Source organism: Xenopus laevis, chromosome 1S, assembly GCF_017654675.1.
Source record: "Xenopus laevis strain J_2021 chromosome 1S, Xenopus_laevis_v10.1, whole genome shotgun sequence".
Lineage (NCBI taxonomy): Eukaryota > Metazoa > Chordata > Amphibia > Anura > Pipidae > Xenopus > Xenopus laevis.
Genome location: NC_054372.1, coordinates 43,251,183 through 43,323,271, shown reverse-complemented (window position 1 = coordinate 43,323,271; position 72,089 = coordinate 43,251,183). Strand labels below are relative to the sequence as shown.

The following is a 72,089-nucleotide window of genomic DNA, read 5'->3' as shown; positions in this document are numbered from 1 at the left end:
GCAATATACTTTGTGATGAAGCCATTTGAGTCTAGATATGATTTCTATTGCAATGGTTATTTTAAGGCCCAGTGGGAGATTTAGTTTCTTGTGCAGCCATATCCAAAATCACTACCTGGTAAGTACCTTATCCTGTATTAAAGTGACTCCAGTCAGCACACAATTGCTGTGATTGTTCCAGCAGCCAGTTAATCTATTAATTCTGCTGAGCTGCTAAAATGAGACAATAAGTGAACGTTTTTAAATATATATATATATATATATATATATATATATATATATATATATATATATATATATATATATATATATATATATAAAGCCGTTCTTCTATGTATGTGCAATGTTGTGTTCGCATGAGTCGGTGTCACAACTAATTCATATAAATTTAAATTGATTACAGTTTTGATTTTTTCAGTCACTTGGTACATTAAAGAAATTCTTTTCTGAATACCATAAGGAAAATACATGTAATAAAGCAAAATTGCAGGGCACCTATTTGACTCTGACAATAGAAATAACCGAGTATATCAATCATATAAAAAGGCCCTGAGCTGATTCCATATATAAGTTAACCTATGCATTGTAGGGTATTTTTTAGGGATGTACCGAATCCAGGATTCCGTTTGGGATTCAGCCAGGATTCAGCCTTTTTAAACAGGATTCGGATTTGACCGAATCCTTCTGCCAGGCCTAACCGAATCCAAATCCTAGTTTGCATATGCAAATTAGGGGCGGAGAGGGAAATCATGTGACTTTTTGTCACAAAACAAGAAAGTAAAAAATGTTTTCCCACCCCTGATTTGCATATGCAAATTAGGGCTCGGCTTCGGTTTGGTATTCGGCCGAATCTTTCAAGAAGGATTCGGGGGCTCATCTAAATCAAAAATAGTGGATTTGGTGCATCCCTAGTATTTTTACACATGAGACTCTTGGCTTTAGCATTTAGCAGTAATGCTTGCTTTCTTGTAATGTCTTTATGAGAAATTATTGCAATGTGTTTGCCTGCTAGAAATATTAGAGGCCAATTTAGGGATGAGTGAAATATTTTGCCTTGCTTTGCATAGAAATAATGCCCACAGACTATAATGGATAGTAAAAAAAATGTTGGGCGGTTTAGAAAATAGTAGCACAGTTTGATGTCCATTAACTTCAATGTATTTGGCAAATTTTTCTGCTATTATGCAAATTTTTGGCAAAGCGAAATGCATCAGATTCGTCCATCACTAGAGGCACAATATTGAGTGGCACATTTACTAAAGTGGGAAGTGGCCATTGCTAGCAAAAATTTTAAAGAAATCCAATCCTCAGGGAGATCACTAACGAACGAAGTTAGGTGAACTAACGTTACTCCGCAAATTCACTAAAGTGGGAATTTTCCATTTCGTTACCACTTTCGCCAGAGTTTCGTTTCGACCTGGAGAACTGATAAGATGAAGCTACATCCTCCTCAATCTATATCAGTGACATACCCTTTATGCCGAAAAGTTATAAAAATCATAAAAGACACTGGCGTTTTTTCATATTTTTAAAGTGGGATTGTATTTAAAAGTTGTGACTGTTAAACATTTTTGTTTTAACATTTGAGGGTCATGCCACATTTGTTTTAGGATTGGTTCATGTTTAGGGCAGTAGAGGATCTCTTTTGTCTTTATTTTGTGTCCTTGGACATTTTTAATAATAATTGACCAAGCATTTGCACCAACATCACTAATAAAGACCTATATGTACCCGCCCTATTCAAATTGACCTAAATGTAAGTTTATTAACAAAGTTTTACTAGGCAGAAATGAACGTTAGGGAAAGTTCGTTATGAAATGCTCGCACTAAGGAATTTATGCTAGCGAAACTTCGCCAGCATTTGCCTGCTAAGACATAACTACGCATTTTAGTAATTCGCGCCTGACGAAGTGGTGTGAAGTTTAGCAATTTTAGCAAAGCCTTCATAGGTGAATTTACCCCTGAGTGTTTTGTCCCTGCAGCAATTAGTAGCTCAGTGGGTGGGGGAAAGACTTCCATGTTTCCAAGTAACAACTGATAAGGGAGTAAACCAACTCTTGGGAGGTGATATAAATAAATGAAGGGTAACTTCAAGCATTTGGTGCCATATAGCTACTAATTGCTGCATGGACAATACACTCAAAATCGGTCCATGTACCACTGTCTCTCTCTCTCACTCAAGAGGTTTACCACAAGATTTTTATTATCTCTGCACTGTTTTCTATTGTTTTAATATCAGATTACATCATCATCATTTATTTATATAGCGCTGTCATGATACGCAGTGCTTTACATAGCCTGATGATCAAGAGAGCATGGATCTTTGTACTCCCTTGCTTTTCCTATAGTCTGTATATTGAGTTTATAATGCTGCAGATAATGCCTTTTGTAAAGCACAATTCTGCTGGAAAATGTAAAGGCAGTGGCGGAACTACCGGGGGAGCAGGGGGTGCGAGCGGGCCAGGACCAGCACCCCCTCACGGCCAAATGTGGCCGTACGGAGGGGGCGGGGCCCGGCTGCGCATCACGCACCAGGGCCCGCCCCCCTCTAGTGACGCTACTGTGTAAAGGTATAATAGTCCTTTACAGAATGGAGAATGTTTTTGAGAAATCATAGCTGTATAGCAATGTTTTGGTGAAACATTTGGTGGAGTTCCTACATAAGAGATGGCTTAACAATAGACTCACATTGTAAACCATAACACTTGAACAGTAACCCATAGAAACCAATTAACTTAAACAGTTAACTCTGAGAAATCTACAGCAAGTTGAACATTGTAAACTAATTGGTTCCTATGGGTCCATGACCAAAGTCATGAACCCTTGACTTTGGTCATGAATAATGGAGCCCTATTATTCCAGTTCCCCTACAGTATCTTGCAATATGTCTGGTTTCTTTCCAAAATTAGCTGAGCTGCTTTATTACAAAATAAACCTTAGGATTTTAGATTGTTCTGCTTTTTTCTTTATGAATGATAATCTTATAATTACTATCATATATTTTCCCAGTAAGTGGTTACAAAGAGGATTTCAAATGTCTGATATTTGCAAATGTCTGTTAATAGTTTGCTTCAGCAAATTCCAATCAAACAAATCTCCTGGGATTTAAAGCACACCATCTGAAAATGCTGGAGGAAATATATAAGAACAGTCAGCGATATATAAATGAAATAGCTTATTTGATCTACTGGTTACAGTTCTATAGAGGTTTGAAAACATTTGGTGGAGCAAGACAGGTAGTGATAATTGGTATGACTGCATAGGCAATCTGTCAGATCCTATTACTATTATACCAAGCTATCTGCTAGTGATAGTGCCACTGTCTTGAGAAATCAGATGGTTTAAATCATTTGTATTTACATGTTGTAACATGCTTTGGCACGTCTCTCCTCCAGGACATAATGCTATCGCGGTGTGTATATTAAAATGTTGACCTTGCAGTTGTGCCAGGAAATTGAGTGTGACGATTACTGAGATTGTTTGCTTCTAGTCAGCAACTTCCAAATTGCATGTAGATATGTATATACACATATGTAAATTATAGCTGCTCACACACATTATGCAGAGGTCCAGCAAATTTAATCCATGTATAGGAAGGGTTATGTGTTGCTTCTGAAGAGAACAGTTTTATATCAAACAATAATATACAGCACAGATAAAGGCTTAAAGCACCGCTATGCCTCTTTTTACCCACTGTATGTTTTACCATTAGTTAGTGAATGCAAAATTGTTGACCTCTTGCTTTGTTTTGTTTATTTTCTCTCAAAGTTTTGATTAGTGCTGGTAGTTGTGTAGAGCTGTCCATACATTACGACATTCCCGCGTCTGGAGAGCTGGGTCAAAAAGGGCAAAAAAAAAATCAGATAGAATTGCAAGGATGACATAAACCACTGGGAGTTTTCAAACCTCCCTAATATACATCCTACCAATTTTTTAGCTAATATGTCAGACAAGACCTGCCGAGAGCTCCATACATGGTCCAACTGAGGCTGGAGGAACAGAGCCTGCGTATGTTCACCTCAAGCCTCTGTTTATCACTAAGTGCCTGGTCTAGTCTTTCTTATCACTTTCTGCAGTCTCCATTTAGTGTCTGCCAGCATTAAACAAGGCCTAGTGACCCAGGGGCGTAATCTGATTTCACTGATGACACAGAAATAAACAAAAATTTAATTATACAGGCATATCTGCAGCAGGAACAGACCTTAAAGGGGATGTAAAGGCAAAAAAAAAATAAAATCCCATTTTTACTTTCTTTAATAAAAAAGAAATCTATCTCCAATATACTTTATTAAAAATGTGTACCGTTTTCATAATAAACCTGACTGTATGCAGTGAGATTCCCCCTTCGTTTTACTTGCTCTGACAGCTGCAGATAGGGAACTTCAGACAGTCTCTAACTGCTCTGCAGGGAAACAACCATACTTTCGAATGGCCGGGGCAACCTCCCACTTTACTTCCCTGACCTCAAGCAGCTTTTTTTTGTTTGCTTACAAAGCAGCCTGTGGCTGTGTATCCACAGACCCAGTGCAGTCTGCATATTCTTGATTATGTATCAGCTTCTATGGCAGATATTATTTGACTTTTGCTGTTTTGATAATTTATGATGATCCCTAAGCTTGACCTCCCAACTGAGGCCCAGACGACACTGAGCATATGCGTAGTCTTGCATAGATTTTTAACATAGTTACAAGATGTCAGCCCCCTGCGGCCAACTTTGAAAACATAAATCATGCTGCAGTAAGTTTATGTTTTGTATGCAAAATACAACATTTCTAGCATTATTATATTTTAGACTTTAGTTCCCCTTTAAGAGTGCTTATTGAATCTACAGAGTGATACCATGATTCTGCACATATATTATACTGTACTAAGATCAAGTTTATTGTGATGTCATTTTGTATATTATAGCCCTCAAATATACTATAAAAACACCAGATATTAATACTAAATCATTGATATTCCTTACTGACTTTGTTTTTCCAACTAATTCGCAAATTTTGCAGAAAATTATTGTTGCAGAAAATATTTGTTGTCCAATCTGCTTTTTTATAAGAGAAACTTGACTTCCGGCTTCTTGTTATATACCCGCACTTACCTGCCCCGACAATGATGTCACAAAAGGGGTGTGGAGTGGGCAGGCGCTCGCTTATAAAGCTGGAAGCCAGCAGTGTGAGGTCACGGGCAGGGAGAGCAGGCAGAAGAGCGCATGGGGGCAGCAATGTCGACTAATGTGGAGGCCTATTTATTAAAGGTGTTTTTTGAAACCAAACTAAACTCACTTTATCTAAAATCCCAAATGTCATGAAATGTATTAAAAAATCCCAATTTAAAAAGTATGAATGGAAAAAAAAGTGATGCGCTAAAAATATAAAAAGCTTTTGAATCTTCAAAAATTCGAGTCTTTTGGACAATTATTAGGGGGAAACCTCTGAAAGTCAGAATTGATTAAAAACAGTGCAATAAGAACAGCGCAAATTACTTGGCAAATTTGTGAATTAGAGGTTTTTGAGGTTTATACACTTAATAAATCTCAAAAAATTGTAGGCAATGACCAATTGCCTACAACCATACTTGGAATGTTACCCATACATGATACATAACATTACTTCATAATAAAGCCAATTATTATTTAAGACTGCATAATAGCAGCCAAAAATAATTGAACCATGCTTAATAGCCAGAAAATGTTGCCTATGTATTTTGGGAGACTATATATATATATATATATATATATATATATATATATATATATATATATATATATATATATATATATATATATATTGTAGACAAAATAATGGTCATGCAAGTTATTTAACAATTTTGTACATCTCTGTCACTGGCTATAACTCTGGTTCTTAATATGCACCTATGAACTATGATCTGCCCTCCTATATGCATTCTGGACACCCTGCCCAATGATGTTCTGTACTTGATAAAAGAATACCAACCAGATGTTGGCAGAGAAAAGGGCAGACGAATCCAGTCATGAGAACAGTGTTCTTAGGTGTCTTTTCCTAAACTGCATAGAGCCAATGTAGAGGCAGGGTTCCTTTTGGAGAATTGTTAAACCGAAATGTATGGGCATTGGACTATATAAACTTTAAGAAAGAGTAAATGGCAGAAGCACAAATTATGGTTTGTGTGTATGTGTATAACATTTCCCCAGTTAAATGATTTTTATGTAAACACGTCTAAGCCCTACCATGGGTAATTGGTTCAAAGGTCTGCATTCCTTCGGATCAATCCATAGATTTAAAAGTGTAAATGAATGCAGCAGCCACTTTCAATATAAGTATGCAGGCACATGCAAATTTAAAGAATATCATCCAGATTTCCACAGTAATTCCTCAGATGAAATGCCTCTGGAAAGCAATGTTAACCTCAAGCTTGGAGGACAAGGCATAGCATTTTCATAGAGATGTAATTTCTTTGTATAGTGTAGCACTGATTTATTCAAATATTCAAGTATGGACTTCTCAACCTCATAGCTGCTAAGATTTCAAACACATGCATCCACTTGAGTCCTGATGACTGCAATTCAAACACTTCCCAGCCTATCTTTCTTAGATTATAGAGAATGGGTGGAAATCGTTCTACATTTCAGTAGGAAAATTTAATATTAAGTATTGTCCCACATTTACATTAAAGGAGAAGGAAAGCTACAGAGGCATTTTATTGCCAATAGATTAGCTGCATAAGTGCAAGCTAGAATGCTATATTTATTCTGTAGAATGTTTTACCATACTTGAGTGAAAAGCTCTAGAAGCTCTCTGTTTGTTTAGGATAGCAGCTGCAGTATTAGCTTGGTGTGACCACTTCCTGCCTGAGTCTCTCCCTGTTCACTTATAGCTCTGGCCTCAGATTACAGCAGAGAAGGGAGGGGGGGAGGAGCAAACGAAGCATGCTCTTGCCTGGGGCAAGGAGGTTTAAGATGAAGGCTCGAAGTCTGATACAAAAGCCCATGTGTACACAATAGAAGGAAAGAAATGCAGTGTTTTCTTTTGACAGGGGACTCAGAGCTGCACTACTTTGAGGGTTTACTTGTATATTTATGTGGACCTTTCTGATAAGGCTTACTTAGTTTTAACCTTTCCTTCTCCTTTACTACACAAGCTGTAATCTACCAGCATCTGTGGATGTAGCAATATGGCATGTCCACAAAGTGAATGTCTCCAACATTAAAGTATCTTTAGTAACTATAGTGCTATAACATACAGTGCTACGCAATATGGTGGCGCTATATAAATACATGTTAATAATAATAATAATAATAACATCTAAAATTTCCATGGCATTTTTTTTGGTGGAAGTGGAACTGGGTAGCCCCACCAGGTGCAAATACTGATCCTGTAGGAGATATAATATGAGGACTTGTACAGATGTGTTCAGTTTTAAAGTGTTCCACCACAGGAGAGCACAGGGTGACATGCTAGCAATTATTTGAAGGGGTCTTTACTTAAAGGGCTGTGTGTAAGTGACAAATGCAGGTGCAAGCCTTAACGGTGAATGCTATTATTCTACTTAGACCTACAAATTTGATCAGGCCATATCAGAATCATGGTAGTGCTTTAAACACAAATTTAGAATACATGACACATAGAAGTTAGACGTCTTGTTTCGATTACATGGAAGTCTATTCTTATCAATACTACAGATCAGTCCTTGTTGGAGCCAAGCTGCTCTTGTTACTTAACCTGCCTATTTTACTCTCCTAGAGAGTACTATTACAGGTAGCAACATATCTCTAGCTGGCCTCATTCACGGGGTCCCTGCCTCCCCGACTTATCTCTCTAGAGGTACTGGTCCCTCTAGGACACATGGCTTTACTGGGCCTTGTTGCACCCAGGTTCCCTGGAAACATCCGGATGGATCAGCAACCAGAAGCCAAAGAGGAAGATAAAACCCCTTCATACCAAAGTGCGACAGGGTGTGGTCACAGCGCCTCCTGGCCAATAACTTGGATATGCAAATTACATCTAGCTACATGGGCCTCTGCCCAGCAACTAGGGAGATCAGGAAGTGTAGGGAATTAAAGCCATAGGGCATAATAACCCTATGGGTCCCTACAATTACTTTGAAGTATGCAAGGAAACCTAGTGATATAACTTGCCCTTTCCATTTCTGAAATATTGCTGTAGACCTTTGTATGCAGTTATTTCTGTATTTTTGCCCTTGCATCATCAGCACTTTATCTGCCTGGTTTTTGCTTAAGCAACAGCTTCTAATTTTTTTTTTGCAGATAAGGTCTGCAAATTCTCTTTGGGACCTATGATTCTGGTTAGGATTAATTTTGAACAACTATTGTCTGTTCTATGTGGAATTCCCAATAGCCTTGAATTATGTGGCACAACCTTTAATCTTTACAACCACAACTGCCCCAAAATGCATGCATTTGTTGCATGTATTGAAGCCATTCATGAAATATACTTGTACCTACTGTAAATATAGGCCATGTACTTGAGTGCCCATGAACGGAATAACATGCAAACGTAAATTTGACAATAAACACTGGAAATGATGAATTCAGGACCCAGGGCCATTGCATCCAATTGACGTCAGACCCGACCCTCGCCTCCAAAATTGCACTTTGCACAGTTGTTTGCTGTTGTAAACTCTACATGTGTGTGCCTCTACCCTATGTGTATTGGGTCCTTTTGTCCAGTTGCTTCCAACAGAGACAAATGTTTTATCTAAATAGAGCAGTACTGTCCAACTTCTGTGGTATTGAGTGACGGGATTTTCCTGGTCTACGGGGTGGAGGGCCGATAATGGAAGCCAATGTTGACTACTCCCCTTTTAAACCACACCCATTTAAACCACACTCATGTTATCTCAAGAACTTTTAACACCATGTCCACATTAATGGTGGTAACACACCAAAAAAACAAATGGTTGGTGCTCACTGCAGGGATAATACTCATATGTGAAAAATTTATGTCATACCCTTATATAAACCATAAACATACCCTTAAATCCATATGCTGCTTCCTTCCCTGTGGATAACACTGCACCCCCCATCAGCACATGATTAAACACCCGAGGGGCCCCTAACAATTTCCAAATGCTAACAAACCCCCAGAACAAACCTTATCAGGTACACATTCCCCAGGGTAGAGTAGGGCAGGCAGAGTATGGCACACACACACACACACACATGGAGTATATGGCACACACAGGGATCATAGGGCAGGCAGCATATGGGACACCCATGGAGCATAGGGCAAGCAGAGTATGGCAAACACAGGGATCATAGGGCAGGCAGAGTATGGCACACACAGGGAGCATAGGGCAGGCAGCGTATGGCACACACAGGGAGCATAGGGCAGGCAGAGTATGGTACACACAGGGAGCATAGAGTAGGCACAATATGGGACACCCAGGGAGCATAGAGCAAGCAGAATGTCACACACAGGGAACATAGGGCAAACAGAGAATAGCACACACAAGGAGCATGGGGAAGGCAGAATACAGCAGGAAAAAGGGAAACCTATCAGGGGTCTAAGATAAACAGTTTATACTGTGCTACATACAGTGACAAAATGCTGGTGCCCCTCCAGCAGTTTGTCTTAGGTGTGAACAGATGAACAGATGTGGGCCCTTTCAGTCTGGATCATAGGTGTGAACAGTATAGGACTTTAGGGGTGTGAACAATAGAGGTGTTACATGTGTTTACAATGCAGGTGTGAACAATGCAGGAGTTCACTGTATGAATTTGCAGTTTAAATGCAGGGGCCAGTTAATCTCACTATTGATGCCTTTTGAAATTTACACAAGGAGCAGTCACAGTAGGCAGACTTTCATGTGGGGGCCACAGAAGGGGGGGGGTTGCAGGCCCGCAGGCTGCCAGTTGGACAGCCCTGAGATACAGTATCAAAATAGAGAAGTGGTTCACATACTTATATAGCCCTATTCTGCTACTGCAGGAAATCTGATACTTATTTCCTTCCTTTTGGCGCTATAGGAGTACAATGACTCTTTTTGGCATTCTGTACCCTGAGAAGAGCACACTTTTTTCTTCAGATCCCTGACAAGGCCTCCCTTTCCTTCTGCACCCTAAATTAGGGTTGCCACTTTTTAGCCTGGTAGAGACCGGGCAGGGGGTGGAGCTGTTATGTGGAGGGGCAGGCTGTGACGCATAGAAGACGGGAACAGACGCGTCAGGGGGCGGACTGTTGCATCAGGGGTGGGGCTATGATGATGCTGATCACTGTGTCAGTCAGAAGCAGTTTTGAACCAGACAGTCCTTCAAATTACTGGGCTGTCCGGGACAAAACCGGACAGGTGGCAACCCTACCCTAAATAGAGCACACTTTTCTGCCACTGGGGTTCCCTACTAATTTTCCACAAGCAATCACATCTGGAATCTCTACTGCTTCTCTTCCAGCACTTCCAAGACTTCTTGCACAGAAACAACACAGAGATGGGACGAGTATTCACAGCTAACTACACTTATTAGATCCAAAAAAAACAAAAATAAATTAATTACATTATTTAAATAGATTTCATAGCCTTCCACTAACTAAACGCATTCTACTGTAGTTCCACTAAGGTGTTCTTCATATCGTAGGATCCCTTTCCTCCTCAGGCAGATACAATGAGACTGACCTCTGGGATGCAAACCTTTGTTGCAAACCATTGGTACTAAGTGATAAGGAAATTAAATACTTTACAAAAAAAATTCTGTATAAATTGTATGCTGTTTTTTTTAATAACAGGATCAATGTGCCATATAGCTTGAATGATCTGTTTTTAGTAATATTTTATTTTAGCTTTTTAATCTTGCTTTAAATATTTTGCTCATTGTTTCAGTTGACCTATTTTTGAATCCACTTTTAAATTACGATTACATTTCACTATCTTCCCAGTCAGGTAAATAAGAGACACCTAGTGGGAATATTGTTATTGCATATGAGCACTATGAGAACATGGATATCCTGGTTCTGTACTTCTGTTAATTGCAATGTGTGATGATCGTTGCTCTGTTACATAACTATTTAGTATATATTTTGAACCACAACAATTGTGTAGTGTGAAAATATATATATCTGTATGAGGTTTTAGACATTGCATTTGATGCAAGGATTACAAGGATATGCATTAATTGTCTGAGGGCCGAATTTATCAAAATCCACATTTTTCTGACTATTTTAATTAAAAAAGTCCAGCCAAACTAGAATCCACAACTGGACCTTATTTATTGTTTAAAAAAGCACAAGTTAATCATATCAGGGGCAAACACAAAAAAATATGGCGAAAATCAGAATCATACAATCTTTTTTGAGTTTTTTTCCTGAATCGCTTGATTTTTTTCAGCCTTTTCACGAAAAGCCAGAAGTTTATGGATTTTTGCCTAAAAACTCAGAAATAGTCATATTTTCGGGCTAATTCCAGCGCAGACCACAGAAACTTCCAAATAGTAGTTATATAGTAGGATCTTTCCCACTGACTTATATACATCCTTGGTTGGTTCTTTAAAGGAGAAACAAACCCGTAATATAAAAAAAAAACCTACCCTTTGTAGACCCTCTTCCATCCCCCCCCAGCCTAGGTGGTACGCGGGGTAAATGCCCCTAACTTTTTACTTACCCCTAGGTGCAGATTCTGTCCCCCTGCAGTTCACGGCAGACATCTTCTTTTCTTCGTTAAACTTCGGAAGCCGACCTTCGTTTTCGGTGCATGTGCAGTTGGAGTAATTTTCTGGTCCCGAACAACTGCGCATGCAACGAAAGTCACAGAAATTTCTGAATCTGAAATTTCGGCGCATGCGCATTTATTCGGGACTGGAAAATTACTGCCATTGGATGATACACTATATATTGAGCTGCTTGAGAATGTCCTGGTTGCCAAAGAAGAATACTGAAGCACCTTTGTTTATGAGGAAAGCAAACTGACATTAGATGGTAATGTGCTGCATCGGGGGTACACGTGAAAAGTCTCTGTGGAGGTAGCTGTGCTGTGCTTTCCTGTCTTGCCTGTATGTTATAGCGAGCAGCTGGGCCATGAGCTAACATCAATTTCCAATTAGATGAGTTTGATTTTAAATATTTCTTTCTCTGTCATTAATATATTATGGTTGCACATTACAGACTTTCTTTAGTATAATCTCTAATTTAATTAACACAGTTAAAAAGATCTACCTACTTAAATATGCTAGCATCTCTTTGCTTGAGCAATTGTTTGTGATGCATAAACTCGATGTGCATAATTGCATATTTTTCAGTACAGTATACAGTATTATGGTATACATTCAAACGGAAATCCTGTGCAACATGCTCCACCAAACCCAGATGTCCTTTCACTTTACATGGTGCCGGCATATTAAATAAATCATAAAGTGAGTGTGAGATTTTAGAATATAGCAGGCAATGATGATTATTTCATAGTACAATATCTATATTAATGTCAGCCTCTAGCTGCGAGCAAATAGAAAAACTGTTACACCAATAAGATGAAATTTCATCTCAGCTACAGCATATATATATATATATATATATATATACTATATATATATATACACTGCAAAATATATGAAGTGCATGAAGCTTAACAAAACATCCATGTTGAGTCAAATAGGAAAGCAGATAAATGGAACTGAAGGGAGTGACAACAATTAGGAGAGCCATAGAAGGAGAACGTGTCCGACATTCAGGTATTGATGCGTGAGATTGCGATTTCTTATACAAAATGTCCAGCTGTCACTCAGGCAGCATGAGAATAAACAGAGCTTTACAGATGACTGTGCCTGCATGTCTCTCACAACTTACATTGCAGAACAGTACAAGTAAATAAACTCTACACTTGTGAAAACACGAAACCATCCCTTTGTTATATTCCTTTCTTTAAAGAAATGTAATATTGTGTATTTTTTGCATCAGCATATGTCCCATTAAAGCTTGCAATATAACAATCCTATTCACATGGACTAGGATCAGTGTCATGAGGAGCCAAATAACCCATATGTATATTTTGAGAGTTGGCAAAATCAAGCCCAGGGCCCCTCATGCTAGAGTCCTGAGCGGGTCGGGTACCGGCGAGTTACCCCAAAAACCTGTGGTACCTTGCGGGTTTCAGGTAGAAGTTCTGGGTGCGGGTATAGACGCGGGTCTGCGGGTCGCGGGTCTTCTCAATAGTGATTTTCACTGCTTTTTTCTGATCGCGTCTACTTCTGATGATGTCACTTCTGGTTTACAATGACAGCACTTCCTGTTTTACTCCTTTTTTTCTGATCACACCTACTTCCGATGATGTCACTTCTGGTTCACAATGACAGCACTTCCTGATTCTTGATGGTCAGCGGGTCCGGGTTGCGGATAAGCTACATGCGGGTCGGGTAGCGGGTCCAAGCTGGTAAGAATGGGGGTTGCAGGTTGCGGATATGGGTCGGGTACAGGTTCCAAAAAATGGACCTGCGTAGGACCCATGCTGTATTTTGGCTCCAGGCATAAGACCTCAGCTTGAGCCATCCGCAAAACTGCAGTAAGTTATTTATGTATTGTGCATTCACGGGAGTTCCATAATGCATGTCTGGATATTTTGTCTGCCATGGGCCCTCCAGGTACCTACCAAGCCCCCTGCCACTAAATTTGTCCAGAAAAGTATTCAGGAGTGGAGGAGATTTTTTTTAGGAAAAATTTGATTGAGTCCTATACAGTTTATACTAGGAAAGTTAACAATTATAAAGTTATAATAGACTTAAAAAGCAACCAATTAAAAAAAGATAACTTTCAGTTAAGTAAATTGAATTCTTGTAGCATATAAATGTTTTTTTTTTTGTTTTTTTTTAAATTAACACTGATTTAATTATCACTCATAGAGAGTGTTTCTCTGTAGGCTGCAGAATAAGAATGAGAGTCTAGCAAACACCTCATGATGGTGTAGTGAATAGTGAAACATCTTCAATGATTACTCAGCAAGTCCAATTGTTTTAGAATTACTTATATTAGATACCTCATGATGGTGTTTCCTGGCCAGCTTCAACCACAAAGCAACAGACAGGAATCAGAAGCAGTTATACAGTATATACTGTAAACTATATACTGTATTTATTATATTTCTGTCATTGCTTCCTTTATTATTACATTATTTTATTATAAACATATATTTAAAATCTGCCCACCTATTCCACAGAGTTGCATAATACATGGGTAGCCGGACAGTGGGCAAAATCAGGAGACAGTAAGGAGAGATATGTTGCATTCAGCATTGAGTTTAGGAAGGGCAGAATAGGATAGGCTAAGCCTCCCTAAACATGGCTGACAACAAAGAATAAACAGTAGGGGACAAAAATGTAAGAAAATGTAAGCTTTCCTCCTGTAGTTGTAAGTCTTGGTAAAGCCACAAGGGAATTGGCTAGGCTAGAGGAAGATATATGAACCATCCTAGCCAATCCTTGGGACTTACCGGTACTCTTTAAGGAAAAAAAAGTTGAAGATGCTAAAATCTGTCTTCATTTCCTATCAGTCCCTGCCTGCTGCCATTTCTGACTTATTTGTACCTGGGCCAGCACCCAGATATTCCCACCAGCTAGGAAACAGTGAGAAAATAACAGAGCATGCATTTCAAGTCTGGGAAACATAAAGTCAGAGTACAGAAATATGAAGCATCAAAATGCAAAATTAGTAGAAAAAAGGGGGACCTGGAAGGTGATAGAAGGGAAGATGGTTTGGGTAAATGAGAAGAAACATGAGAAGTGGTGAAGGTAAAAAAAAACTGGAAGCATTTATCTATCTATCTATCTATCTATCTATCTATCTATATATATATATATATATATATATATATATATATATATATATATTTACTGGAAAGCATTTACTGGGTTCTTCACTTTCTGTATTTTACACAGAGTAATATTATAATTTAACTAGCAAACTGCAACTGAAAATATTCTAATTTGAAAAGTACATTTGCAGAGAGCATAAAATGGATCCTTGCTACTAAAAGAGCCAAAGTTCAAAGTTCCATTTCTATGGAGCATGCTTTGATAAAATATGATGTAAACCAGAGTTTAGAGAGGAAAACAACCAGAGAGAGCACTGCTGTCCCAAACCCCTGTCCTCACTGCAGACACTGTGGTCTGCATTTTGTGCTGGATTTTTTTTCTGTACCGACCACAATCAGACAATGTGAAAAAGAAGAACTTGCTGAAGAACACTAAGGCCACACTACATTTTCTCCCCATCAAAGTAAATTACCCCCCAGAGTCTATTTTTGCCCCAGACCCCATCACTAATGACTAAAAAACTAATGACATCCCTGTTAGAAGTTACTTAGCTATATACTGTAGGTATGGAACCTGTTATCCAGAGTGTTCAGGACCTAGAGTTTTCCATATAAGGGATTCTTCCCTAATTTGGATAAACACACTTAACATCTACTTAAAAATCACTTAAATGATGCATAAAACCAAAAAGGATTAATTATATCTTAGTTGGGGTAGTGTTTTATTATTACAGAGATAAAATATATATTTTTGAAAAAATCTATGGGAGATGGCCTTCCTATAATCTGGAGCTTTCTGGATAACACTGTAGGTTTCCGGATATGGATCCTATACCTGTATTTCTATATTTTACTCTGAATGTACTGAACAAGATTGTACTATCAATTCCTAATAGGGGTAATTGTCAGCTCTATTCAGTGTTAATTGAATTATGAATTAATATGTAATAATCGGGGAAAAGAATCTGTCGACACACAAAACCCAATCCTATTTATGGAATAGTTTCCTGGATTCATGAATCCTGTGGATTTCATAGGCAGTCTGGAGATTACTATCTGTGAAAGAGGGGAAAAAACAAGCTGTGTTTGAGAGTGTGATAGCAGCATTTTGTCGAAATCGCTTTGAACAGACTAAGAACAGCATGGTATAGGATTTTATTAAAATGGATAATGCTGCTCTGAAGACTTTGTACTTGGCAGTGTAATCCTCCAAGCAATCTGATTCCAGCATATGAGTATATAATCTCGCATCTGAAGAGAGGAGACCGGAAAACTAGGCATAAAATAACTATTATTTATACAACAAGGAAAAGAGTATTGATTTTAAGATGAGCAACTAATACATTATTTATCAGGTAAATTTACAACGTGAAAAGAAAGACTGATTCCTAATGCACGGCCATATTACTCTGAGAGCGGAGCTTGTGAGGTTGAATAGAGGCAATCAAAGTAAAGTAAAGGGGAAAAAAAACCCCAGATCTTAAAGGGGAACTATCGTGGAAACTAAAATTCAATATAAGGTGCCTCTACTGAAGTAAGAAACTTTCAAAATACAATCAATCAAAAATTCTGCATTGTTTCTGAAATCATCAAGTTTATATTCACTATTCCTCTCTCAGCATCTGTTTCTCTTCATTCTGTCTTCATGCAACAGTTGGGTGTCAGATGAATGATCCAATATATCTAATAGGGGGCTTCCTTTCCTAGTAGATGAATTAGAGTTCACTCAAATAACTGATTCCAGTACAAACAAAATCTAACAAAATAACTGCCTTTTGCACAAATTATCTATCTATCTATCTATAATCTGTCTGTCTATCTATCATCTATCTCTCTATCTATCTGTCTGTCTGTCTGTCTGTCTGTCTGTCTGTCTATCTATCTATCTATCTATCTATCTATCTATCTATCTATCTATCTATCTATCTAGCTATCATCTATCTCTCTTTATATATCTATTTGTTATCTATCTATAGTATATATCTATAGTATCTATCTATAATATCTATCTATCTATCTATCTATCTGTCTGTCTGTCTGTCTGTCTGTCTGTCTGTCTGTCTGTCTGTCTGTCTGTCTGTCTGTCTGTCTATCTATCTATCTATCTAGCTATCATCTATCTCTCTTTATATATCTATTTGTTATCTATCTATAGTATCTCTCTCTCTCTCTCTCTCTCTCTCTCTCTCTCTCTCTCTCTCTCTCTCTCTCTCTCTCTCTCTCTATCTATCATCTATCTCTCTTTATATAACTATTTGTTATCTATCTATAGTATCTATCTATAGTATCTATCTATCTATCTATCTATCTATCTATCTAGTATCTATCTATCTATCTATCTATCTATCTATCTATCTATCTATCTATCTATCTATCCATCTATTATCTATCTATCTATCTATCTATATATCTATCTATCTATCTATCTATCTATCATCTATCTATCTATCTATCTATCTATCTATCTATCTATTATCTGTTTGTCTGCCTGTCTATCTATCTATCTATCTATCTATCTATCTATCTATCTATCTATCAATCTACCTATCTTTCTATCTATCATCTATCTGTCTGTCTGTCTATCATGTATCTATCTATCTATCTATCTATCTATCTATCTATCTATCTATCTATCTATCTATCTATCTATCTATCTATCATCTATCTGTCTGTCTGTCTGTCTGTCTATCTATCTATCTATCTATCTATCTACCTATCTTTCTATCTATCATCTATCTGTCTGTCTATCATGTATCTATCTATCTATCTATCTGTCTGTCTGTCTGTCTGTCTGTCTGTCTGTCTGTCTTTCTTTCTTTCTATCTATCTATCTATCTATCTATCTATCTATCTATCTATCTATCTACCTATCTTTCTATCTATCATCTATCTGTCTGTCATGTATCTATCTATCTATCTATCTATCTATCTATCTATCTATCTATCTATCTATCTATTATCTGTTTGTCTGCCTGTCTATCTATCTATCTATCTATCTATCTATCTATCTATCTATCTATCTATCTATCAATCTACCTATCTTTCTATCTATCATCTATCTGTCTGTCTGTCTATCATGTATCTATCTATCTATCTATCTATCTATCTATCTATCTATCTATCTATCTATCTATCTATCTATCTATCTATCATCTATCTGTCTGTCTGTCTGTCTGTCTGTCTGTCTGTCTGTCTATCTATCTATCTATCTATCTATCTATCTACCTATCTTTCTATCTATCATCTATCTGTCTGTCTATCATGTATCTATCTATCTATCTATCTGTCTGTCTGTCTGTCTGTCTGTCTGTCTGTCTGTCTTTCTTTCTATCTATCTATCTATCTACCTATCTTTCTATCTATCATCTGTCTGTCATCTATCTATCTATCTATCTATCTATCTATCTATCTATCTATCTATCTATCTATCTATCTATCTATCATCTGTCTGTCTGTCTGTCTGTCTATCTATCTATCTCTCTTTATATATCTATCTATAGTATCTCTCTCTCTCTCTCAATGGACATGACATGGGTGCTCCCCCCAAGTAAAAAGCAATATTTCCCCTGACCTTTTTCAGAAATGACCATGTTGTGCCAGTTATGGGGTTTGCACTTCTGTCACCAGATAAAATGTATTACCCAGTGGATAGAGAGAAGCTGCCAGAGACATTGCTGTTAGTAACTGTACTATTTGAGAATTGGACATAGAGACAGTGGGATTTGGACACTAGTGAGGAGAGAGACTGAGGGAGAGATCACATTTGTACAGCAGGGACTGGGAGAGAGGCTGAGTGAGGGAATGTGTCTGTAGAGTGCTGGAATGACAAGACAGGAGAGTGTCTGTGGGTTGTGATATTCCTCCCTCAACTCAAAACTTCTTTCCGCCCCTCACAAGCATTTTAACATACGCGGAATTCAGGACTGCCTCTCTCTCCCCTTCTGGGAAATGCAGTTAAGTCCTGTCTTATCTATAATATTGTGTGGAGGAAAAGGGAAGAGCGTGTGTGGGAGAATATCAGCTTCCCTCCCTGCGAATCGGAGTGTCCGTGCGTGAGTGCGAGGGGCTGCTAGTGGGCGGGACTGGGAGGAGCAGCGACGGAGAGTTTATTTGCCAACCTTGGCTGCAGAGGAGCTGAGAATGGGGAGAGCTGAGCTGTAGAGCCGACACACAGCAGCCTTACAAGTCTCTTCTCCCTGCCAGTCAGCAGCCAGTGCAGCCGGTGCAGCCGGCCAATGTCTCACAGTCTCTCCTGCTCTCACTGACACACACACTAGTCCCACTGGGACAGGAGCTACAGGAAAGAACCGACAAACTTCCAGACGGAAGGCAAGAGCCCTGTAAGTTACAAGAGGGAATTTTATATACTTTATTGACATAGTGGGGGTTATTTATCAACACTGGCAAATTTGCCCATGGCCAGTAACCCCTGGAAAGTGGAAACCAATCATATTGCTGCATTCATTATTCTACTTGCAGCTGGCTTTAAAAAGCTTATCACTGATTGGTTGCTATGGGTAACTGCCCATGGGCAAATTTGCCCAGTGTTGATAAATGAACCCCACTGACTTTACCTTAATGCATTATTTCATTTCTAATTGCAATCATAGAACCCTGTCTGAATTGAGCTTCATACAAACAACTCGTGTTACTGTCATCTGAATTATTATATTGAGCCTACGCTTATCTATCAGCACTCACTTTTGTTCATGTATTTATACCAGTGTCTTTCAGGCTAATGGGATCTATTATCTATCTATTTATTATCTATCTATGGGATCTATTATCTATCTATCTATCTATCTATCTATCTATCTATCTATCTATCTATCTATGTATTATCTATCTATCTATCATCTATCTATCTATCCATAAGTCTGTAGTTCTAGTACATGTCCTGATTTGGGGCAATCAGGAAAACAGGACTTTGTTGCATACAATCTAGGAACTTTATCACCTATCTTTCTTTGTGATCTACTGTATCTATATATCTGATAATTATCTATCTATCTATCTATCTATCTATCTATCTATCTATCTATCTATCTATCTATCTATCTATCTATCTATCTCTCTGTCTCTGTCTCTCTTTCTCTCTCTCTCTCGCTCTCTGTCTATCTACTATCTATCTATCTATCTATCTATCTATCTATCTATCTATCTATCTATCTATCGATCTATCGATCTATCGATCTATCTATCTATCTATCGATCATTCAATCAATCTATCATCTAACTATCTATCTAGCTATCATCTAACTATCTATATATTATCTATCATCTATTTATCTGTCATCTATCGTCTATATTTGGCTAGATACAATCTATCTATCTATCTATCTATCTATCTATCTATCTATCTATCTATCTATCTATCTATCGATCATTCAATCAATCTATCATCTAACTATCTATCTAGCTATCATCTAACTATCTATATATTATCTATCATCTATTTATCTGTCATCTATCGTCTATATTTGGCTTGATACAATCTATCTATCTATCTATCTATCTATCTATCTATCTATCTATTATCTAACTATCTATTTAGCTATCATCTAACTATCGATCTATTATCTATCTATCTATCTATCTATCTATCTATCTATCTATCTATCTATCTATCTATCAACTATCTGTCTTTTGTCTATAGCAGGAATGCCGATACTTTACTAATGCGAGGTCTACTTTTAGTGATGTTGTCCCATTATGATCTATATCCATAAAAACAGTTAGCATTTCATTGCATGGAAAATATTGCTTAAATATTATATTTATTTATGAAAGAATTGATATCGCTATGTTTAACAAACAACTATTTCTTATGTGACCTTAGCATACAAATATCTGAATAAAAAGCATGAAATAGGAGGGTGATTTAGACAAGTTGTTTGTTGACATTGTCTTGAGATCTACTGATCACCAGCCTTTGGGCACCCCTGGTCTATAGTCTGTCATCTAGATATTTTTCTGTCTTTCTGATTTTTTTATCTGATTATCTATCTAATCTGTTATTGTATCTATCATTGTATCCTTTGAATAACCTATTGTGTCTATAACTCTGCTAATATTATTTATCTATATTTCTATCATCTGTTATACACATAGATATTATGCATCTGTCTGCCTTGTATATGCTTTGCTTGCTGTCCCCTAATTATCCCGTAATTTGTATTTTCCACTTATTTATGGTTTGTTATCTATCTTTCTGTTCTTTATTTCTTTAATTTTCCATCTTCTTGTTTTTCTCCTCATCTATCTATCTATCTATCTATCTATCTATCTATCTATCTATCTATCTATCTATCTATCTATCTATCCATGTATTTATCTAGTCACACATACTATCTCTCACTAAATAACAAAATGTTGACATGACAAGGGTGCTCCGACCCCCCAAGCAAAAAGCAATATTTTTCCCAGTTGCTGAACATTTTCCTAAAATGCCAATGCTGTGCCAGTGATGAGCTCTGCATTTCTGTCACCATATAAAATATGAGTCTGGACACAGTGGCTAGATCTAAGCTGAGTTGTTTTACGACAATAGAGCACTCCGTTGATTCTCTTGTTGATGTTATTATTATTATTATTATTATTATTATTATTAACATGTATTTATATAGCTCCAACATATTTCCCAGAGCTGTCTGTACTATTTGATTGATAAAGCAACAAACACAAACTTTCTGTTGCACATTGCAACCTCAATTAGAAGATATATGGAAACATTGTACCTGTAGAACTGATTTATATGGCAGTTGTAAGGATATGCACTGTAAGGATAGCCCCATTTATATCTACTGTTTTATCCGTCTTTAAAAACATTCAGCTGCACCTGGAATTTTATCATTTGTGGGTTTCTGTCCATGGATTAGGCTATATCTGGTTAAACAAAAAATAAACCAGCCAAATTGGTGCATATTATCTGTAAGTGTTACTAAAATGTTAGGCCCCTCCCCCCCAAAAAATTTAGATTTCTATTTCATTTATTTAATAGCACCTAAAAATTTGTAGGTAATGTGGACATCTTTCTATAGCAAGATACACAAACACATACTTAAATATTTAATTGCAGTTAATTATGATTCCGAGCCTTGGAGTGTGGTGGTAGAGAGAATCCCAAGGTGCAGTGAGCACACTAGATACATTATTAATTACCACTTTTACTGGAACGTGTGACAAACTGCAACATTACATATCAAATGTGAAAGGGTTTGCAAGTGATTTGATTGAAAATCAATTGTCAAGTAGAGTGTTGTATGGAATTATTGTAGTACAAAAAGAGCCCTGAGAAGTAGCAGAGGATGTGTTAGGACTCTGTATAATACCCCTCTGGGGCAGCTCAGCTCACATGTAGAGAGCTATCAGTAAAAAGTACCAGCACTGTCGCTTTCTTATGCCAATTAAATGCCACACTTACTGACTTCCCTGTGTGATATACACTCAGCTAATGAAACCCACAATCACTCATCTCCCAGAGATGCACTTTGAACCCAAAATCAATTGAGTATTGCTGAAACATTTCAAAATGTATACATGTCTAGGAATGATGGAGTAGAGGAACCGTAACAGTTGTGTTGTTTAAATGTAGATCAGTATAAGGCATTTATACATTATCATCAATCCAAAAACAGCATTTTTATATACTTTAGCCCTTGTTTCATTACCTCGGCTCCCCAGATGTTGTAGCCACAGTGGAGAAACAGAGCTTTAGACTATATGAGAGACAAAGCAGATGTACCAATTTAATTCTAGTACATATGATTATTATTTATATAATAATATATGTAATAATATATATGTGTATTGCCGGTTGTTATTGTTTTTCACTGCATTTTGTAGGTGACAGATAACTCGCACTTAATAAGGTAAAATTCATTGAGCCTTTACTTTTAGGGTTGGTGTGGGTTGTTGGCAGTGAATGCATGATTTGACGATGCCAGATGAGCAAGTGTCAGCCAAGACATTGCTCATAAATACTGCCGGCAGCATTCCCAAAACAATACTTGCTTGCCCCTGGAAACATGTTGATCTTCCAATCTCCACTGTAGGCCATCAGCCAGAACGAGTAACGCATTACACATTGGTTGTTTAGTGCAGCTCTTGACAATGAGCTTAGCCAAGATATTAACTGTAAAGTCCCAGGGCTTAGTATTCTCCCATTCCCGGCTGCTCATACACTGCCAAACACTGCTAGGTAAATGATGGTTTCTCATCAGAGCTAGTTTTATCCCTTAGGGCTATGCTGGGTGATATAGTGGCCATGTGGCTCTGGTTTAATACATAGCTTTTACTGATTAAAAACAAACATCAGGAGGCAATATTCTTCTGGCTGCCTACCTCTTCCACCCAGGGAATATTTTTGCTCTTATATAGTCATTTATTTGTACATGGAGGCTGGCTAACACAAGACCTGTGTTATCAGATATGATATTTTAATTAAAAAAAGTTCATTAAATGTGACATCACAATGTCCAGCCACTTGGCATTCACGACTATGTTTGCTGAACCAAGTAGCCAGGAATCCCATTGTTTCTATTTGTACCACATGGAACTGATGTGCACATTCTTTACTGCCAGGTTGTAAGTCACATCCAGCAACCTGGATCTGACATACCTGGAATTAAATAGGTGGGGGACTATTACATGGGGATTCTAGAATGCTGGCCTAAGATGTTGGCAGGATGCTTGATTTATAATCAGTCTAATGGTTGGTGCTTCTCCTTTGGAGCACTGGGGTTGTAGGTTTGATTCCAACCAGGGAACTACGTGCAAAGAAATTATATGTTTTCCTCATGTCTGCGTGGGTTTTCTCCATGTGCTCCAGTATCTTCCCACACTGCAAAAACATACAGGCTGGTTAATTTGCTTCTGAAAAAAATCAACCATAGTAGTGTTTGTGAACGTAATGGATCATTAGACTGTAAGCTCCACAGGGGCAGGGACTGATGTGAGTGATGTATAATCTCTGTAAAGTGCTGCAGACTGTGTTTGTGCCATATAAATAAATAATCATAATAGAGAGTGTTCAGAGTTTTGCTTAACTCTGCAATAATGATAATTGTGCAAGGTTTATCTCACACTGGTAACTTTTTATTTGTAATGACATTTCCATAGAATATTGACCTAATTGTGGCACATAGCGCTATGGGCCAAGGCAAAGGAAGGGAAATAAATCACATTGTGTGGGCAGATAACCAGGTATCTATATTTCAGCTGGTGACAGATTATTGAACAGCTTTCTTTTATTAAGAGTGGGCAAAGAGGAGGAAGAGTGTGGTAAAGAACAAAATAAACCCTTTCTTAGTGTGATTCACGTTATAGTATTTTGAATATGGCTGCACACATATTCAAAACATGCTGATTTATTTGAGGGTTTAGCAAAGCCCTTTACTGCTTCCATAGGGTGAATTTTACATTTAAATGTATAATTAGTGCAACTTCCTGCGTTTTCCACAGAAATTTTAAATACAACTACCAGAACGAATAATTCCAAATAGGTTATAGAATGATTTTGCATCATGTATTTGATTCAGAGCCATGTCTTATCAAAAGTCATTGAATAAGTCACCAGTTTTATATACAGTTTTAAAGGTGTTGTAAACCCGGCTTGTTTTAAAGGGGTTGTAAACAGTTCTGTGAATATGGGGTGTAAGGTAATGGCATTGGCCAAACCACACACCAGTAATTAATGCAATATGAAAGAGACGGCAATACCTTTGGTTGCTGCAACGGGGTGTTGACACTACAACCATGATCAAACGTTTCGGGTTCCATCACTGAGGAAGACACATGTGGTCCCGAAACGTTTGATCGTGGTTGTAGTGTATGATAGCACTATGGAATAAACTTGTGATCACCCCCGTTGCAGCATCCAAAGGTATTGGTATTGTTTTCATATTGCATCAAAGAGGTTGTAAAACCAAAGTAACAATTCTGTCTAATTAAAGAAAAGAAAATTCTAAGCAACTTCTATAAAATTTGAATTATACATATTAATGATTTTAAAGTTACTTGTAATTTGAATGCCAATGAAAGTTTCAGAAGTGTAGCAGAAGCCAACTATCCTCCAGTCAAGACATCGGTTCCCGCAATGCCTTGCATGCTTCTTCACAGTTCTGTTAGCTGGCTATTGCTGTAGTGTTTCAATAACCAGCAGTACAGATAAATAACTTAAATTACTGAAAATTTGTTTACTCTAAGGTTGCTTTAAACTATATTTCCTTTCTTTATACCAAATTAAATTTTTTGGTATACAGTTCTTTAAAGAAAAGTCTGAGAAAAATAGTAGGGCCTGAGACATCCACCTAGTGGTTTTGTGTTTTCTGTGCGTCTTGACCATGCCCTATTATATGCCACCTATGCCCTGTTCCCCCCCTGGACATGCATTAATTGTGCTCCAAGCATTGGCAGTTTATGTGGCATATTTGGATATATTCAGATGCTTTTCAATGGAAAGTGCAAATCACAGGGAGTGGAAGACAGAATGTGGGGCATGGTGTGGCTAATACATCATTTATAGATGTGAGGCGAAAGAGTTACCCCTGTCTAGCAGACAAAATGAAATGGTTGTGACTCTCTTGTCATGGAATGGGTATGTTTTTTTGTCCCTTTCTGCAATAAATGTGCAGTAAATACAACTTTATCTACACTGATTTGAGCTTGTTCTACTAGATTTATATATGTTTGGGTTTTATGCAGTTACCTTTCCATGTACCCGAGACTCCCTATTGAGGTTTGACCAAGTGTTTTGTGATGTAAGTGCCCACTCTTGATATGAGAGTGTAAAGTGGTATAAAGTGCAGACTTTCACATCCATAAAACCAGTCCTTCACATGATCATATGAACCGTGTGCTTAGCAGCTTTATTAGAGGATGTATTCAGTTTAACAAAGTAGATCAGTTAGTGTGGCAGAGTTTGTGTAGTGACAAATTGTTACATCTATGATGTTACATCATACATCTATGGACCCCATCACTCTATCTGGCACAGTACAGTGAACCATACGTGTAGTACTAATGTTTAACACAGGTCAGGGATATTAGCATAGCTTTGTTGTATCCCCAGGGCAAGGGCTTGACCTCAATTTTCAGACTGCTATTCCAGCTGCTAGCTATATGTGATTTTCCAGATCCAATATAATTTATTTCATGGAGAGGTCAGATTCCCATGTATGGACACTTGTTAGCTCAGTTATTTATCCTGCGCTCTTTCACTGCATTCAGGTGCATTATTTTTTATAAAATACACAAGTTTCAGTGAATCTGAATACACATGTCTTAGTGAATCTTAACACAACTGAGATCACTAACCATCAATATAATATGCACTAATTATTAGGAAAAAAATAGTAAGCACTATTTATTAGGAAAATAATAAGCAATATTTATTAGGAAATTAATAAAAAAATAATAAGCACTATTTATTAGGAAATTTATTCCAGATTTTTGCAGTCCTTTTGCATGTGAGTTGTTAGCTATAAGCACCAGGGGTGTGGACCCTCACAACCAGTACCCCAGATCATCAGACACAGTTTTTGGATAAATACATAAGAAAACAATACCTTTGGATGGAGTAGATCTGCAACAGTAAATTCTGTGTAGTACTATTGTTTAACACAGGTCAGGGATATTAGCATAGCTTTGTTGTATCCCCAGGGCAAGGGCTTGACCTCAATTTTCAGACTGGTATTCCAGCTGCTAGTGTTACCGGCGTTCCGTAGTGAAAGTGCAGACAAGGGCCACAATGCAACCAACAGCATCTGTTTTAAACAGAGGAGTAACACAGACATGTGGCTCAGTTGATGTCCAACTTTAATATGAGCCTCAGGCCCTGGATCTCCTCAGAACATTGCAATAATAACAGAGCTCCCTCTAGTGGCAGCCTTATCATTGTGCTGTTTGGAGGTCTGAGTTTAACCCTGTCACACACTCCCCCTCTTCCATTAAATGTCTCCTGACATTTCACAAATACAGTTCAATCATAGTTCAGATCATAGCAATCGGCATATGTTCTTGGCAAAAAGTATGAACAGGAGGGTATTGGTAAAGGTATATAGTTAGGCCTATCTGTTTCTGGGGAATTACAGTGCTGTTTGATCACATTTGCCTGAACATTCCATTTTTGAAAAGAGGGTTTTCCAAGGGTCTCATATGTGAATATCTCCTTTGGTTTCCTTGTTCTCTGGGGATAGTCTGATTGTCGTGGAGGACTGTCCTTTCTCTGTTCTTCCAGGACATTTGGCATAACTGTGTCGTAGTCACATTGTAACTCTGGTTGTTGTAAAGATGGTGCTCTATTCCCTTCTGTTGATTCTACAGGCAAGTCTTGGACTTCCTTATCCGATAGGCTGTGGCGTTCCAGCTGTTCTTGTACAAATTCCACAGGCAGGTCTTGAGCATTTTCCTCTATCATTCTATGGTTTTCCAGCTGTTCTTGTGTGTCATTACAGTCCCTAGGATAAAATTCTTCAGCCTCAGCTCGTAGCTGGGGAGTAACACATTGCTCGCTATGTTGGAAAAGTTCAGGACAGAAGTAATACCCTTCATCTGAGGAATCTGACTCTGCGTTCTCTGAATTGTTGTTTACTTCAGCTCTAACCACTGGTCTGGTGAGAGTCCTCTTCTGTGATTCCTTTGGCTTATTTTCCAGGGGTAACTCTCTGACAGGAAGCAGCAAATTGCGATGAATCACTCTGGTTGGTTTATTACCTTTCTCTGATTCAACTTTATAAATATGTTCTGGCCCTATCTGTTCAATCACCCTGCATACTTCTTTCTCCCAGTAAGTGCGGAGTTTTCCTGGCCCTCCCCTCTCTGACAGATTTCTTACAAGAACACGGTCACCAGGCTGCAGAGCAACTCCTTTGACATGCTTGTCATAGTACCTTTTCCCCTTTTGAGATGACTTTTGGCTGTTCTCCGAGGCAATTCTGTAAGCTTCCTTCATTTTTGAAGCCCATTTCTCAGCATAGTGTTGAGGTGATGCCGCTCCATTCTCATCATCCAGGTCAAATATCAGATCTATTGGTAGACGAGGTGCCCTACCATATAGCAGGTAGTAAGGGGCATAGCCAGTTGCAGCATGCCTGGTACAGTTATACGCATGAACAATGTGTGGTAGATACTCTTTCCACTGAGCTTTCCTCTCCTCTTCTAAAGTCCGGAGCATTTGTAAAAGTGTTCTGTTCAATCTCTCTACTGGGTTGCCTTGTGGATGGTACGGTGTTGTCCTAGAATGGGCTATTCCTGACAACTGCCTCAATCTTCTAAAGAGGTGGTTCTCAAATTCTTTGCCTTGATCATGATGTAATTTTTCAGGATATCCAAATATAGGGATGAAATTGTCGAAAATCTTCTCTGCAGCTGTTTTTCCTGCTTTGTTTCGAGTAGGATATGCCTGGGCAAAGCGAGTGAAATGATCCATGACTACCAGTATGTATTCATAGCCACCTCTGCTCTTCTCTAGGTGAAGGAAATCCACTGAGACAAGTTCAAAGGGGGCACTTGTGTTAATAGAACCCATCGGTGCCCTATCCGGTACTGTTGGACGCTTCTGTTGAAGGCAGCTACATCTTTTAGTAACATAGTCCGTTATCTGTTTCTGCATGAAAGGCCAGTAAAATCTTTCTCTTGCAAGCTGCATCACTTTGTCTACTCCACAGTGGCCCATGTCATTATGTAAGTGTTTCAACACTATTGGAGTTAATTTCTCTGGAACCACTATTTTGTTCTGCCGTAGTAAGAGGTTCTCTTTCACACTCAGTTTGCCCCAATCATGTACAAGTTGATTTCCTCTCCTGTCCATGTTCCTTTTGTCTTCCTTTGAGGGTACTTTCTTCTTCATTTTTAGATCTATTACCACTTGGATAGCTTTGTCTTCTGACTGAGCAGTTCTGAGCTTATCCCTTGTAATAATTTCCTGAGGGTCAATATCTTGAAATTTTTCTTCAATTTGTGGTTCTAGGGCTAATGACATGGCCCAAAGATCTGCTTCATCACTCCCTGCCTTGCTTCCTGTCCATATAGCAGAGATAGTCTGTGGCGTGATCACGTTTACGAATTCATCTTCATCTTCAGCAGTGTTTAATGGCATTCTAGACAGAGTATCAGCATCCGCATTTTTCTTACCTGGACAATATTTAATATCAAAATGAAAATCAGCTAACTCCCCTACCCATCGGTGTCCCACACTATTTAGTCTTGCTGAGCTGAGAACATAGTGGGTTATTGTCTGTAAAAACAGTGAAAGAGGGAGCATAGTACAGATAGTCCCGAAACTTATCACAAATGGCCCACTTCAAGGCCAAGAATTCCAGTTTTCCTGAGTGTAGGTGATAATTTTTTTCAGTGGGTGTCAGTGTCCGTGAACCAAATCCAATAATACGCAGTTTATTCTCCTGATGTTGGTAAAGCACTGCACCTAGCCCATCTTGTGATGCATCAGTATGCAAGATAAATGGCAGATTAAAGTCTGGATAAGCAAGAATTGGAGGTTTGGTTAGCAACACTGTTATCTTGTCAACAGTTTCCTGATGCTTTGCTGTCCACCGAATGGAGGTTCCTGATGGTAACTGTTGTTTTCTTCCTATCCTCACATGCCGTTTCTCATTCGCTACATCATTTTTACCTATTTTCTTAGATTCGTTCTTTTTGCAGCGAGTCATACAGAGGTTTAGCAATTCTGGAGAAGTTCTGAATAAAACAGCGGTAATAACTTAGGAACCCCAGTAGTTTCCTCACATCTCCCACTGTCCTTGGTGTTTTCTCTCTGACTGCCTGAATTGCTTCTGTATCCTTTGGGTCCATTCGAATTCCTTTGCCTGACACAAGTCTTCCTAGGAACCTCACTTCTCTTTTGAAAAGTTCACACTTATTTGGTCTCAACTTTATTCCATATGCACGCATTTTCTGAAAAACCTTTCTTAGAACTTCAATATGTTCTGGAAATGTCTTAGAATAACACAGAACATCATCTAGATAGGGCGAGCAACATTCATCTCTCAAATCTTCCAGAGTCTCTTCCATACACCTTTGGAATGCTGCTGGGGCATTTGTCAAGCCAAAAGGGATTCGCACCCATTCATGTAACCCCCATGGTGTACTAAATGCTGTCATGTGCCTTGACTCTTCAGAGATAAAGCCTTGATGGTAAGCACTTCCCTGATCCAAGATTGAGAACCATGAGAATCCACTCAGATTATCTAGAAGATCTTGAACTCGTGGTAGGGGATGCTTATCAGGTACAGTCTTCTTATTTAGCTCTCTGAAGTCGATGCACAGTCTCAAGCTGCCATCTTTTTTCCGGACACATACCACAGGTGAGGAGTAAGATGATTTTGACTTGCGTATCCACCCCCTCTTCATTAGCTTCTGAATATAGTCCTTCACTTCCTGATATAAGGGTCTTGGTATGGAGTTGTAGGACTTCTGTACTGGTATCTTGTCTCTTAAATTAATCTGCAGATTCAGATTAGGAATACACCCAATTTCTCCCTCCTCTCTTGCAAAAATGTCAGACTCCTCAGATAACATCTGCCTAGCAAGCGTCTGCTCTTCTTCCGTGAGATGCTGTAAATCCACTGGCGGATTCCATTTCTTGCCCCGGGAGCTTTGGGCCTTTGCTTGCATCATGGATACTTCATGTTTACTTCTTTTCTGTACCGCTTGTTTTGCAGGTTTAATATAATCCACAGAGATCTCTTCCATAATTGGGTAGATCATGCCTAACTCAGTCCTTGGTTGAATGTATACAGTATGCTTAGTGGTATTCTGAACGGGAATTTTTATCTGTTTTGTTCGCCCTCTGTGCATCTTCACAAGTATAGGGAATGCTTCCAAACCCTCAGGACATTGACTGGGCAATAATGGCTCAAACAGCACTGTTTCCTCTCCCGGCCAGGAGCGAATATTACACAGAATCTCACATGATTTCCCTTTCCGAACCTTAATGCTTTGACTTCCCGTATATATGCTACGTACCAACTCTTTATCTTTACTCGTGGATGACAATACAAGACCCACCAAAGCATTTGCTTTACATTTTTTTACATGCAATGCCTCACTTAATAGTATTGTGACACTATTTTCATCAGAGTTAGCACGGTCAGCATTTTCTTTAATCAATTCTTCTATTGCATTAAACCCTATGATTGGAGTGAGCGAGCAGTGTTGGCTAACTAGCATGGGTACAAACATGGTTACCTTTTTACCATTATTCTCAATTTTAAGTTCCAGCTCAACCCACCCATCATAGGGAACAACAGAACCATTTGCCGCTCTAATTGTTAAGCATTCATTTTCTCCTAACAATTTTTCAATAGGTTGTACTGTAGTGTGCTTTTGGTATTGTTTTAGCCAGTTTGCAGCTACAATACTTATTTGTGACCCTGTGTCAACAAGTACTTTTGTGGACACACCTCCCAAATTACAAGTAAGCAAACATTTATTTCCTATGAGCCTGGCTACTTTCCTTCTGTCCCAACTCTTTGGTGGGTGAGGCATTTCACTGGGTTGTGTAATGGTTTGGGACTTGTCTTGAGAACTGATCACTGGTTGTCCCTCACCTGTGACCATTCCTCGTTTCCCGAGAACCTTTTCTGTTTCATGCAGCCACGTGCACTGTGACCATCCTGACCACATTTAAAACAATGCCAACATTTATCTTTACCCTCATGCACACATTGTTTACATTTATACACTGTCTTGGTTTTAACACTGTCATTTAATACCTTCATAGGTACAGGTTCATTCTTTTTTTCAGCGCCTGCCTGTAGCAGAAATTGTACATGCTTTGTAAGAGCAGCTACTTGCGCTGTTAATTTTACCAATGAGGTTTGATCGTCACTAGTATGGTTTATGGACTCTCTTACATCCTGTACCTGAATAACATTTGCGGTAGTCAGCTTGGATCTGCCTGTGCTACTTAATCTGACTTGCCTCTCTGCTTCTATTCTGGCTAGTTTAGTGACTGTTTCTAGGAGCACTTCATCACTTGTTAATAAGTCTGAAATATATGGCTTAATCTCTCTTCTAATGTCACTATATTTCTCACTTAACCCCTGATATAACGTGTGGAGAAACACTCCTTGCACCAAGTTCTTATCATAAGTAACTGCAGCACCAACTTGTTGAGAAGACCACAATACTTTCTGTTTTAGTCCCATAATTCTATACACAAACTGCTGCGGAGTTTCTTTATCATGCTGTTTAGCATTCATCAGTTCTTGGAACAAGTCAGTGCTGCTCCTGTCCTGGAGATGTGAGCGCAAAAACCTTTTAAGCTCAGCAACAGAAAGATCCTCCTTGTTAACCAGCATTTCCTTAAAAGTTCCCGGTTTCACAGCTTTCAGCACAGTTCTAATGATTTCTGACTCTGAGTATCTTTCTTGTATACCTTCATCAATCTGTTTGCATACACTGCTATATGTAAGTTCAGAGTCCCAGTCTGAAATTTGACCGCCATAAATTTTAAACTCTTTTCTTGGCAGGTAAGCTGCTAAGTCCTTTAAGGTAAACCCACTTTCTGTCATTTGCAGTGTTCTTTCCTGTGTGTGGATTGTGCTGTGCTCTCTGTCCCTGCTTACATGGGGGGTGTCAGAGTTTCTTTCTCCTAGCAAAGACTCAGCCAGCTCTCTAATCTGGAGCAGATATGCCTTACCACTGTCCTCCATGCTGCCCACTGCTTCTCCCTGTATGTGTTCCAGAATGTACTCACAGATCTCCTGCTCACTTGAACCTGTAGCTCGGGGAACTTCTTTCCCAGCATCTCCCTGAATCTGTACAGCAAGTGAGTGCAACTGATCCTCAGACAATGTGTGCAGAAGCTTCTGCACCTGCCACTGCAGCTTCTTTACTGAAGTAGTGTCAGCCATCTCAGAGCCTGTGTAGCTTGCTTGAAGCCTTTTTCTCTCCCACTTTGCTGTAATGGCCACCTTCTCCCTCTGTGACTGCCTTGCACGATGATTACAATCCCGGACGAGCCCCCAAATGTTACCGGCGTTCCGTAGTGAAAGTGCAGACAAGGGCCACAATGCAACCAACAGCATCTGTTTTAAACAGAGGAGTAACACAGACATGTGGCTCAGTTGATGTCCAACTTTAATATGAGCCTCAGGCCCTGGATCTCCTCAGAACATTGCAATAATAACAGAGCTCCCTCTAGTGGCAGCCTTATCATTGTGCTGTTTGGAGGTCTGAGTTTAACCCTGTCACACTAGCTATATGTGATTTTCCAGATCCAATATAATTTATTTCATGGAGAGGTCAGATTCCCATGTATGGACACTTGTTAGCTCAGTTATTTATCCTGCGCTCTTTCTCTGCATTCACTCTTTTTTTTATTTTTCTGCCTTTACTTGCTGCACCCACATCACCCTTGGTTTTATTGCCAAATCTACCACCCATGCAGATCTCTGCTTGTTTGACCTGGGGTATGTGTGAAGATAAGGAGTCAATCAAGAAAGATATATGTAAGGAATAAGGTAACCATAATTTAAAAACATAAGGATTTAAGGAAATTCAAGAACATCTATGAACCCATAAAGGCAGAAAAATGCATGCAGAGTCTAGCGTGTTAGACATCAAAAGTGACTTCTAATATTGTCATATATTTGATCAGAGATGCATTATTTTTTATAAAATACACAAGTTTCAGTGAATCTGAATACACATGTCTTAGTGAATCTTGACACAACTGAGATCACTAACCATCAATATAATATGCACTAATTATTAGGAAAAAATAGTAAGCACTATTTATTAGGAAAATAATAAGCACTATTTATTAGGAAATTTATAAAAAAATAATAAGCACTATTTATTAGGAAATTTATTCCAGATTTTTGTAGTCCTTTTGCATGTGAGTTGTTAGCTATAAGCACCAGGGGTGTGGACCCTCACAACAAGTACCCCAGATCATCAGACACAGTTTTTAGATATACCTTTGGATGGAGTAGATCTGGAGTAGATCTGCAACAGTAAATTCTGGTAATATAAATGTTTGCTATTATATGCAGAGAGGATTCCTTCTTTTCATGTTGGCATGTATATTATCAAGTGTTGACAAAAGGTGTTGTGGAAATGTTATACATTTAATTTAGCTGAATCTGATCCTACAACCTTTTCAGAAATTATTGTTCCTGATCCTTTAGAAAATGGGTTGTAGCCCATACAATAACTGCTATGACAGAATCACATACACATTCCTAATGGAAATATTATATTGCAAAATGTGAAAGATTGCACTGGGCTAAGCTGGTAGTTTGTTGCGTATTGAGGAAGATTGTGTTTAGAAGTATGGACAAATACGTATTGTAAAAGATGTGGTGGGGGTTGGTGATTGGTTAGTTATAGATAATTTAAATCAATTATAGATACTTTTATTGGTATCAAAGCTATTATAGTGAGTTTAATGCTTGTTTTTTAAGGGTTTTGGCATTTTGTGTATGATGCAGACTTGATTAATAGTGCATATGTTAATAGTGAATATTTCATGGCTTAGTTTGCCTGATTTTTTTGCATTATCACTAGTATTAGATATGAATCTGAGCGTGTTTGGTCTCTGCTAAGCAATTGGGCCTTCATTTCAGAGCCATGTGACTCCCATGAACTATCATTCTGAATAGCAGCATCACTAGGAGTTGCAGCATTGCAATATAGCAATTAAAAATATAGTAATTTTATGTATACTGTCAGAGTTGGAGGGAGTTGGACAGCAACTGGAACAGCAGTGGAAACTGCCAAAATGTTAGGCACACCCCATTGATTAAAAGCTCTTGTCTGATACCCCTGTCCAGTTCTCCTGTTCGCTAAAAAATTGCACTGGCCCAGGGTGGATCTGCAGGATATCCTTGTCGCCAACTTCTTTGGTTTCTTCCATCATATTTTCATTCTGGTTTAAGCAAGTGCATGCTCAGTATAGTGAAGCAAAAACTAGCATTCACATGCCTGTGTCATGAAAAAGAATAGAGAAGAGGTACAAGATGGAACAGAAGAACCTCTGCAAATATACCCCAGACCAGTGCAGTTTAGCTTCAACAGGAGCAACGGCTAAGGTATCAAGTAAGCTAGTACAGTACAATCAATCAATAAAATACAGTTTTATTTTCATTGGTCAGTTTGTAAGTTTATTCCTATCAGCGTACTCTTTCTTCTTCTATGTATTTCACTCGTGCTTTGTGCATGCTTTGTCGGCATGATGATTCTGGTCACGATAACCCTCTGTAGAGTTAATTGAAATCTCAGTTAACAATGCACACATGTTTAACAAGACACCACCTGCTCAACTATTTTGTCTCTTTGTTTATACCCACCCCATCCATAGCTCACACACTATATTCCGTTTTCTACTCTTAAAGTTCCTTTCCTTCTTAAAAAGGAACTAATCCCAATATACTGCCACTATATACCATTTTTAAATAGGAAACAGCAGTCCAACATTGAAAGCATTGCCAGAGAAACAGTCAATTGTAAGTGGCTGGATTACGTTTCAGTGACCAGGGTTGGGAGGCCAAACTCATCAAATCTGGCACTCTGGATTGTATGTGATGAGGTGTCCACTTCTTCCCCCCTGATCACCAACACTGGGAAATCAGGGTGCTTAGGCAGGATAAAGACACTAGACAGAGAAGGGAAGGGTAGCAGAAGATTATGTAGACCAACTCCTTAGAAAACCAGAGTTTTTAAGAAGTTTAATTGGACAATTGGAAAAAATGATGAACAAATTCAGAAGACAAGTTATTGTTTTCAGAGGCCAACATAATAAATAGTTTAATGAAGAGTTTAGTTTTTTTTCAAAACAGTTAACATCTTTAATGTTCCTTGAGTCAATGACTGATACACTTCTTACTAGGGATGCACCAAATCCACTATTTTGGATATTTTGTGATTGTGGTCCGCTCACACAATCACTGCTTCTGCACTCTTCTCATGTGTGGTACTTCAAGACTCTATTTTTTGACTCCTCATATTTTCATTCTATACTACTGGATTTGGTCAGCTGATATTTATGCAGATGATACTCAAATCTACTTCTCTTCTCCAGAACAGCCCTGCAATTAGAAATGCAGATCCTAATTATAGTTTTGAGATGTTGTACCGTGTTAGCCATTGAAAAAATGCAAAGAAAATGTAAAGTTTGGTGATACGTTTTATTGGCTAACTGAATCAGTAACAATTGCAAGCTTTCAGAGCACATAGACCCCTTCTTGAGGCAATACAAATGAAAGGCTGGAAAGGCATATCATATATACTGTTAGATCATTGAAAAGGGTTTATGGGCAATAAATGATAAAGGTATGGATAGAAAGAGATAAGTTGTAGAGATAATAAAAGTAATTAGGGTGGGTTGTAAATAGTCCAGGGGTCTGGATTCAGTCAGGTTCTAATTAGTACTACAAAGATATTGTTATATTGTTGCCAGCTCCTGTGATTTAGTGACTGCTGATCTTCAGCGAATATATCTGTAGATGTACTAATTGTGTGTTATTTAGCTTAAGAATTGGCAATACATGGTAGAAGGTGCACTTTAAAAATCAAATTAAATAAATTAAATTTTTTTATTACATCATATAACAAATAGATAATTCATGCTAGAATAACATTTCTAGTAGTGTTCATTTTAAAAATGAAACCTTTTTCTCCCCTATGATAGATTGGAAAGATAATAGATCTTATACTTGTACTTTAATGCACTTTTGATATATTACCAATACCATTATATTAACACACTGCTTCCATTGAGTCAGCACTAGATACATGATTTATGTAGTACATACATTTGTTAAAGAAATTAAATTACTGGCCGACACATATTGTCCATGTAATTTTCACGACCCCATTCTGGTGGGTGACGCTATGGCCCAGATATAATATCGACCTTCCAAAGTATTGATTTGTATAGCGTAATCAACATCATTTTGTAATCTTCTAGTCAGATTTACTATAACATGTAACATTAAAATTTTGTTGACAACAGTGCTTTTGAGTATGGATTTTCTCTTGCATGGAAATTGTTCTTTATCCATTTCAAGAAACAAATATTTTTGGATGTTTTAGGCAAATAGACAGGAAAACATATCAAAGCTAGTGCTAGTTGGGGAACTAGTTTCATTTGTTGTATTGGGTCCCGTTATGACATTTCAGTAATGAGTAATCCCTCTGATATAGCAACATAAAGGGGGTCTTGCAATGAAATGTCTATGTCATACATCTGCCTATACATGTTGTTATTGACATATGCATCTAATTACTTTGGTGTCTCTGGCAAGCAATTGTAGCATCCCCTGCAGCACAGTAATGGTTGCCAATAGTTCACATATTCAGACTTCTCTTACAACAGCAGCATTCACCAGGGAAATCATAGTTTATTTAAGGGAAAGGAATAACTCATAATAAGTAGCCAACATGGACTATAAACTAATTTGCTGCAGGTAGAATAAACATGATGTGTTTCATGACTTTCCTTGATGACAGTTATTGAAACCAAACCCTTCTGTGACTCTAGCCTTCTAATTATTGATTCTGCTCTTTTTCCCCAAATTGACTTGACAATTTATTAACAGAAATTAATTAAGTTAATGAGTTTTTCTCTCATTAGAGAAATGATTTTGAAATTTTGTTTTAAATACTGTATTAAAATTGAATTCATAGTGTTGGGTTACATGACTTTTCCTAGCTTTCACAAAGGTATCTCTACTTTGCCAATGAAGCTTTTCCTGTGATCCTTACTCTTTTGTCAAACTTTGGAGAAAAGTATGATCCATATCTAGTAAGTAGATAAAGCAATACCTCAGCTGAAGAAGCTGCTTGGATGAGTAGTGAAATGTCTTCAATGATTACTCATCAAGTCCACTTGTTTTAGAATTACTAGCTATACCATGAAATGGATGAATGAAAATCTTCATAGTCACATGATACTGGGGGTTATTAAACCTGTAAGTCTGATCTGCACTTATATCTAACCAGCAAATTAAAGCTATCACACAAAGAGGACTGAATAGAGACAATCAACATATTTTTATGAACCATTGGCTAAATTAAATAATTATAATAAGGTGCTATAAGGAAGTAATTCAGCCAGGGAAGTAAATTGAGCCAGGGAAACACAACCAACATCATATATAAGGGATCATGTTTTTTATAATGTGGTTTGGGGAGATGGTAAAATTTAAGCAATGCTCAGATTTAGCAGAGCCTTGTGGATTCTACCAGTTTAGTCCTGCTTTCTCTGTAATTTTATTACAAGTAACCTACATAGTACAAGTTATTCCTTCTATATATAGGTATGACCAATTCCACAAAATTTTAAGTATCATGAATAAACATTATATTTTTGTATTTGTGGAAGATAAGGTATTCAGTTGTATCTTCATTCTTCGATACATGGCCTGGGTGGCAGATTAATTTTTCTTTTTTATGCATTACTATAGAAAGCCAGTGCATAAGGTTGCACTTAAAGGACATACAGTAGTTATTTTTGTACAGTAGAAATATGTTTGAGCTTTTGATCAGATTTCTGTCACCAAAACAATGCTGGTCTTCCTATCTTTTTAGCTTTTTTCCCTATTAATAATATTGGCACTAAGCAAAATTGCTACGAGCCATGTTGGTAAAACACAGCACTGTCCGGGTGGCAATAACAACAATAACTGTAAGTCTAGTCTGTAAATTACTGCTCTGAAGGTCTTTAAAAGGGAAGCATTTAATCACCATTTTAGGTCTTTTACATTCATTATTGCTCTGCAGGGAGGTGGAGTTAGCAATGTAAATACCAATTACTGCTCTGCATGGTTGTTATTATCACCACACAGTCCTCTAGCAGTGACAGATAATCAGTACTGGATTAGCACTGGAACTGAAAGTCCAAGGGGAAAATAAAAGAGCCCAAGAAGGCTATTTAAACAATCTGGGTTATTTACTAATAAAATGGAGTTTTAAAGGGGAAAAACACAATTTTTTTGTGATCTATTAAACCCCGATGTTGTTAAAAGTCCAAATAAAAAAGTACTCCATCTCAAACCTGCTGAGGTCATGTAGAAGTCAATGGCAGATGTCCCGTTTACAAATGGAAGATATAATGGTCTGCGCAGGGTTGTGTAAAATAATCCATTAATTCTTGTTTTTTGGCGATAGTCCGTTCTTCACTCTGTATTGCCTTTATTTAAGGAATATATCCTAATGGAAAAGAGGAACAATGGTTCCTTGAGACAAACCAAGTTCTTTATTTATCTAGTTAAAATTTTGGACTCTTGCATACAATGAAGGTGGGATTAGAAAGGTTCAAGGCTAGAGTTGTGTGTATTACAAAAATGTCCTCTGCTATAAAGTACAGTATGTTGATAGTTGAAGTCATGTCAGAATTCCATGACCTTTTCAAAATAATTCAATGTCCCATAACTATTTGGTGATGAATAGCCTTGTATGTCACAGTAGACACTACCTAGAGAACTGAGGTAAATTAATTAAGTGAATTTGAACAAATAATACATTGGCTAGATTGGGAAATATGATATGATCTACAAATAGAGCTTGTCCAAAGAGATCCATTAGTGTCAGGTTTACCAAGTTTAACATATTCCATATGCCCGTTCTATTTCTGCACAAAATGATGTAAATAAAAGCCCTTGTTGAATAATATTTAGAGTCATTCATGACAACAGAGAAGCAAATTGTAGACCTGTATGTTGCTTCTTGCTATTCCCTGTAGGTATATGTGTGCACTACATTTGTCATTACACCACAGCAAACCTTCTCTTTAGGAAGGCTCTCAAAACAAATGCTTATAAAGATCTATGGTATAAAGCACATATGTAAGTCATACGCAACGGTCAACACAGGATAAACACGTTATTGAAAGCTTTGTTAAAGGGGAACTATCGTGGAAAGTTTAAGATAAGTGTCATCATACTAAAATAAGAAACTTTCTAAATACAATCAATTAAAAATTCTGTACCATTTCTGAAATAATCGAGTTTATCTTAACCTCATTCTGTCTTCATTCAGAAGTTGGGTGTCAGATGAATGATCCAATATATCTTATAGGGGGGCTCCTTTTTTCTAGAAGATGTATCAGAGCTCACTCTGGTGATTAAAATCACAAGACATCATGTCATTCTACATGCAGGATTTGTGCAGAAGGCAGTTATTTTGTTAGACTGGAAACAGTTATTTGAATGAGTTCTAATACATCTGCTAGGAAAGGGAGCCCCCTTATAAAATATAGATTATTGGATCATTCATCGGACACCCAACTGCTGCAATAAGACTAAATGAAGAGAAGATGCTGAGAGTGGAATAGTGAATATAAACTTGATTATTTCAGAAACGATTCAGAATATTTAATTGGTTGTATTTAGAAAGTTTCTTATTTCAGTATGCTGAAGCTTATATTAATTTTCATTTTTACAATAGTGCCCCTTTAAATACCATTTCATTCCAACATTCTCCTTCAAACTGTAAGATTTCTGGTAAAATAAATTGTTCTGAAATCCATTAAATCTCAAAACAGGCATATTTTATAGTCTCTTATTTTTTTGACTTGTCATACACCTCCAAGTCCCCTTGTGTCTTTGAATGAAAGTTGAATTAAGTCTGAAGTTTATATTGCAAGTAAATGATGCAAAGGTTTTCCTTTTTATGTGCCTTTATTTTCTTCTCTGTTTATAACATTTTATAACAGCTTTATAACAAATTTTTAAGAATTATTTCCTTTTTCTCTGTAATAATAAAACAGTACCTTGTACTTTATCCCAACTAAGATATAATTAATCCTTATTGGAAGCAAAATCAGCCTATACTGGGTTTATTTAATGTTCAGATGATTGTCTAGTAGATGTATGGTATGAAGATCTAAATTACGGAAACATCTGTTATCCATAAAACCTCCAGTTCCCGAGCATTCTGCATAACAGGTTCCATACTTGTATGAGATTAGTCAGAGCAGGGCTAGACTAGTTGCTGTAGTAGTATCATGCATTTATTAGGTTAGGAAGTAGTGATGTACGGGTCGGGATTTCCCTAACCCGCACCCGCCCGCCACCCGGACTCCCTTCTCCCGAGCCCAACTCGGGTTCCTTTTATAGATCCGCACTGCCCGTCCCGCCGATGATGTCACAAAGGAGCAGGCACAGCGTCTATAAAAGAAGAGACCAGAAGTCGGAAGCCAGCATTTGAAGGTGGCGGGCGTGGAGAGCAGGAGAGGAGCTCAACCTGCCCCCCACCAGTGAAGAGGAGTGCAAGGTCGGCCCAAACCCGCCCGACCCACGGGTATCGGGCCGGCCCACACATCATTATTAGGAAGCTAAACTAAAGTCATCCCAAAATCCAACTGTATATTTTTAGTGGCATAAACAGGGCACAGTTACTGGAAAAGCAACACAAGCCAACCCCACTGCTAAAACAATGAATACAATTAAAATGTGATTTTATAGATTACTAACGTCTATTAAAATGGTTATTACTGGAGGCTAGGAGTTAATCAATCAAGTCTCCTTATATTATTTAAATGGCTGCAGGGTTTGGAGGAAATGGGTCAACACATTGGCGCTGTGAGGGGCCAAACACATTTGGCCGGGGGTGGCAGAGAGTAAGCCACTGCCTGTAATATGACCGTACACATTTTAGGAGCCCCCATAACAAAGTCATATATATATTTATAGAAATATATCTGAGACACAAATCATTGAGCTCTAGGTTTACAGTTTTTTTATAATGTCGTAATGAGTGTAAGGACATTCTGTTTTCCTGTTAAGGCATAAATCTGTTCCGTTAATACCCATGATTTGTCATGTGTCTCTGAGGCATTTATTTTCAAGCTAAAATTATTTGCACTTTTATGCTGCACATTCATCAACAAAAGCTTTGCCAGTTTGGCCCGGAATTGCTGTGTTTTTTGTTTTTTTTTGCAAAAGGCAGAATGCATTTAGTTACAGATAAGCAGTTCTCTTGGTTTCACTCTGTCAGGCAATTCTAATTTCATATGTCATAGATTTTGCTCTTTTGTTGTTAAAGATATTACTTCCAACATTTGTTTTTTGTGAGACTTAGAGTCATATGAAAAAGTTTAACAGTGGTATGTGTTTCATTTCCCAGAAACATCTGAGTACTGGGGTGTTTTCTGAACAAAGATTTTAAATGAAGCAGTATTCAGTTGTATGAAATTACAACTGAAAAACTGGCTGTGCAAATATGTTGATACCCTTGTAATTTTACTAATTTGAATGCATGTAATTTATCAATAGTGATTACTGGCAACACCAAATTGGTTGGATTATCTTGTTAAGCCTTGAACTTCATAGGCAGGTGTGTCCAATTGTGAGAAAAGGTATTTAAATTGGCCAATTGCAAGTTGTGCTTCTGTTTGACTCTCCTCTGAAGGGTGACAGCATGGGATCCTCAAAGCAAATCTCAAAACATCTGAAAACAAAGATTGTTCAGTATCATGGTTTAGGGGAAGGCTACAAAAAGCTATCTCAGAGGTTTAAACTCTCAGTTTCAACTGTAAGGAATGTAATCAGGAAATGGAAGACCATAGGGACAGTTGCTGTAAAACCCAGGTCTCCAGACACTCATCAAAGGCTATAGGAGGTATCTAGAGCAGAAGTGCCCATACTTTACTAATGTAAGTTCTACTTTTAGTCATGATTTCCTATTATGATCTACATCCATAAAAGCTTTGTTAGCATTCTGCTCCATGGAAAATATTACTTAAATATTGATTTATATCTTTGATGTATGCAAAAATGAATATTTAACAAACTATTTCTTATGTAACTAGGGATACACCTAATCCAGGATGCGGATCGGGATTCGGCCTTTTTAAGCAGGATTCAGCCAAATCCTTGCACCTGGCCGAACCGAATCCTTATTTGCACATGTAAATTAGAGGTGGGTAGGAAAATCACGTGACTTTTCGACACAAAAGAATATTTTTTTCCACTTTTTCCTTTTCTGGTCCTAATTTGCATATGCAAATTAGGATTTGGTTCAGTATTCAACCGAATCTTTCATAAAGGATTTGGGGAGTCGGCCGAATCCCAATTCTGGACATCCATATATGTAACCTTAACATAATAAATATCTGAATGAAAAGAATGAAATATGAGGGCGATTTAGTTGACAGTGTCTTGAGATCTACTGATCACCAGCTAAAGGTCTACTGGTAGATCCCGATCTACCATTTGGGCACCCCTGGTCTAGAGGCTGTTATATTTGCAAAAAGTGGCTCAACTAAGTATTGATGTAATATCTCTGTTGGGTGCCCATATTTATGCACCTCTCTAATTTTGTTATGATGCATATTGCATATTTTCTGTTAATCCAATAAAATGTCCATGCTGAAATACTACTGTTATATGTTATATTTTAAAAGGAAGTTGCTCAGCCAATGATAAACAAAACTCCAAAGAATTAAGAGGGGTTCCTAAACTTTTTCATATGACTGTAAGTATTCAGCGAATAGAGAAGAGAATAGTTTTGCCTATGCTTACAATATGTTACTGCTCATAGTTGCATACCAGGTGTATGCTTGGCTTTTGGGTAGCAATCACATTATAGAAAACATGGGATATACTGTAACAAGAGAAACATTAGTCCCAGTGGCTTCAGGAGAATAGGGATGACACTAAGGGCCGAGGGTAATGCTTAATTTTGCTTTGTGGGTGCAAAGAAATAATATGTACTATACAAACTTGATTTTGTTCCTAGAGATATGCACTCTAATATTAAATAAGACTTTTATTTTTATGCTGAATGCCAAGTTACACCCTTTGGTGGATTTATTTGTCTGCTTATTTGGGGGGTATTGTTGTAACAGCTCAGTTAAATAATAAAGATAATGCCACTTGTGGCTTTACATACTGCATGTAGTAGTTAAAGGGACACTATATCCCCAAAATGAATACTTAAAGGGGTTGTTCAACTTTAAATTAACTTTTGGGGGCAGATTTATCAAAGGTTGACGTGAAAATCGAATTTAAAAAAAAATCTAAATTTCGAGCTAATTTTTGTGTACTGTTTTGTGAACAGTACATATTCAATTACAATTTGAAAATTTGGATATCGAAATTTATCATGTACTGTGTCTTTAAAAATTCGACTTCGACCATTCACCATCTGAAACCTGCTGTTTTAGCCTATGGGGGACCTAAAAGAACCCATTTGAAGTCAATTGGTGGACTCTGAAAAATCAAAGGGTTTTTTTGGGAAAACTTTGAATCTAATTTGATCGAATGCGCTGTTACTTCGATTCATACGATTCGAATTCGGTCGAATTCGAACGAATACGGACTATTCACCTGCAAAAAAACCTTCAATTTTTTTAACAAATTTCGGTTGATCTTTTAGAATTCAAATTTCGACCCCCATTGGAAGGCTGGAAAGAGTCAGCAGAAGAAGGCAAATAATTTAAAATATAAAAAAGAAAAAATGAAGGCCAATTGAAAAGGTACTTAGAATTAACCATTCTATAACATACTTAAAGTTCACTTAAAGGTGAACCACCCCTTTAAGCAACAGATAGTTTACATCATATTAAGTGGCATATTAAAGAATCTTACCAAACTAGAATATATTTGTAAATAAATATTGCCCTTTTACATCTTTTGTCCATAAGCCCCCATTTAATGATTTTCTCTGTGCTGCCTCAGAGATCACCTGACCAGAAATGCTGCAGCTCTAAATGTAACAGGAAGAAGTATGGAAACAAAAGACACAACTCTATCTGTTAATTGGCTCATGTGACCTACCATGTTTGGTTTGTTTGCACAATGAATCTTAGGATCCCAGGGGGTGACCCTTATTTATTAAAATGGCAGTTTTCAATTTATGATTACCCAATGGCATACACTACAAAAAAAGTATATTATTAGAAAAAATGGTTTATTTTACATATTTGCAATTTGTTTTTATAAAGACCTACATTGTTCTGGGTATAGTTTTCCTTTAATGGGTGGTGAATTGAAACATGTTATACCCACTTCCCAAGCTAAATATTGTGGTGAAATGCTTCAAAACTCCCCATTTGCCAAAGCCCTAGTTGGCTGACTTTTACTGGGATGTTTTCAGACAAATGTAATGGTTTTATAAGTTAAACTAGCCAGATGTGCCTGAGCAAGATGACTGGGAAGTTGGAAAACCTCTGTTCTAGACGAAACATGTAAGCTGTCTGGGGGGGGGGGATTTAGCCATTACAAAATGGACCTCTCATGATACATACAAGCTTTTAATTTTTTATTGTCCTTCTTTATGGAATTTATTCCAGACAAACAGTGAATAGACTTCTCGGCAATTCAATTGCCTGAAATGTCTTTTATTTATGAAAGCCACTTGTGTTTTAGCTTTCTCATTTTCAGTCACAAGCGTACGTGTAGCCCTGGTTCATTTACCCTTTAACCTACAAAAATGAACATATTTTTTGCAATATACATTACAGCCCCTGTAACACACAATTATGTTTGTTTAGGAAAAAATCCAGAAGCACGCAAAAAAAAATTGTTGCTTTAGTGAAATAGGTGATTTATTTAACCCATAAACATTCAAAAAGATGGCAACGTTTCGGGCTCCTCCGGGCCCTTTATCAAGCCTATTTTGACCTTTGTCCCCGTGCAAGGAGGGGGACTTCTAGTTGAGCACCCACCACTTCCAATAAGGGGAAACCTTGCAGGTTGAGCACTCCATATGGTGCATCACAATTATGTTTGTTGTCACTTCCATGATGAATAGACCTAGGGAGGGTCGAATTTCAAATTCACATCAGTTTTTTAAAACTCCCATAAGTTCCCATAAATTCTAAATTCGACCAATCTAAATTTATTACATCACCAAATTGATCACTGGACCTCTCTCCTTGACTTATACAGTAATTCAGCAGGTTTTAGGTGGTGAATAATCAAATTTGAGTTCTTAAAGGAGAAATCAACCTTTGGGGCAAAAAAACCCTAACCCCCACCCCTAACCCCCCTTCCTCCTCCCCCCGGCTAACTACCCCCCCAAGGGGAAATGCCCCATACTCCAAACTTACCCCGAGATTCTTCCAGCGAAGTTCCACGCGTCCATCTTCTGTAAGTTGACTGCGAGATCAGTATTTCTGCGCATGCCAGTTTGCCATGCGTGGAATTACACGGAAATTAGCAATCTACCAGTCAGCTTAACGAGGACACAGAAGATGGATGCGTGGAACTTCGCTGGAAGAATCTGCGCTGAGGGGTAAGTATGGAGTATGGGGCATTTCCCCTTGGGGGGGTAGTTAGCCTGGCGGAGGAGGGAGGGGGTCTATCTGGGGTGGGGGGTAGGGGCTTTTTCCCCACAGGTTGATTTCTCTTTTAAAGGGCCAGTGTATGATAAATCTCGAGATTAAATTAATCGAAATAACTTTTTATTAGGATAATATCAAGGAAAGCAATTTGGAATCTCACAAACTACAGTATTCAGAGAAAGGGGCATTCTTTGCACACAAGGGCACACAACCGTCTGTTCAAAATAAATATACATTTTATATTTATGCTATGTTTTTACCTTCCATAGTAAATTCCATGGGACCCAAAGTGCTCTTCAGAGACAGGGGACTGGAGAATGAAAGAAAATCTTTCGGATGTGACTGGTGCAAAGGATGTCTGAAGCATTAAAGGACTCAATGTAGGTATTGGTTTACTATATTTGTCAGTTTTAATAGTGGGGGGATGCTTAAAAAAGTAGTGTTCTGTAATGTCCCCCCCCCAAAAAAAAAAACCCTGTAACTGATCCACTGCAGGAAGTATGTTTCAACTGAAATGGCTGAAGAGTAACAAACTGTAAGCGGAAATCTGTGTTATAATGTCCTGCTAAAGAATTTGTGGAAATCAGTTATGTACAATATACACTGTATTATCATTTTCACAAACCAACCATGGGATCATATTTGGATGCTGATTTTGTTAATAGAAATGCATGCATGTCCAGTGGTCTATATGTTTAATGTTATAAACATATTGCATGTAACTCCATGATTATATGTGTGAAGGATGTAATTGTTTTTTCATCACACACATGAGTTCACTAATGAGTATTGCACGGCCAATTATACTTACATTTCATGTGTTGCAGCTGTCCATTGTTTCATTTTATACCCAGCTGTCAGTAGCCGGGCCAGGAATAAATCCTCTGGAATTAACTTGGCTTTGTCACTTAAATGGAAAATCTACTGAAGTTTCATTTAAATGAGTGTTCCCCGTGTGGTGGCTTTGCCTTCATTAAATCGATGTCTAATGGGGACACTCAGTTGTGCCATTTCTTCCTAACACGACAATGTTTGTATGTAATGTATCCTAAAAATGTTAATTTATTAGTTCATACAGGCTTAATGATAGTTTAAAATGTGACCTTAACCTGCTGGGAAAAAAAATGTTTCTTTCTGTGTAGACTATCATGTAACTGTATTTCCTTTTTTTCCCCGCCAGTACATTCTATTCATGTAGTTCAGAAAACTGTTCCATCAAAATGGGGAGGATAGCATCAGAGAAGAATGAGAACAGAACCGAGGATATTAAAACTGAACTGAACACCTGGTATTATGCCGCTGGGCTTACCACACCATATAATGAACTCACTAAACCAGAGTTGATCGACATAACCAAACTTCTAAGTGTTCAAGTTGTTCTCATCTTGGCCTACAGTTCTATTATCCTTCTGGGAGTAATAGGAAACAGCCTTGTCATTTATGTTGTCATTAAGTTTAAAACCATGCGAACTGTCACAAACTTTTTCATAGTCAATCTGGCCGTGTCCGACTTAATGGTGAATACACTGTGCCTGCCTTTCACATTGGTTTATACTCTCCTAGATGATTGGAAATTTGGAACAGTATTGTGCCATTTAGTTACATATTCTCAAGGTCTTGCAGTTCAGGTATCCACAGTCACACTGATGGTTATAGCCTTGGACAGGCATCGATGCATTGTGTACCATTTAGAGAGCAAAATATCCACTAACATTTGCTTTATGATCATAGGCATTACATGGGTTTGTAGTGCCCTGCTGGCCAGTCCTTTGGCAATCTTCAAGGAGTATTCTGTTATTGTTATTTCAAGTGATTTCCAAATTCAAGCATGCTCAGAAAATTGGCCAGTAGGGGATCTTAATTATGGTACTATTTATAGCATATCAATGCTGCTGATACAATACATAGTGCCGCTAGCCATCATTTCTTATGCTTATATAAGAATATGGACAAAATTAAAAAATCACGTTAGTCCTGGTGGAGGAAATGATCATTACCATCAACGGAGACGCAAGACCACCAAGATGTTAGTGGCTGTAGTAGTGGTGTTTGCAGTGTGTTGGCTTCCATTTCATGCCTTTCAGCTTGCAAGTGACATCGATGGCAAAGTGTTGGACCTGAATGAGTATAAACTGATTTATACAATATTCCATGTCATTGCCATGTGCTCCACCTTCGCCAATCCTCTCCTTTATGGGTGGATGAACAACAATTATAGAACTGCGTTTCTCACAGCTTTTAAATGTGAACAGAGGATGGATTCTATACATCCAGAGGTTTCTGTAGCTATTCAGCTCAAGAAGAAGCAACTAGAAGTAAAAGAGATTAATGGAACAAGTGGCAATAGTCATGGAACTTGCACGCCAATTGCAAACGTGTGATAAAACCAGACTGAAAGCAGCTTAACTCATGAAGTCTTTTTGGTTCTTCTGTGATCTCTTTTTCGATTTTACTAGGAACATCGCTGAAACTGCAGACCAACTTCTGTTTAATGTAAAGTGTGTGAATGATATAAAGTAATCATTAGGGATTTTCAGAAGATCTATATCTCTGGGAAGATCTATATTTGTGACAGCAAGAAGACACTGGCCAAACAAGATAGCTCAGAAAATCCATTTTTGCAAAGCAAAGCTGCTACAGAGTCACATGTCTAAACTCAATAAAAGGGTTGTTATATTCCATTCTGTAATGTACACGGGAGTTTGACTTAATGCCAAATAATTAACTGCCTCTGGACATCAGTAATCCCATCGGCTTGTATATATTGTCCATTATTAATGAAGGTTTCATTATGAATAATGCTTACTAATAATCTTGGGATGCTTGTATATATTGTGCAGTATTCTAAATGTTTTCTCTTGGGTTTGCATGCACTGGCTAAGTAACGTAATACAAATATATTTACCTGTTATTTTTGTAAAGAAATGGTATTTTGCTATACTGTATATATTGATAAACACTATAAATATGAAAGCTATCTGTAAAACCAGGGATTATTTATCGCCTGTTAAAGGAACAGTTCAGTGTGAAAATAAAAACTGGGTAAATGTATAGGCTGTGCAAAATAAAAAATGTTTCTAATATAGTTAATTAGCCAAAAATGTAATGTATAAAAGCTGGAGTGACTGGATGTGTAACATAATAGCCAGAACACTACTTCCTGCTTTTCATCTCTCTTGGTTTTCTATAGTGCCAACTACAGAAATTGCACAGGTCAAACAAGATAGTAAGTGGGCTATTCATTGGGCTGAGTTGATAAGATGGGTTTCCTAACAGTATTCTACCATTCCATTATCTCTCTTTCTAGAGAGAACACGTCATGAATAATGCCTCTATATTGGGTCATCTTACAGCACATGAATAGTTCTTTATTTGATGTTTTTACATGAACTATCAGAATATCACACTTAAATGATTTATCTTGTGCTAGACTTGTACTCCCAAGAGAGGGAAGGTATGAGCAAGATGTACAGAATGACGTGCCTTAGAAAAATAAAAGCAGCAGACTTTACAAAGAAGATCTCTGACAGATGTGCTATCATAAATGGAAATTAACACCAATGATATTTTTGACTTTGAATATATATGCTAGACTAGACATTACTTTAAAGTAGAACTAAAGCTTAACTAAAGAAGTTGGCTAGAAATGCATATTATATTTTTGGCTCATGTACCAGCCAAAGGCAATCACAACCCTTTGGCAGTGAAGATCTGTGAATCTAAAGAAATGCCCCAGTAGCTCCCCATCTTCTTTTTCTGCTGATTCACTGCACCTGCTCTGTGCTGCTGTCACTTACTGAGCTTAGGGACCGACATACAATAAACTACATACAGAATAGAAATGTCACCATATAAGGCTGATTAGTACTTAATACAGATAATTACTACTTTCTTACATTTTGGACAATAATGCAGCAACATTTCAGGCTTGCAACAGCCTTTCTTCAAGCTGGGCAGCCTGGTTTTCAGAAGGGTTGTCCAGATAAAAACTTCCTGCCTTGGTTTTCCAAATTAGGAAATCCTGGCAGGACTGTCCTTGATTGACAGTTGCCAAGTGCCACATCATAATCCCACCCCATCTCATCATGGTCCCACACCTATGTCACCCATCCCACCATGCAACAAGTAGCTCTTGTGGTTCCATTGGTTTATCCGTCGCCTCTAATTTCAACACTTTTTGTATCACAGCTAACTGTAATATTAAATGACTTCTTGAGTTCTTCTGGCTTAAAATAACTGTGGAGTCTGCTCTTTTTTTTGATATGCTGATCTGCGCAGAGACCAGCAACTCCAAGGGTTCAAATGCCCTGTAAAGGGGCACACTCTTGCACTACTGCACTTGCATCCCCATTGTAAGTAAATGACCCCTAATCTCTGTAAAATACAATGGGGCAAATTCACTAAAGCGGGAAGTGCCTAACGCTAGTGCAAATTTGCCAGCATGACGTCATTTCATTACTTAGCCGATTTACTAACGGGCACTGGCGTAAATTCTCTAGCAAAGTGGACCTACTCTAGCGTTACTTCACACCCTTACGCCAGGCGAAGTTGCGCTATGGCGAAGGGACGTAACTACGCTAATTTACTAACTTGCGCATTTTACTGAACGTTACCTCTTGCGCCAGACTTGCTTTTGCCACCTTAGACCAGGTGAAGTGCAATAGAGTAGATAGGGAGTGCTTAAAAAAAAGTTTACATTTTTTCTAAGTCCCAAGAAACGCTGGTGTCTTTTCCTTTTTTAAGAGTGATGAAAAAGATCTAAAATATTTTTGGGGACACCCTCCTTCCCCCCTACATTTCCTAACATATGGCACCTAAACTATACAGTGGCACATGTATAGGGCAAAATAACAACTCTATTTTATTTTATGAAGGTTTCCCAGGCTTGTGTAGTGTAATGTATTTGCTGCTACATATACGTCCATTGTACTTTAACTTGGCGCCGTATGCAAATTAGGCATCGCTAGCATAACTTCGCTTTGCTTAACAAATTAACGCTAGCGGAACTTCACTACCGTTCGTCTCCCTAATCGCAAATTCGCATTTTAGTGAATTTGCGTAGCGCTGACGAAACTACGCCTGGCGAAGCTGTCGCTGGCGCAACTTCGGATCTTAGTGAATTTGCCCCAATGGGTTTTAGAAATTACAATGGTTTTTCATGAACAGTGGTCAAATTCTATTCATGGCTCTCTGAAGGACCACAGATTGCAAAACTTTCTCATATAAAATTGGACTTTTGTTGCCATATTTTCTTATATGTAAAAGGAAACTGAAGCTCAGCAAAGGGTGTAGAGGCCAAACATTCCCTTTTGTGGGCTATTGTGGGTGCTGGATCAAAAGATACAAACTTCACGGTATGACATTACTGGTTCCGTAGCGGTTACAGCAACATGCTTCCATTTTAGTATACCCTTATTTCTACATAAAGATATTAACATGGACATTTATTGAGAATGCTTCACTTTCCATAAAGAAAAGAAAACCTTAAATTAATGAAACGCAGATCCTGATGTACAGATCTAATACACTGAATATTTGAAATGGTTTATTGTTTATTTCTATAGTTTACAACCACAGAATAATTCAAAATGTACAAATGTAGTCAAACGTATATATTTGAAACATATGAAATGTGGGCCCTGTTGGCAAGAACTTGCAGTCTGGATAGGGTGACAATGAAAAACAAGAAGTGAATAAAAATACCTACAGCTATAGATGGTTTACATGGAGAACGTGCACAATTTGTGAGCGAGAAGTAACACAAGTAAATGGTATTTTAGGTGCACTATTGTGTGCTGAACGGATGGCAGGGTGTATGTTGGATTGGGTTTTAGTGGATGGCAGGAGGGGTTGGTGAGAGTTTGCATAGACGTGCTAATCAGTGAGAGAGGGAAGGAGTAGAGGGATTAATAGCTCTTCAATTAATTAATGAAACACTGCAACAAGGAAATGTGTTATTGTGAGGTATTTGTTAACTATGCTGGAGATATTGGGTGGTGTAATGTTGGGCTTTGTAAATAGAAGCAACAGCTTTAATTAAATGTTTGTTGTGTGTTTGGTACATCCTTAGAAAGGTGTCCCAGCTGTTGAGATAGGAAATAAGAGCATGGCTGAATATTCACAGAAGACTGAGGCTCATGGACAGTGAGCTGGGGTTTGTGGTGGGGCAGTATTAGACAGTAGAATATCAGATATCATAGATATGAGATCAGAGCCTAGAGAAAGTTTTTGTGGGGTAGTAACAGCAGGAAGGCTGTGTGTAAGATTTGTTAGCAGGGAAGGTAATAATAGACTAAACCCAAAGGAGATAATTAGTTTACAAAGTTGATGGGGTATAAATAGTTCTGTAGAAAACCTATGTAAATAAAATGATGAGTTAAAGATAAATGAGAAATAAATCTGCCGAGATGTATGCAAAGCAGAAAAGATGCACAAATAACTTCATTAGCGTTTCATGTTTTTTTCATTTTGTTTCCATTAAATAAAGACCAGATATCACAGAGCGCAGCTAACATCCTTCATGGAAAACAAATAAAACCGAAGCTACTGTAGTAAAGCATGTCATAATTGGCTGATATGGTTTCCAACAAATGTAAATTTATTAGAGACAAATTACTGGCCTCTTTAGCTTTGCATTTAGTTTGTCAGAGAGCTTTAGATTATTGTTTGAACAAGACTGCTGCTTAATAAATATTCCTCTTGAGGGGCAATGTTCTAGTAACGTACTGTACATAGACATTTCAATCCTGTTTGCCTGGTTTTGGTGTTTAATGCAGAACTGAGAGTGAAGACTGGTAAAAATATCAGTAGTCAGATCAGAGGAACATATTAATTAATGGTTGGGGGAGTTCTTAATTTTATCCCTCATGTATGCACATGGAAAGTTTAGGCTACTCGATTGTTGCATGACCCACTCTGAGTCTATTTACTAAGTGCCAATTCACTAGCGAAAAACTTCAGTGCTAGTGATTATGTTTATGTTTAAAAGTTGTAACTGTTAAATATATGTTATTAACACTTTTTTAACCATTTGAGGGGCATACCACATTTGTTTTAGGGTAGGCTCATTTTTAGGACAATAGAGGATCTTTTTTGTCTTTATTTTGCTTTCTTGGACATTTTTAATAATAAGGAATTTCACCAACATCACTTATAAATACATACAAAAGACCTTTATGTAGCCACCATATTTCAATTGACGTAAGCTTGAGTATGTTAAGGAAGTTTCACTAGGAAAAAAGTAGCGGTAGAGAAAATTCGCTAAGAAACGTTCACGCTGGCGAATATACGCCAGCGCTCATTTGTCGATACACATTTTTTGCATTTTGAAGAATACGTGTAGCCATAGCAATTTAACAACTTTTGTAGTTGGGCAAGGTATGGCGAAGGTTTTCTAAGCAAAAATTCAGACCTAAGTAAATGTGCCCCATGCTAATATGAATATGTTTGCTAGGCCAGATTGTGTCAGCTTCAGTATATATAAATTATAACCACCTTCCCTACATACATTATAGGTGTCTTGCATTTTCTAATGATGAATCTCACTTACCATTAAGTCTAGCTCTCTACATATGCTGCAAAAGGAAATGCCACGCCAAGCAATCACAGCATTTGATGAAACAATTTCTCAAAAATAGCTCCTATGGAAAAAAATGCAGCAGGGAATGAAGTATATGAATCAGCATGCTTTGCAAAGTCTCAGGTGACATATCAGAGATCATTAACCACAAAGAAGGAATATGCAGTATAGCCCAGATAAAAGACTCACTAAGGGAAGAAGTTACAGCATGGAAAAACATAATTTCCAAACATACTGTAAATCACATTTTTCAATTACTCTTGACTATTTATAATTTGAACAAAATTTAATTCTAAAAATGTTATTTTCCCAGCGACTTAGAATCTTGGTAGGTTGTATGTGACTTTACACTAACATTTTTGAGAATTTTCCTATATATATATAAATATCAAAAATGCAAGTTAAACAAAATACATTCACGTTTTAATAAAGGCTAGTGATGGACGAATTTGGGCTGTTTCGCTTCTCTGAAAAATTAGCGAATTTCCCAACAAACGGAAAATTCACAAAAGGACACCGGTGTCCATTTATTTTTTAACGCTGGCGAATTTTCGCGCCTGCGGAATAAATTCGCCCATCACTAATAAAGGCCTCTTATTGTGCAGACGATCTGTACCTCCATGCATTTAGATTTTCCACATTACCCTTTACTGTAAAATCCAGATTTTTTATAAAGGAGCTCATTTTATGTTGCAGGATAGAAAGCAGATCATCAGCCATTTTCCTTAATTACCCATTGAATCTCGAGGGCTTTTTTACCCACAATGCAGTGATTTTTTTTCAGAATTCCAGCATAATAGCAGGCACAATTTGAGAGCAATATACCGGAATGCAGATTAGCATCTGTTTTGGCTTTTTTTTTTGCAAGCTGCAGCACAAGATCAAGATTTTATGACTATTTGTGTGTGAATGGTGCCCCTTCTAGCACACACTTTCATTAATAGCATAAGTAGCATAATTAATCAGGTTGAAAAAAAGACAATTAACCAACAATTAAAATCATTTGATATATTCCCCAGCATCACTGATCCACACTGGGGAAAAAACACTTACCAGCTGTGGTCCCTGATTTATTAGTGCCGCGATATAACTGTAACCTGGGATCATTTGGTTGTCCAAGAAGACATCAAAAACTCTTTTAAAGGCATTAAAGGAATCTGCCATCACACGTTGCTGCTAGCAGGATTTAATAAAAAAATTACCATCATACCATTGAAGAATCATTTGTGTAGCTTCAAGCGAAAATCATGGTCTCAATTCTCAATTCAAATTCTTGTTCTTTATTCTGTGCAGAAAATTCTTGCATCCACCATAATGTCCTATTGGTATAGAGTTATCATGTCCCTCCCTAAGTGCATTTTTGCAAATAAAACAAATCCAACATTGATAGTCTTTTCTTATAGATTAATTATTATATTTCTTCGTATGGACTGGTGCTAAGAAAATTGCACTGCATACTTAGTGATCTCTAATAAGAGCATATATCTTGCATTCAGGTTATTTTTACCCAAGTACATTATCTTGAGTTTCAACATTGATAAATACATTTTCCAGTTTGCTTCCCATATAAATCGCTCTATTAAAGTGGGAAACTTCTGCAATGAAAGTATTGTTTTGCACAGTTTATTATCATCAGAAAACATAGATTTTATTGTCAAGCAACTCAAGGTCATTTATGACCATATTAAAAAGCTGACTGGTAGGCTATTTCAACCATCAGCCTGTACAGTGTGTCCTTTATAATGCCAACATATAATGCAAAATTCACAGAAATAATTCATCATTCCCATCAGTTGCTGCCTGAGTTGATCTTGCAGTCAAATCTCATTATTAAAGTAGCAATTATGACAATCATAAACCTTCCTGTATGTTTTTTCCTGTGTGGGAGGAAACATTCAGTGGAAACTTGTGCGGACAGAGGGGGAAGATACAAACTCTTTGTAAAAAGTTCACCTGCAACTGAACCTAGAGGCCAACACTTAGGGGCACATTTACAAAGCTCGAGTGAAGGATTCGAATTAAAAAAACTTCGAATTTCGAAGTGTTTTTTGGGCTACTTCGACCATCAAATGGGCTACTTCAACCTTCCACTACGACTACGAATCGAACGATTCGAACTAAAAATCGTTCGACTATTCGACCATTCGATAATCAAAGTACTGTCTCTTTAAGAAAAACTTCGACCCCCTAGTTCGGCAGCTAAAAGCTACCGAAGTCAATGTTAGCCTATGGGGAAGGTCCCCATAGGCTTGCCAGCGTTTTTTTGATCGAAGGATATTCCTTCGATCGTTGTATTAAAATCCTTCGAATCGTTCGATTCGAAGGATTTAATCGTTCGACCGAACAAATAATCCTTCGATCGTTCGATCGTAGGATTAGCGCTAAATCGTTCGACTTCGATATTCGAAGTCGAACGATTTTAGTTCCTAGTCGAATATCGAGGGTTAATTAACCCTCGATATTCGACCCTTAGTAAATCTGCCCCTTAGGGGGTTATTTATTAAAGTATGAATGCACAAAAAGCTAGGTTTTTTTTTACTATAAAATCTGAGTTTTTTGTGGAAAAAAACTAAAATTTTTTGAGATTTATTATAGCCCGAGGATGGAAAAAGTCTGAATCCAAAAATCCTCCATCTCAGTCCTGCCGTGGATGTATATACTGTAAGTCAATGGGAGAAGTCCCTTTCTTATTTCGAAGTTTCTGTTGTCTACACTGGAATTAACCCGAAAATCCTACTCCTTATCCGAAACATTCTGACTTTTCAGGGAAAAAAGCCTAAAAAAAATCTAGCGATTTGAGAAAAAAATCCAAAAAACGTATGATTCTGATTTTTGCTCGATTTTATCGAGTTTTTCCCCGATTAAATTGTGCTTTTTTAATAATAAATAAGGTCAAATTGTGGATTCTAGTTTGCTCTGACTTTTTTTAAACAAAATAATCAGAAAAATTTGAATTTTTATAGCAGCACAGCTAACTATTAACCATGAAGCCAAATTAACTTAAATTGTAGGGCATAAATACTTTTGAAGTACATTGAAAAGTCATTCACATACAGAGTCTCACATGTAGACTGCAATTAAAGAGCATTATTTCATTTTAGTTCAAGTACATATAAAAACCCTAGAAAAGCTTGAACCTCTATTATTTTTAAACTGAATGCTTTGAATTTTTTATGAATTCGCTCAACTGTTTTTAGCAATTAAACTAAGTCATAGTTGGCAGTGCCACTTCCATCTGTTTCTTTGCTAAAATGAAGTGACTGAATGAATTTTAATAAATTCCATTTAATCTATAATATATTCTAACGTGTGTTGTTCCAATTCAAATGAAGAAGTAGGATGGTGCTAATAAAAAGAAAATGTAAATAATGCAAATTTAATGAAAGCATAATAAAGCACTTAACTGAATGGTGTATATTTCCAAAGGGCATAATATACTTGCCATTAATGGGTTTAATACACTGAGGAAGTCCTAATACAAAAACTCTACTCTATAGCCGCATTTTGTATTTAATATAAATTATAAATATAACTTATTCCGGGTACAACCAATGTTCATTGGACTCTTTTCTGAACCTATTGACCTGACAAACCTCAAAAATAATGTACAGTACATTATTATAAGTAAATAACAATGAAGAATCATGGATGAAGGGTTGACCTTTACATGGACAACTTCTGGAGATATACTAAATTAAGAAAGAATTATAAGACACTTAAAAAGATATTAAGGATATATAAGATATAGCAAATAGGGAATTCATTTTAGCTCCACATTAACCCAACAGGAAGAATGATGTAAATGTACAGGTACAGTATGATACCTGTTACCCAGAATGCTTGTGACCTGTGGCTTTCCAGATAATGGATCTTTCTGTAATTTGGATCCTTATTCCTTGTCTACTAGAAATCATGTAAATATTAAATAAACCAATAGGCTGGTTTTGCTTCTAATAAGGATTAATTGTATCTTAGTTTGGATCACGTACAGATGCAGACACTTTGGTTTGTGTGTTTGACACAGAATAACTAAACCCAGATATCCCATTTATCTCATTTAACACAGAAAACTGTGTCACAACATCCCATCTAATTAAAGCATTCACCATTGTGAACAATGGTGCTTTGGTATGCTAATGAAAAGGTTAAATGCTTTCAATGGGTTAAGATGACTTTAGATAACACAGTTTCTTCAATGAACCCCGAGTCATGACGCATTTAACTCGCAAATCCAAGTGGCTTCATCTGTACATGGTACAGTTTAATTATTACAGAGAAAAAGGAAAGCATTTTTAAAAATGTGGATTATTGGGATAAAATGGAGTCTATGGGAAGCGGCCTTTCCATAATTTGAATCTTTCTGGATAACAGGTTTCCAGATAACGGATCTGGAATACTATTAGAGGTCAGGATATCAGCTCTTTAAGCATTGCCTTTAAATCCTGTCCTTTATAGGTTACCTATAGTTCCTCCAAGTTGGGATTTTGGTCAGGGAGGGTAAAGATGAAGACATCCTGATTTCACATTTTATGTCATTTTTTAGTGCTAAATCCTGCATCTAGATGGTGCTACAGTGCAATGGCCTTAGTCCATCGGAAGCAATGTATTGAAAAAAATTGTGCCATGATTTAGCACTAAAAATTGTGAAATCACAATGGCTTAATCTGTGTTTGATTGTTGACTGCATTTCCATCCATTTTTTTCTCTAAGTCACATTTTAATCATTAGCTGTTATAAAACCTGGAAAACACATTATTGTCTACTTGGTTCCAAGAAGTGTCCACACCGCATGTTGGATAAGTTTACCTTTAATTTTTTATTTAGTATGTTAGAGTTTGAACTGTTCCTTGCAGCATTCAAATTGCTCTTGTTTTTATTTATGTAAATTAGCCTTCCTGTTTGCTTGCTTGCAAAATACTATTCTGTTGTCATTGGACCCCGACAACCAGATTCTCTGTGAGGCTACATTTTTATAGTCTTTGTATTTGCTGCTTATGTTCTGCCTGGTTCCTAGGAAAAGCAATCATGTGCTACAAAACAAGACGTTAAGAAGAAGAGCAAAAGTCATTTATCAATATTGCTCCAAAGTATTTCTTTAATATAAATATTAAAGCAATACTTAAACTAAAAAAAAATATTTCTTAAAGTTTTTGGATGACCTATCACCTTCCATCATGTCAGAACTTCTAACACTACTGGGCTTCAGCAACATACGTCAGCCCCCTCATGGGGGATTGGATAGGGAAATTAAAAGCATTAGGCAAATATTTTTAAGGGAAAATTATAAATGTCACACAAAGACAAGGTAATGATACTTTTGAAAAAATGTCAGTATATCTTTATGTGGGGGACCTGCATGGCAGTGCCTCAACATAACCTATTGACAAATTAACTGTTTTTCTAGCATTTGTTGATTTATTGTATTTTAAATAAATAACTTTAAAAAGGGGAGCATTCTATTGGCTTGCCTGCACATCTGTATAATTCATTCATTCTTTAAGCTTTGCTTGCCTGAGATAAAAGAGGTTTTGTACTTGTTCACAGGGAGCAGATGGCCCAGTGAGATTCCCTAACAAATATAGATGTGTTTTTGATAAAATGTAGGCTTAAAGAGCTTTTGAATAAGAAGTTAGCTAAATGAATGGCATTCAGACAATTGTATAAAGGGCTCTATGAGCGAAAGTAAAAGAATCCTGACCAACAGCTGGAACTGCACGTCTCTGTTCTGAAGAGCTGACAACAGAACTTCAGTCTTAAGGGTGAATTCCTTATTGATTTTTTTTCTGTACACAATCACTAGAGTCTGGTAAAGACATTAGTAGTGATGGGCGAATTTATTCGGCAGGCACGAATTCGCGGCGAATTTGCGTGATTCGCCGCCAGCGAATAAATTCGCGAAACGCCCGCGAAAAGTCGCTGCAAAAATTCCGTCAAAAACGGGCACCGGCATCAAAAACGGGCACCGGCGTAGAAAAAACGGGCGCCGGCGTCAAAAACGGGCGCCGGCATCAAAAACGAGACGCCGGCGCCGTTTCGCGAATTTTTCGCCGTTTCGCGAATTTCACGCGAAATTCGCAAATTTTTCGGCAAAGCGAAACGGTGCAAATTCGCCCATCACTAAACATTAGGAATATAATACAGTGAGATATCAAGAACCTGTGTTTGAAAAACAAAAGTTACTCATTTTTATGAAATGTAAGAATAGGGGAATTGGGGGCTGAGCTGAAATGTACCTGGCTGATATATTACATAGAAGCTCCCTCTCTAGTGGAAGCAGAGTAGAAGAGCCTTATCACCAGTGTAGTCACTCGGGTTTTAATTGTTTTCTAGAGGAGAGCAGCCCCATAAAAACATAAAATCTTTATCAAGTGCGCAACAATTAGTAGCTATTGATTTATTTAAGATGTAGGACTAACAGTAGCTGAAGGGTGCAGGTTTTCAGAGAGCGAGGCTAGCTATTTATATCCCTTCCACAGCTCTTCTCTTTAAAGGGGTTGTTAACCTTCAAACACTTTTTTTCAGTTCAGTTGGTTTCAGATAGTTCACCAGAAATAAAGTATATACTGATTACTTTCTATTTTCTGTTTGTGATCATTTTTCTAATATTGAAGTTCAAAGTTTCACTTTTCACCTTCTCAAGCAGCTCTGGGAAGGGGGGGGGGTCGCCGACTCTTTAAGGCTAAGGCCACACTAGGCGATAGCGCCGCGATTTGACTCGCGGCGACTTTTCGCCGCGACTTTTAAGCCGCAATCGCTGGGGAAACTTTTGCGCTGGCGTCTATGGGGAATCGCGTAAAATCGCCAGCGTAAAAACACACGCGGCGATCTTTTTTCTATTGTCGCTCGAAATCGCCTAGCGAGGCAATTTCGAGCGACAGTAGAGAAAAGATCGCCGCGTGTGTTTTTACGCTGGCGATTTTACGTGATTCCCCATAGACGCCAGCGCAAAAGTTTCCCCAGCGATTGCTTAAAAGTCGCGACGAAAAGTCGCGGCGAAAAGTCGCCGCGAGTCAAATCGCGGCGCTATCGCCTAGTGTGGCCTTAGCCTAACTATTCTAAATGAATTAATACAATAGTTGCTAATATTTCACAGATACTGCTGAGAAATGTATCAACTAACTGTATCAACTAAATGTAGAAAATTGTAACAGTTCAGATGCTCCTGAATCACTGAGCTGCCAGACTGAAACACCAGAGACACAAAACTTTTTGGGAAAATTATAAAAATATAAAAGATGGAAATCAATTGAAAAAAGTCTTTGTTTATGGTGAACAATGTGAAAACAACTAAACTGAGAAAAGTGTTTGGAAGGTGAACAACCCCTTTTTTGAGCACCTAATAAATATGAACCTGGGAAACTTACAATATGTCTAGCCCCATGTTAGATTTTAAAATTAAATATAAAAAACAGTTTGCTCTTCTGAAAAACGGATTTCAGTGCAGAAGTCTGCTTGAGCAGTACTATTAACTTAGGCGTTTTGAAAAAAAAACGTGTTTTACTTCTTTAAGTAAATAAAGGATAAGTCAAATCTAAAGTCGGACTGCCAATTTTAGCCCTAATTATATTGTCACATGTTTAATTATTAAACAAAAATTCTTTCACAAACATTGTGCTTTAACATGGCTCATATCTGAAACATTACAGTGGACATCTACTACCAATAAGGCAACAAGCCTGTGAGCCCCGGATAGCAGCAACAGGCTTGGAGGAGGGGCGGCCATGACGCTGCGCAACTGGATGGGAAGGTTGGGTCACAGCTGAGCAACAGCTACCTGATTGGTGGCGGATCCGGAGTGGGCGGAGCCAAGGGTCGCCATTCCGGAGGAGTCTGAAGAGAGGTCAGCCATTTTAAAGAAGACAGCGGAGGGAGCAGTTCGTTTTCGGCATGGCTGATCTTGAGGCGTTGATCGAAAAACTGAGGGCTGAGGCACAGAAGAGGGGCGGTGAGTGGCTGCGGAGGCTCATACCAGAGGGGGAACCCGAAGCAGCACAGGCAGTTCCCAGGAGGTCGAGGAGAGCCCGGGCCCCAACCAGGAGAAGTCCGTCGCCGGTGGGAAGGAAGAGGGGTGCAGCAGCCACGAGTCCGAGTGGTGTTAATTCGAGTGGCCACAGTTCCATGGAGGTGGACCGGAGCAGCGGCGGTGAAGGCAGACGGCGTCGCTCAGCATCCCCGCAGCCCAGCACTTCGGCGGCATCTACACAGAGCAGGGCAGGAAGGAGCCGGCGCGAGTCTGCAAGGAGGAGCGGAGTGCAGTCAGATGGCGGCAGCACAGCAAGCCAGTCGGGCGCGGCACGTCGGCAGGAAGGGGATGAAGCAGGCGGCCTAAGCGGAGGGCAGCGACAGGCCCAGGCAAGTGAAAGGGGGGTCATGACAGGGCCCAGCGCCATGACAGCGGGAATGACAAGGGGAATGACAGCGGGCCCAAACAGGGGGGGCAGCGCTCCAGGGGCAATGGGGAATATGCGCCCAAGGGAAAGTGACATATGGCAGGGCACAGCTGACCAAGGGTTTGGGTCAGGCACCCCTGTAGGGGGTAACACTGGGGGGAGGGCAAGAGGGGATGCTTCTGAGAGGGGAATGGTCGTCAACAGGCTGGTGACGGGCCCACAGCAGGGGCAAGGCATGACGAGCGGGTCGGCAGTGGGCGGGGAAATGGCTGCTGATCATAGCGGCATGGCGCTCCCTCCACTTTTATCTTCACAGGTCCCAGGAGTCGAGAGCAGGGGATGCCAATCAGGAGCAGTCCAGGACAGTGGGACGTCAAGAAGTCAAGGGCCAGGTACTGACCACATAGTGCAATGTAATATTCCTTTAAACATGCAAATAGGGCAACTAGCTACGGTTGGGGTGAATCAGCAGAGGGATCAGCCAACAGAATCATTTATGGAGGCATTGAGGCAGTTATTCTCACAGTGGCAAAAAGGGCAAGGGAGTCAGTTCCCAGGTAGGACAGAGGTTAATACACTGGGGGTTGGGGGGGTAGCTTCCACAGCGGTGCCACTGACTGCGGCGAATAGAGAGGTAGGTAATGCCCCAGGGGTGGGGAACGGGGGTTCAACGGTGGGTTCCGTTTCGGGAACACAGGGGGAAACCAATAGTGGGGATAATACGAAGGACAAGAAACTGCCTTTGTCTGATTCGGCAAAGAGCAACACTTATGTTTGTTTCGAAGGCCCCTTAGGAGCTCATTTAAAACCTGAGGTAAGGGAGAAGATTTGGAAGCGGGAATATGTAGACATATTTACATTGCTGCCGCTGGAGCGTTTTGGGATAGATAGATACGAAAAAGGGAAGGAGCATAGAAAGGAGGAGGATGAGGAGAGGCGCAGGTTTCGCTTGATTCCCAGAACTTTTGGTAATTGGTTGCAGGCTTTTTCCATACTGGCGAGTGTGGTGGGGGAAAAACATTCGGAGCGATGCTCAGCGTTATTCTGTTATTTGGACGGAATATGGGAGGCACACAGGGTTTATGGGGGACTGGCATGGCTGCGTTACGACGAGCAATTTCGTCAGCGTATGGCTGTTCGGACTGATTTGAATTGGGACCACAGGGATATTGGGCTTTGGATGCGGCTGATGAATACTAAAGGTTATCAGGGGTATGGGGGGTCTAGCACTACCACAAACCAGCCCTTTCAGGGAGGTGCCGGCGGACTCAGTGTGGGTTCAGCCGGGGGACACAAAAAGGGAGTGTGCTGGCTGTTTAACGACAGCCAGTGTAAGTGGGGTTCATCATGTCGATTTCGGCATGAATGTTCGTGGTGCGCCGGGACTCACCCAGGCAGTAGGTGTTTCAAAAAACCAAAAGGGGCTGCATCTAGAACAAGGGAAGGTTTTGGAAAAGGGAGTGACGCCAGTGATTCTCGAAGCGATGGTTCCATGGCTAAATAGATATCCTAAGAAGGATAAGGCCCAATTGTTGAGGGAAGGATTTCAATTCGGTTTTCGGATCCCAGGGAGAGAGGGGAAGACAATGGGGGTGTTGCATAGGAACTTGCGATCAGCGGTTGCTGACCCGAAATTGGTTAAAGAAAAATTACACAAGGAAGTGGTGTTGGGTAGGATGGCTGGCCCGTTTTCTGAGCCACCCCTACCAGGTTTGAGAGTTTCACCACTGGGACTGGTGCCTAAAAAAGAGCCAGGAAAGTTCAGGTTGATCCACCACTTATCCCACCCCAAAGGGGATTCAGTGAATGACGAGATTGATAGGGAGTTGGTCAGGGTATGTTACACATCGTTTGATGAGGCAGTAAGATTGGTTCGGGAAGCGGGAAGAGGGGCCTTGATGGCGAAGGCTGATGTCGAGTCTGCCTTTAGACTTTTACCGGTGCATCAGGAGTCACTGCATTTATTGGGATGTTTCTTTGGTGGGGGATATTACGTGGACAGGAGCTTACCAATGGGTTGTTCCATATCATGCTCTTACTTTGAGGCCTTCAGTACTTTTCTGGAATGGGTGGTGCGGCAGAAGGCGGGAGTGAATGGAATCATACATTATCTGGATGATTTCTTTTGCGTGGGCCCCAGCAATTCTGCTCTTTGCGGAATACTTTTGCAGACTTTGTGCGAGGTTACAACCGAATTTGGGGTGCCGCTAGCAAAGGACAAGACTGAAGGCCCAACCACGTGTTTAAAATTCTTGGGGATAGAGATAGACACCATACAGCAAGAGTGTAGGATTCCACAGGACAAGATACGGCTTTTAGAGGAGGAAGTGAGATATGCTAGGGCGGCAAAAAAGGTGACGCTTAGACAAGTGCAGTCCTTGTTGGGAAAGTTAAATTTTACATGCAGAATCATTCCCATGGGCAGGGTGTTCTCAAGGGGTCTGTCTATGGCGACAGCAGGGGTTCAGCAGCCCCATCACTTTATTCGGCTAACTAAAGAACATAAAGCAGATTTGGGGGTTTGGCAAACATTCTTACAGGATTACAACGGGAGGGCTTACTGGTTATCGGAACCTGAATCTAACACGGAGTTGGAGTTGTTTACAGACGCGTCTGGATCACTGGGCTTTGGGGCCTACTTCAAGGGGGCATGGTGCGCTGGATCTTGGCCTGAGAGCTGGGCGCTGGCAGGGTTGACGGCAAACTTAACGCTGCTAGAGTTGTTTCCAATAGTAGTGGCAGTGGAGGTGTGGGGTCAGCAATTGGCCAATAATTTCGTAATTTTTCACTCTGACAATATGTCAACAGTAATGGCATTAAACAATTTGACATCGGGGTCACGGCCAGTCTTGGGGCTTTTGAGGCATTTGGTTTTACGCTGTCTGCAATTAAATATCGTGTTCAGAGCAAAACATGTCCCTGGCTGTGTCAATAACATTGCTGATGCGCTCTCTCGTTTTCAGTGGGACAAGTTTCGCAAGCTGGTGCCAGGAGCGGACATCCAAGGGACACGTTGCCCGGATCTGGTCTGGAAACTCGTGTAAGAGGTATGCTGGACTGGGTGGAACGGTCAGTGGTCCCGTCTACATGGGCGAGATATAAAAAATATTGGGAGGAATGGTTCAGTCTGGATGTAGAATTTGGGATAGCGGGGGACGATTCTGAGAGAATTGGGCGGCTAGTGTGGGTATTAGCTAATGCCTTTGAGGGAAGGACCTCGGGGGCGGGGATTGACAAAAAAATGGCAGCACTAGCATTTTTGTTTAAGTTAATGGGGTGGAGGGACGTCACTAAAGAGTTCATAGTGCGCCAAGCTATAAAAGGTTACAAAAGGGGAAAAGGCACGGTGGACCAGAGACGCCCTATAACTCTTCAGATTTTAGAGGGGCTGTTGGGGGTCTTGCCTCAAGTGGTCAGGTCTGCCTTCGAGTCGGTTTTGTTTCGGGTGGCGTTTTCGTGGGCATTTTTTGGGGCGTTCAGAATAGGGGAGCTGGTTAGTTCAAATACAGCGGCAGATGGAGGGGTGAGGCTTGAGGACGTGTGGGCACACCCTCAGGGGTTAACAATTCTAGTTCGGGATACGAAAACAGACAAGTCAGGGGGGAAGGGATTGAAAGTGCAGCTGTTCGAAGCGCAGGGTTGCAATACCTGCCCGATAAGGTGTTACAGGGAATATATAGCAGTGAGACCACTGAAAATGGGGTCATTTTTGATACACAATGATGGGTCGTGTTTATCCCGTTTTCAATTTGTAGCGGTATTTAAGAAGGCTATGACAGTATTGGGCTTGGCGGTAAAAGATTATGGGAGCCATTCATTTAGAATTGGAGCAGCAACCGAGGCGGCCCGATGGGGGCTAGGAGAGGAGATGATACGTAAAATAGGGAGATGGGAATCGAACAGGTTCAAGTCTTACGTGAGGCCTGGGAGAATCGAAATTTAGATGAATTAATAGAGAAAAGGGGGGGGCTAAGTCATTAATGTTTCCTTTGTTTGCAGGTAACGTTCGCTGTATAATTTGGATGGTAGGACATTCATTCATTTCGCGAGCACAGGAGCAGTCAAAGGTGCGACCCAATGGGCAACAATTAGGCTTCCTGGAGGAGCAGGCAACGGTGAGGTGGCTGGGGGTTGGGGGACTTTGCTGGGAGGAGGTAGTCCCGATGATAATACAGGAAGCAAAACGGGTAGGGCCGCCCAATATAATTTTAGTGCATGCCGGGGGCAACGACTTGGCAAGATGTCCCATGAAACAGCTCACAAAGAATATTAAGAGAGATTTTGTCAGGCTGTGGACAATATTTCCGGGGGTTTGTTTGTTATGGTCAGAGATTTTGCCGAGAAAAAAGTGGCGGGGGGCACGGTCACATGGGGCGGTTGATAATGCGCGAATAAAAATAAACAAGGCTGTTTCTAAGTTTGTCCAGGGACAGGGAGGTGTAGCGATTAGGCACAGGGAATTTGACAACCCGGGTGAATTCTGTAGTGGAGATGGAGTTCACTTGAATGAACTGGGCATGGATCTATTTAATTTTAACCTGCGCGATTCCCTGGGATTTGCTTGGAGGGTGTGGAGGGGCATGCAGCATTGAAGGCATACAACACTGCATGCGGTGGCGGGGCCCCTTGTCAGTCTGCCAGGGGGGTGAGAGTGGGTGCCACCAGGAGTCAGAGTTTTTTGGATAATGGTTTAACCCCTAAAGGTGGGTGGCCAGAGCTGGTGGAGTGGTGGCAACCTATTACAGGAGACGAATTGGGGAGTTTGGGGGAGTTAGCGATCAAGAGCATTTGAAGTCAGAGTTAATGGGTGGCTGCTTTTTCTCTGAGCCAATGGGTCGCGGCTAGAGGACGTCAAGGGCCAGTGTGCTGAAGGGCAGGCTGACTGGGGGGCTCTGTTTTCACTATATAGGAAGTTGTTAAAGGGGTTTATGTAACGTTATTAAATGTTACATGGTCATGCTTACATATGGAGTTAGTTATGAACATGGTTATAGAATTAATTGTAAACAATAAAGCTGTGGCCAGTATTATTCCAAATTATTCTGTGTCGAGTGTGTTTTATTGTAGTCAACAGGAGGTGAAGGTAGGTGATGCAAGGGTCATGTGAGCCCCGGATAGCAGCAACAGGCTTGGAGGAGGGGCGGCCATGACGCTGCGCAACTGGATGGGAAGGTTGGGTCACAGCTGAGCAACAGCTACCTGATTGGTGGCGGATCCGGAGTGGGCGGAGCCAAGGGTCGCCATTCCGGAGGAGTCTGAAGAGAGGTCAGCCATTTTAAAGAAGACAGCGGAGGGAGCAGTTCCCACCCACCCGCCCTACGAATGGCTAATTGGAGGTCAGGCAATCTGCTAGTTGTCACTTCGGTGGCCAAAGTAGTAAGTGGTCAGGTTTCGGTATTGGAACAGTCAATAGGTATGGACTTACGGGAGTTATCGTCACAGCTGGGGGGGGCGGGGCCCCTTGTCAGTCTGCCAGGGGGGTGAGAGTGGGTGCCACCAGGAGTCAGAGTTTTTTGGATAATGGTTTAACCCCTAAAGGTGGGTGGCCAGAGCTGGTGGAGTGGTGGCAACCTATTACAGGAGACGAATTGGGGAGTTTGGGGGAGTTAGCGATCAAGAGCATTTGAAGTCAGAGTTAATGGGCGGCTGCTTTTTCTCTGAGCCAATGGGTCGCGGCTAGAGGACGTCAAGGGCCAGTGTGCTGAAGGGCAGGCTGACTGGGGGGCTCTGTTTTCACTATATAGGAAGTTGTTAAAGGGGTTTATGTAACGTTATTAAATGTTACATGGTCATGCTTACATATGGAGTTAGTTATGAACATGGTTATAGAATTAATTGTAAACAATAAAGCTGTGGCCAGTATTATTCCAAATTATTCTGTGTCGAGTGTGTTTTATTGTAGTCAACAGGAGGTGAAGGTAGGTGATGCAAGGGTCATGCAATATTTATGTGAATCAATAGAATAGAATAGATTCATTTGTCAATACCTACGGCATGATATTTAATAATATCCAGCTTATTGTAACTTGTGTAATGCAAATATTGTTGCCACCTTTTACAGAAAAAAATACTCATCTTCCTATATTTTTATCTTTTTTCCCTATTAATAACATTGGGATCAACCATTAATTTTTACCGGCCAGGTGGCAACCCTAAATGTAAAGCTTACATTATATAGACATACAGTAAGTATAACTGGCAACTAACCAAAGTAAAGAAAAAATACAAAGAATGACCCTGAACCAACAACGCTTTCCTACATTTGGGGCAAGCCATGTTGATATTTCTCAATGGAACTAGTTGTGCCCATTTTTCATTGAAAAGTGTATTTTTTATTTAAGTCTGATCCAACACATTTTATGGAAATTGTATTAATTTGCATAATGCAATGGTCTGCATGCAAACTGCTCACTAGTGCTGACATAAGAAATGCCAGTACTGCTAGAAAAAATGTAATTAATAGCCACTTATAAAATATCTGCTAGTGTGCAGTTTGTTTTTATTATGGTACTGCAGAGAGTGCAAAGCACTAGAGTAAAAAGGGCTGTGCTCAGTTTAACAATGACTAAGCTTTTGTATCCTGCAGTTGAAGAAAGTGAATTCCAGAACTTATTCCATAGCGAATATTTTACTGACTCTTCTGCCACAACAACTGCCTCCAATTTATTCCCTAAGCATACTTTTAGATTTCATAATTGGGAGTTACGAAAAGCTGAATATTTGCACATTTGCAGAGAAGCACTTACAGCGTGTCTGATATAAACCATTGCATAAATTATTACAGAGGTCTTCAGGTGCAATTCAACTGTTCCATCTTCACTTCGTTACATTCCTTCCAATGGTATTTCTTTTATTGGAAACTATTATGCCATGCCAAATGTACTCATAGAACAGCTTTATAAAATTGCCACCCATGCTATAATCCTTGTGTCTGTTTAAAGGCCTCTTGTTTAGTAACCATTAATGATCTCATTTGTCATTGTTGCCATGTTGGAGTCTTTATGTTTGTGTTCTGTTGCCCAGCCCCACAAAACATGTCTTCCTCTTTAAACAAAACAGAGATTGCTATTTTGCAAAATTACAACTCTCCCTTTTGCTGTTTACTTTACACAGAGGCCAGCTCCTTGTTGCAGTTCCCAGCATTCTAACTTCTGAGAGGTGTTCTCTGTGGTGCCTAATAAAAAGCGTAATAATATGGGAGCAAGTTGCAGGTAAAACTTAAGGTGGCCATAAGTGGCTAGATCCAGAATGCTCAGGACCTGGTGGTTTCCGAATGAGGGATCTTTCCATAATTTGGATCGTCATAACTTAAATCTATAGATTGGTTTTGCTTCCAATAAGGATTAATTATATCTTAGTTTGGATCAAGTACAAGGTTACGGTTTTATTATTACAGAGAAAAGAGAATATTGGATTATTTGGATAAAATGGAGTCTATGGCCTTTCCTTAATTCGGATCTTTCTGGGTAATGGGTTTCCAGATCCCATACCTGTATCCTTCATTAGGCTTTTATTGCATTGTGAATCTTAATTGTGCATTGCAAACACCTTCTCTGCAGTTTCATTAAATATTTTGTCACAAAAAATGTTTTACGATTGCGAATTTTAATTACATACATATGCAATCGCTATCCTACTGTTGTGTGAAGAGCAAAGTGTTTGCAAAGGGAAACTTTTTTCACAATCATTCGCATTGCAAAGGAATGATTTTTGCGCTAGTGACCAGAGGATTTCTTTTCTTTGTCTATGTGTCTCTCTTTTTATGCATACTGTATATATATATATATATATATATATATATATATATAATGTTATGGAGCACTCAGGTTCTTGCATTCTCAAAGCACAAAGTTACATTTATTAGGTCAATGTTTTGTTCCATGTAGGTCTTGTTAAACAAAACCGTAATTACATACTTATAGGTGTTTGAATTGATCATACATGGCTCTTGCAAGAGTTTCATTGTTATTAAGTAGGTTATTTTATCTACATGATAACACTGGGGGGTGGGTTTTTGTGGAATGCCCCATAAAGTACCCAGTGTTGGAAAATATGAGGATATTAGAAGTAACCTCCGAGTTCCATGACCTGTATAAAAGCACACACCGAATATATATGGTCATGAAACTCCTTGGTGACTTATAAAATCCTTATATTTTACAATAATTGGTACTTTATTCACTGTATAAATGTATCGAAATGCTACAACTAAATGTATCTAAACAGGCCCCCCATCCCCCTACTGTGACATGCCGAGCTGCGCAGTGTGGCACCCCCTCAGCATGCATGCACACACGCCACTCCATTGGCGCTCACATGCGCACACCGCGCCGCGCGCCACAAAAAATCCTTTTTTTTTTTTAAACGAGCATCAGGAGAGGGGGTCTGGCCTGGTTTTTTCCTGGTGTCTAGGGATGTAGCGAACGGCGGAAAAAATGTTCGCGAACATATTCGCGAACTTGCGTCCAAAAATGCGAACGGTTCGCGAACGTCGCGAACCCCATAGACTTCAATGGGAAGGCGAATTTTAAAAGCTAGAAAAGACATTTCTGGCCAGAAAAATGATTTTAAAGTTGTTTAAAGGGTGCAACGACCTGGACAGTGGCATGCCAGAGGGGGATCAAGGGCAAAAATGTATCTGAAAAATACATTGTTGACACAGCGCTGCATTTTGTGCTGTAAAGGGCAGAAATCACACTACGTCACTCAGGTGATGTTTCTGGACACGGAATGTGAAAAAGCTCACACAGCTAGGTGGCACTTGGTTAAAGACTGGGCAAACAATGCCTGCAAGGGCAACGTATACAGTAGTGGATACGGAATACATTATTGCTGCTGTAAAAACATCACTCAGGTGATGTTTACGGACACGGAATTATTATTGTTATTTAGACAGAATGTGAAAAAGCTCACACAGCTAGGTGGCACTTGCATACCTCCCAACTGTCCCTCTTTTGACCACTCAACCCCCTGTCCCTCTTTTGTACTGGAAAGTCCCTCTTTTCTCTGCACTGAACAGCCAGAAAAAAACCAGTTTCTAACTTAATTGGCTTTTGGCAGAGAGCTCAGAACAGCTAACAGGTGCAAATAAGATACTTTGTAACAATTTTGACTCTGGTTGGTGCTGGTGGTGGTGAACTACTAGGAGGAGCAGCACACCAGTCCCTCTTTTCTCTGCACTGAACAGCCAGAAAAAAAACAGTTTCTAACTTAATTAGCTTTTGGCAGAGAGCTCAGAACAGCTAACAGGTGCAAATAAGATACTTTGTAACAATTTTGACTCTGGTTGGTGCTGGTGGTGGTGAACTACTAGGAGGAGCAGCACACCAGTCCCTCTTTTCTCTGCACTGAACAGCCAGAAAAAAAACAGTTTCTAACTTAATTAGCTTTTGGCAGAGAGCTCAGAACAGCTAACAGGTGCAAATAAGATACTTTGTAACAATTTTGACTCTGGTTGGTGCTGGTGGTGGTGAGCTACTAGGAGGAGCAGCACACCAGTCCCTATTTTCTCTGCACTGAACAGCCAGAAAAAAACAGTTTCTAACTTAATTAGCTTTTGGCAGAGAGCTCAGAACAGCTAACAGGTGCAAATAAGATACTTTGTAACAATTTTGACTCTGGTTGGTGCTGGTAGTGGTGAACTACTAGGAGGAGCAGCACACCAGTCCCACTCCCCAACACAGCTAGACTAATAGCACTGGGCTCTTATAGTAGCAAAGTAAAAAAACAAAAAAGAAAATAAAAGCAGTCCTTACAAGGACTATTGGGTTATTAAAGCAGTCAGCAGATGAGATCAGAAGCAGTGCCCACAGCAGCTACATACAGAGCACTGCAGTAGAAGGTAGATTACTAGTCAGCAAAGCTAACTAACCTAAACTCACTGTCCCTCAAATCCCTGCAGAGTTCTCTCCCTACAATACAGAGCAGTATCAAGTATATTACTAGCCAGCAAAGTTACTATCAACTGTCCCTCAAATCACTAAACAGCTCTCTCCCTACACTAGCTCTTCCAAGCACACACAGGCAGAATGAAAAAACGCTGCAGGGCTTCAGTTTATATATGGAAGGGGAGTGGTCCAGGGGGTGTGGGGGTGATCCAGGAGGGAGAGCTTCCTGATTGGCTGCCATGTATCTGCTGGTC

General features: G+C 39.0%; 1 protein-coding gene across 1 annotated transcript; it reads left to right on the top strand.

The window, feature by feature from the left end:
* Positions 1-18,685: 18,685 nt before the first annotated feature.
* LOC108706649 (neuropeptide Y receptor type 2) lies at positions 18,686-48,888 on the top strand. The gene is made up of 3 exons (XM_018243247.2): positions 18,686-19,064; positions 46,249-46,359; positions 47,160-48,888. Exons 2-3 carry the CDS (start codon positions 46,334-46,336, stop codon positions 48,358-48,360), a joined length of 1,227 nt encoding a protein of 408 aa, XP_018098736.1. The 5' UTR covers positions 18,686-19,064; positions 46,249-46,333; the 3' UTR covers positions 48,361-48,888.
* The last annotated feature ends 23,201 nt before the right edge of the window (positions 48,889-72,089 follow it).

Bases quoted from the DNA above. Each gene is read 5' to 3' on its own strand.
- LOC108706649 (XM_018243247.2), top strand. From the start codon at position 46,334: ATGTCTGAAGCATTAAAGGACTCAAT. The intron at 46,360-47,159 runs GTAGGTATTGGT...TTTCCCCGCCAG, and splicing joins GAAGCATTAAAGGACTCAAT to TACATTCTATTCATGTAGTT.